Source organism: Candoia aspera, chromosome 5, assembly GCF_035149785.1.
Source record: "Candoia aspera isolate rCanAsp1 chromosome 5, rCanAsp1.hap2, whole genome shotgun sequence".
Taxonomy (NCBI): Eukaryota; Metazoa; Chordata; class Lepidosauria; order Squamata; family Boidae; genus Candoia; species Candoia aspera.
The window spans coordinates 108,421,741-108,493,829 of NC_086157.1; positions in this window are offsets into that span (position 1 = coordinate 108,421,741).

Consider the following 72,089-nt stretch of genomic DNA (forward strand, 5'->3'; position numbering starts at 1 on the left):
CCCCCCCCAAAAGGGGGCAAAAAGAGTCTCCCTTTTTGGGGGGAGATGGGCAGTAATAGAAATTTGAATAATAAATAAAATAAATAAGTTATTTATTAATGTAATAAATACTAAGTATTATTATAATAGTTAGTAATTCACCACCAATGGACATGTTGTCGGGAGACAGCCACTGCATTCACATAACACCTGAACTCTTTGCACTACATTGCTTCCCAACAGATTTTGAGTAAAATTCCAAGTGCTGATTTCAGCTATAAAGCCACCCATGACTTCTCTCCCTTGTGTCTCCAGGACCTCTTCCTCGGACAGAATCAACCCATCCAGGACCCTTACCCCAGTTGGAGATGTTTAATCTTTTCCACATACAGAAAGTGAGCAGGTAGAAGCCCAGACAGAGCATTGTTCGGGAAGACTGTCAAAACAGAACCTTTCTGTAGGACCTCTGAAGATTAGATTAACCAAATAAGATTGGGTTGGTGCCTAAGGCTGTCTTATTTTTTATAAAAAATATGTTATTCTTTTTTTGCTTTTCATGATTACTGGTTTATGATTTTATAATTGTATTTTATGTTTCATGTGCTAGTATGATATATCAATTTATACATACATACATACATACATACATATATCTGCATTTATATTATATTGTGAACCAATGTGAGATGCTCCAGACTGGGTGGTACACAAGCATAATAAACAAACAAACAAACAATCAATCAGGAAACTGAGGATTTTGGTATCCATCATATAATGGATAATTAATGCTGTCACTTTATTTATCTTACTAATGAGCTGACTCAGCCTGTTGCTTCTGTCAAGAAACAAATCTGTCTGCAACTTTCTTCAGATTAAGACTTATTTCTTTATTCCCAGTGCCCAAAGTAACCCAGTCTCAAAACCAGTCCTGTGACTTGCAGTTCTTCATGTTACTTGTATAAATGTATTTGATTTGTAAACCACCACGTTCCAGAGGCTCCAGGAGATGAACAAAGTCAAACATGCTGCAGAGAACAATGTAATAAAAAACGTAAGCCACAACAAACAATAATGGTGCGGGTCCTCTTTGCCAGGACATTATTAACTTTAATTAACCTTTTACGACTTTAACATCTGAATTGTGTGTGATTTTACTGGCTGCTGTATTTGTCAGATTTAGATCCTGCCTTTAATTCAGGGAAATTAAGGGAAGGATATAATTCTGGGGAATTCTGGGAGTTGAAGTCCATGCAACTTAAAGTTGCCAAATCTGAAAAACACTGTCCTACAAGAGCCTTGTAAGCAGAGAGCTGGGCTTAAGGAGACATTGACTCTGTCACCCAGGAAGAATCCATGGCTAAGAGTGATGCCCCCCTAGATATCTACAGTCCTACTCCAACACCTTAGCCATTACACCACTGGCTATTGTACTCTACTCTGAAATTACTTTTAATAGAAATTGGGTTGAACATACATATAAACCAAGAAAGAAATGAATAAAATATTGCCTGAATATACATTGCAGAAAAAAAATACTGACAGGTTAAAATAATGAAGATTTATATAACATTATGCAGAAAGGGGGAGAAAATGGATAGTGGGAAGTATTCCCCCACTTTGTCCCCAATAATGCTATAATTGGCATGGTCCAGAACTCTTCCTCAATCCAACTCAAAATATAACTTTATACAGGATGGCCTGAAGAGCTATCATATTTTCCTTCCTCCCATCTTCTATTATGTTGCCAGATGATGTTTGTCAGGGCCAGCCTCACTTCGCAATAAGACACAGACTCACTTAATGGGTATTAAGGATTTCTGGTTTATTGGAATGATAGCTGACAGAACGAAAAACGGGAACGGGGTAGGTAGTGTGGGGGTGCCCCTTTTATACCCTCCTGTATTGCCCCGGGCTTCCCCACCCCTCAATGCCTCGATCCCTCTTGATGGGACCCTTGATGGCTGCTTGGGCGTTTTCCCCAGTGTCCTCTTTGTCTCCCTGCGACGGTTGTGTCCTCCAGGGCACCATGTGCTTCTTATCTTCCCTCCTCTGACGTCTCTCCTTTCAGTTGTTTATGGGTCCATGGGTGTGGGTGCCTTTGGGTGCTTGTGTTAATCCCTGGTTTGATTATCTTCTTCCCCTTTTCCTTAATGATCATGATCCACGTTGTGAGGCTCTTTGTGCCTTGCAACGAGGTCATGACAATGTTTTTGGAAATCCCGAGGCTTTTATTAAACTTTAGTGGGCCTCTATAGGTTTTGGATTTTTCAGATATGGCTATGCTACTCTTTCTTTGCATACTATCATTTACCCTCTTTCTCCCTGAGAACATTCAAGTAAAAGAGGAACAGTCTGAATGGACCCCACTCTTCCATAGTGATGTCAGTTAAAATAAGTTGAACCAAGAGGTTATTCTTTGCTACGTTTTCACTTTTCTATCTGCCCTGACATCTGAGATTTCTCACATTTTGGATACATACCAAGGATGGGGCTCACAAGTTGCCCAAACCATAACCTGGTCTGTTTGATTAAGTGTATTGTGGGAACCCAGCCAAGTGCAATATTCAGTGAAGTAGGGTTAAGGACATCACAGTTCACCACAGTACGTGTTTGTCAATCAATTCTACAGTGTATAGTGTATAGATTGGCTACTAAGAGATGTGTGGAAGAAAAGCAAGCTTTTATTTTAAGCTTGCAGCCTAAAAACCGGTGTGTTGAACACTCTAGTTTAGAAGTAATCCCCACTGGAGACTTTAACATCAGTGAGTGTAAGATTACATTTTAAACCAATTCTCTACATTTCTTTTCAAGGCAATATGTGCCGTTGAAATGCTGAGTTATCATCATCTTTATTATAAATACTTATTTACATGTACACCATACTTTTATTGGAGTTATAGGAAGAGTACACAGCACCCCTTCCTTTAACTTTACCTCCACAACCTTGTGAAGTAGGTTGGGTTGAGCATTTGCCTGGCTCAGTCACCAGTGCATTTTCATAGCAGAAGGCAAACATGAGAATAGCATTCTACTTTCCTAGTCCGCCATCTTAACCATTCTACCATGTTGAGTATCCAGTTTGCAGGAAAAAAGTTGATATCTTCTTTTTCTTAATAGAAAGCTTACCAGAGACATACTTGGAGAGAGGTGGCTGGCAGGGAATCAGTCCCCCATTCAAGGGAAGTTGCCTTTCAGAATGTTCACCTTATAGCCAAGGAACTACATAGAACAGCATTCAAGGAATGTGCTGTACAATGACTTATCAAGAAATAATTTTGCTTGTGCACCGCAGATTATCTGCTGATGAATCCAAAGTTGGTGCGAAAAAAAGCTACTAGATATTTACTTTTAAAAATAAGCATACCATATCTTTAAATACCTTTAAATCAAAAGGCAATTAAGTAATTTGAAACAATTCTACCTTTATTTTCCAGCAGTTCTGTGATTGTTTCATCCTTCCCTTAGGCTCACTTATTGCAAGATATTGGCCTGGCGATGACCATTTCTGTTTGGTCCTATCCTACAGTTTCAGAGACTACAGGATTTCACTGCTGGGAAAAATGCTCTGGAGAGGTTTTCCGCAATAATAGATCTCTAAATGTGCAGAAGACGACAAATCCCAGAATTCCATGTTGGTTGAGAATTCTGGGAGTCATCATTTTTACACATTTGGAAGACACCAAATTTCAATCTGCCCTTTGAAATAATGATCTCCTCCATTTCAGTTTTGCCTTAAATGTACTTAGAGAAGTACAGTGCATAAATGCCATTAGTAGGGGTAATTAATTTTGTTTTCTTCATTAATCAAGCCCCGTGGCCATGTAATATTTTTTTTCTTAGTTGTTCTCTGAACTGTATCCAGCAGAAAGCAAGCTTTCTTGATCAGGAGCAACGATCTGTAAGCCTATGGGATATGTTCCTTTTCCGCTCTCTGCCTAATCCAAATCAGTAAATCCTTTTTTAGATGGCAGTACAGTAATTGTATATGGTTTTGCACTGTAGTATAAGGAATAGTCAAGTGTTTTTTTGCAACAAGAGTGATTTTGGAAAGGAATCCTTAGTAACTTATCATTGGGACAGCGTAGGCAAGCAGAGTTTGGGGGATTTTTTTTAAAAGAGGGGTGATGCCACCTGCCAGAATAAATTATGGAGCTGCTATAAAATTAGGTACAGGAATGAGATGACAACAAGGGTTTTAAATCACAAGTTGTTTATGACAGTTATGGTCTCGGCAGGCCAAAATTGTCTGAGCTTGGAAGGTAGATAGTACTTGGATGGGAGACAACCAGAGCATAGTTGGGTTGTATGCTAGACTAGGAAGCTGAAAAACATCCTGGAGGAAGCCAATGACAAACCACTTCCACCTTGTTGCCAACAAAACTATATTGTTGTGTAGTGTTACAGCAGGTGGCTACATTTAAGGATTTTTGGTGAGCTTTTAAAAAAAAAGCTAAATAGGATTGGAACTATTTGGTTCTTGGAGGACACATCATTATGGAATCAGGGCTGTGGAGCACTTTGAATGCCAAAGGAGAAAGTACTTTGGAGTAAGCATGGGTAGCATGTGCTGGCAACTCCTCAAAATAACTATGTCTTTTCCTGGGTTGCCCAGCAACACAGCTGCTGTCAAATCCCAGGAGAAGATGCATTTGGTTTCAAGATTTGTCCAACACTGTCATGTTCACACCCACACAAGCTCCAAAACACTTTTTCATTTTGAACTGGAATTGCTGCACAACTCTACCAAGAAATCCTAGGGCTGCAGACTAGATGGGGAAGTTTTTAAAAAATCCCAGATTATGGCAAACCAATTTCCTATTTCTGCACTATTGCAAATAAGGCAATAGTACAATATGACTCACCAGGAATCAAGCACAACTCAAAGTAAACCTTATCTTGATGACAAACTAGCAGAGGGAGGAAAACAATTAAGCTAATACTTCCTTTTCTCTGGTGAGCTTCTGACTTCCTTCTAGGACAGTTTAAGATGTATGGATATAAACAGGTCTGGGAAATTCTGGAATTCTGGGGGTTCACATCCATACGTCTTAAAGTTGCCGAGGTTGAGAAACACTGTTCTAGCAGTTCAAATGGTGTTCCACCTTTGCAAGATCCTTTGCACTTTTAATTAAAAGCTACCTCTGATAGACAGCCCCTTCATTCTTTGGAGTAGATTTGGAGGAGAGAAGAATTTATTTTGCCAATGGAATGAAACACCGAATAAAACCCAATAGCATGTTGTAACAGTCAAATGAATGCTTATTTACAATAAATCACTCCTATGAAGAACTCAGGGTGTAGAGACAGTAATCACCATTTTGTCATCATTTTCCAAAGAAAATGTTCCTTTCATGAGAAACAGCCCAGCCAAATTGCTCACTGTTGTCCAGTCTTCTGTCAGCCTTACCAGGTAGACCAGACAAGGAACATGACCAGATGAGCTAATTCTACTTTATTGTAAAGCTACATTAACAGAATCTTACCATTTTCCTGCTGTCTCCTTTACAGCCAGAAAAACTAGGGAGGGCCCCTTCTGAGCCTCTTGCCCTGTCCACTATCTAGTTGCGGGTTATGGCCTCTCTTATCTGACCGTTTCTTAGGCAGCACCTCTTTGCCCCGTCTCCCAAGGTCTTTCCCATATACCATTACATCTTCGATATATTGTCTCTTAAGCATAGAAACAGCATTTCTTTCTGACTGATTGAAACAATTTATAAACCATATAATACAATCAGTCTTGCAGCTTACAGTGAGAACACCAAGAACAATGTGACCTTGGGCCAGTCACTCTCTCTCAGCCCAACTCACCTCACAGGGTTGTTGTTAGGAGAAAATAGGAGGAGGAAGGAGTATTAGGTATGTTCCCTGCCTTGAGTTATTTATAAAAATAATAATAAAGGTGGGATAAAAATAAAATACAAACAAACAAAGCATAATATCACATAAAAACAGAAAACCAGGGTAGAAAGCAGCGGTTCCCAACCTTTTTGGCACCAGGGACTGGTTTTGTGGAAGACAATTTTTCCACGGACCCAGGGGGGGGGGATGGTTTCGGGATGATTCAAGCACTTCCTCTTTTTCCCGACCTTTCATTCTTTTTTCTTCACACCATTTGGAGATAGCAGCCAATGGGCTTGCTTCCTCTGACAGGAGGCAGAGCTCAGGCAGTAGTGCGAGCGATGGGGAGCAGCTGTAAACACTCAGGTGGTAAATTCGCTCACTCGCCCACCACTTACCTCCTGCTGTGCAGCCCGGTTCCTAACAGGCCACAGTCCGCAGCCTGGGGGTTGGGGACCCCTGCACTAAAGCTTACCCCAGAACTGCCCATCTTAAAGTGACCAAAGACTAATTTTAAGAAATCAAGATGCAAAAGCATGGAAACCCAGAAAAGGGTTGTCTTTGATGTTAAAAGGATCACAACATGGAGATTCAGTGTGTCTTCCTTAGGGCAGCAATCCAAAGGCAGAGTTCCTTTAATAAAAAGGGTTTTTTTTCCCCTAGCATTCAGCTCCACAGGTGCCTTCTTCTAACCTTGATGACACCAAAGTGGTGAAGGGCAGGTTGCAATGTCACAACACAAGCTCCACCCTTAAAAACTTTCATGCATTGCTGTGAGGCAAGGGCAAAAGGGGTGCTGTTGGTATGGTGCTAATGCAATGTACATGTTGTCATTTACCCCTCTTTATTTTATTTTATTTTATTATTTATTCAAATTTATATAGCCACGCATCTCAAACCAGTGACTATGGGCAGCTAACAGTTATAAAAACAATTGAACAATTAAAATGGTACAAAAGAAATTAAATACAAATAGCAGCCAGCAGATATTAAAATCCGTCGATGTCAGCACAATCAAGAAATGGGGCCCTTCACACATTCAGGACCAGGCCCAGAGCCAGGTCTTCAAGGGTCTTCAAACCTTGCTTTCCCAAGAGACATCTCTATTAAGAGTGGGCTTTCCTGAACCACTTAATTTTGTTAATTGATTGCATTTAGATCTTGCCTTTTATCTGGAAGCTGAAAGTGATGTTCATGGGAATCTTCTCTGATTTTATGCCCATCATACAACCTTATGGCAGTAGGCAGTGCTGCAAGACTGCAACCAGCTCACAGTCTTCAGTGAGTTCCATTTGAATCTGGGTCCATCTAAGTCCAATACCTCTACCCTGCTCTGTCTTAGAAGGGAGAAGAATGAAGTAGATCCACACCCTACAATACCAGTCTAAAGAAACGTATTTTCTAATGAGTGTTAGAAATGTGGTACAGGTTGGTGCTTCATAGAACTGAAGAGATGGGAGGGTTCTTAAATGCCATCTAGTCCAATCCTGGGCTTGAGGAAGAAAGTTTGCAACTGCAGTATTCCTGACAGATAATGTCCCACCTTTGCTTACTTACAAGCAATCCTAACTCGCGGGATTTCGTGTGGTTGGTTGCCATTTCTGCATATGTGCAAATGGTGGTTGAGTTTATTTATTTATTAATTAAAGTTATACACTGCCCATCTCATTATGGAAGTGACTCTGTAAGTGGCTTACAAATAAAAGGTGTCCATCATTTTTCTGCATGCGCAAAAAGCTGGCCATTCTGGTCATGCCCATTCTTTGGGTACACTCAAATTTGCCTGTTGCATCCTGTATAACCCAAAAACCGCTTGTTCGTTGGGAGACGGAATGCCCACCACATCTTGAAATAGTTTGTCAAGTAGCTCTTAACATTTGGATGTTCCTCCGGTGTTTACACACCGCCCATCTCCCTATACAAGTGACTCTGGGCGTCTTACAAATAAAAAGTCATAAAAAACCATTATAAAAATAGAAAAAATACAAAAGGTAGAGGAAGATAAAAGAGGAAAACTAAAAGGCGGAGAGAGCGTCTTCAAACCGCCTACCGCCCCCAGGGCTGCCTCTTGGATCTGCAAGCTAGTTGGCAGAGCTGGGTCCTGACACTCTTCTTTACCAAATTTCTTTTACCAAAATCTCCTTCCTTGCAATTTCTTTTTCCTGATGGAAGTTGCTGTAGATTAACATCTGGTATCTTGCCATTTCCATCCCTTGATTCTAGGTCTGTCCCCTGGACCGGTATCAAAGTAGCTCTGTTCCATCTTCTGTGTAAACAGCCTTTGGGGTTTTTGAAGACCACCATCGTGTTTCCTCTTAATTGTAGCCTGCTAAATGTAACCAGCATTGTTTTTAACATCTCTCACAACTTGGTTGCTATGATGTTTCATAGGGCTTTGCAGGTTTTGAAGACACATGGAAGGAAATGTCAGAATATTCCTCTGTGAATAATAAAATAACAATAAATGCTCACATACCATATCTAGAGTCAGTGTTTACCAGTAAATGACATTTTCCACATCACTGGCTTTCAGTATCAAAAATAAGCCTTGGGACATATTTTGCTGTTGTTACATTTTCCAAAGGACCTCCTAAAATAACAGTGAGTATCAACATTCACCAAATTTCTCTCATTTACTGCAAAGGTCATATTCTCAACAGGGTTCCTTCCCATTTAAGCCATACGTTTATCTAAAAATTGTTCTGGGTGTCCTGATTGTATTCAGGAACAACCATGTGCAAGTAGGACAACTCTCTGAAGAATGTGGACCTGTCCCCATTGATTAAAAAAAAACAAATTCTGAAAAAGATTTACATTTCTAAAAAATCTTACTCCAGGGGCAAATAATTTTCACAGCATTTTAATCGATTGATTGCTCCTACACCAGTCAGACTTGACAACGGCTACATAACATCGTGACCTGACTACTGCAGTGTGCTGTATGTGGGGCTGTCCTTTACGACTGACTGGAAGCTTCGATTTTGGATGAGTGTGCCAGGCAGGCTGCTATCTAGTATAACACTGCTGATTATGGAGCATGTTATGACCTTTTTGAAAGACCTGCAGTTTTTAAACTGTTTTCTGACCCCTGTTTAAGGTTCTTGGTGTTAACCTTTAACATTCTAAACTACTAAGGCCCTTTTGAGGGACCACCTACTTCAATATGAATCTTACTTGGACATTAGGGTGAGCAGGAAAGCTCTTCTTAAATATCTCTCTACTTTCCAAGGCCTGTCTGTTGGTCAAAGACGAAGTGGACTTCTGTTCTGCTCCCAAGGAGTTATTTATTTGGCTTGCATGCAGATCCAATCATAATTACTCTGCCTTGCTGAACTCTTGCAATGGGTTTGCCCTTGAAGAACATTCAGAAGCTTCAGCTGGACCAGAATGCAGCAGCATAGGCAGTATTGGGTGTGTCATGGTACACTCACGTACAGCTGCACTGGCTCCCAATAGGCTTCCAGGTGCAAGTCAAGGTGCTGGTTGTCACCTTTAAAGCCCTTCACGGCCCTGGGCCAGGTTACTTGTGGGACCACCCATCCCTGATGATTTATGCTCATCCTACTAAATCTGGCAGGGTGGGCGTACTCCAGGCCCAATCAGTAAAACAATGTTGCTTGCTGGATCCTCCAAAACGTGCCTCCTCTGTCTTGGTGCCTGTCTTGTGGAACAGCCTCCCCGCTGCGATGTGGCCTTCCTTGACCCGGTTGGCCTTCCACAAGGCCATAAAGACCTGGCAATGTCTCTAGCCATTGGGACCAGGGTGTTAATGGAGCTCTGATGCAGGTATATTTGCAAGGTCGCTATAGAGGTGTTTTAGGAGCTTCCATTGCTATTCCTTTTATGCTTTTAAAAAAATGTTATTGATTGTGACTGTTGCTTTTCACCGCCCAGAGTGCCTTGGTAGATGGGCAGCCATATAAACATGTTAAATAAATTATACCCAGAGCAGCGAAAACATAAATCAAACTAAACCCACATTATTATTATTATTTAAGAAAACCCTCTAAGGACCCAGAACAGCCCAATCTAATTTCAAACTCCTTCTGCGGGGGACGGGGTGTTCCATTTCTTCACACATCAGACTGTAAAGACTTACTGGCAAATTCTTAATTGCTTTTCTAACACTCAGAAGGTTAGAGCAACCTGATTTTTAGGGGAAAGTTATTCCAGGAGAAGGGGTCAGCAACACAGAAGGATCAACCCTGTGGACCCTGCAGATGGCACTTCCTAGAGGTAGAGGCCCAGAGGAACATCTCCTCCCTCTCTTAATGGGGTTGGCCAACCCTTCTGTCCAAATGTGGGACCGGCTAAGATCCTCTTTTTTTTCGTTTCAGAAACACATCAGAGGAAACTCTGCCAGGGCTTTTCAGTTTGAATCAATTGATGGTCCATTTTATTTTTTTTAAATAAATTTTGTTACGTTTTGTTTTGCTTTTTACCTGACAGCTACCTTTCTGGATGGACAGGAAGGGTGGTGGTAATAATAAAAAGATGAGGAGGAGGAGGAGGCGGCGGCGGCGGCACATTACATTGCCTAGCCATCCTTACCTCTTCTAATCCTTCCCTCATTTTCTCTGCAACCATCATTAGGGGTTTTCTCTATCTAAGGATTCAAATATCACTTTTTGTTTTCCCCAACAATAAACAGGAACAAAAGCTGTTCCTTTGGTCTGTTTTGGAAGGAGGACATGATGAAAATGTGTAGAAGTTTTAAAACATGGATTAGATGTCAATTGAGACAAGTCTGTAAAGTAACACATATGTTTAAAACCAATTTGTCCCAAGATTAGTTTGTGTGAATGGCAGCCTGCTTAGCACAAATGAGATTGCTAAGCAGCAAAAAGGGAGCTGATGGGAGTCAATTGTCTATTTTTTGCTGCAAGAGTTGATCAGGTGATCTGCTGTAAAGAATACCCCTTGCCCCTTAAAATTATGGACAATTGCGCTCTGGCTGGGGATGCACAACCAGATTAAAATGAACTTGGGTTGGTACTACTATGCATTCATGTATGAATCTGGCATGCTGTGTGAACTACAGTCACCAACATTAAGGCAGAATGTGCTTCATTTGTTTGGGCGCGGACTTCCATGAACATAGCAGCAATGTTTCATTGGTCAGGGTTTAATGTGTTGTGTGAACCCAGCTATTTTACGACTCCCCCTCTCTAAACCTAGCCTACCTCACAAGGGCTTTGTGCCAAAAGAATCACAGGCTCTAAGAGTTAGAAAGGGCCATTTAGATATTGACTCCAACCCACCATTTAGTCCAGCAATCCAAATTTTATGCCCCATGGCTACCTACTCTGTTTAAGTGATGGAACTGGTCCCACTATTGAAGTTATATTATTATCAGGGTCCTCCTCACCTGCAAGGTCTGTGAGTGGGTCCACACATACAGGTAGCCCTCACTTAATGATGGTAACTGGGACTGGCAACTCCATCGCTAAGTGATGCGGTCGTAAAGTGCAACATCATGTGACCACACCAATTTAGGACAGCAGTTGCGGCAGCTCCAGTTGCTGTCATTAGGTGAATCCCACATGGCTGCAGCATCCTGAGGTCATGTGATTGCCATTTGCGACCTCCTGCTGACTTCGCTTGTGGGAAGCCGGCAGCGAAGGTCATAAATGGTGATCACGTGACCGAGGGACGCTGCGGCCGTCGTAATCGCAAGCCAGTTGCCTAGTGCCCAAATCATGATCAAGTGTCTGTGGGGATACTGCGACGACCACAACTACGAGGTACAGTCCTAAGTCCCCTCGTTCAGTGCTGTTGTAACTTTGAGCGGTCACTGAACGAGTGGTTGCTGAACAGGGACTACCCATAGACTAGAAGGAGGGTTTTGATGGGAGCTAGTTTGGCACTGAACTAGAAACTGGCAGATCTGAGTTCTAGTCCTCCCTTAGCCTGAAAAGTGGCTGGATGACTTTGGGCCCTCTTTTAGCCCAACCCACCTCGCAGGGCTGTTGTTGTGGAAAAGGCAGGGGCATTATGTATGCCACCTTGTAATGTACAAAATAAAGGTAGGCTATAAATCTAACAACAGAGAATTGAATACTTGTGCCCTAAAGCTCCTTGTTTTGCACTCAATGGGACTTTGCCACTGTGACTCCGGGAAACCAGTAGCAATTTCCTGCTATTTGGAAGAGCAAAGTAAGAAAACTACTCTTAAAAAAAAAGGTGTGAGATTGTTAAAGCAAAGCAGAACTTTAAAAGGGGTGGAGAAAACTCCTGCCCCCTCCTCTCTATGCCTGGCAAGGCTCTACCCCCTTTGCACTATCTCCCCTCCAGGACCCTCCTCCCCAAATCCTGTGACAAACTCTCCCCTCCCTTGCGCACTTTTGCCAAATGGTTAAACCAGCCATTGCTGGTTAGTACACATACAGTGTACACACACACACACACACACACACACACAACACACACACACAAAGACCGGCAACGGTTTATTCTGCACCTCTAACAGTAGACAGTGCTTAGTTCCACCGTTCCAGGCTCATCCCGAGGTGCCAACCCAGTCCCTGCGCCTCAGTCCACAACCCCTAGTTTAGTGAGTCCATCGAACCCTGCCCACTGCGCCGCGCCAGCCCAGCCAGCGGAACTACAGGCACGGGCTGCACGTGAGAACCCTAACCTTGCTCTTTGAGCAAGGCTGAGGAGCCCGGGGCACAAAGAGGCAGCCTCGGGATCCTCGGCGTCTTCCCTCCGGCGGCAGGCGAGCAGCAGCGGAACCCCGCGGCGGCCCGGGCGCAGAAGCCAGCTCGCCCGCCGCCCGGCCTCTGAGGAGCCGCGCCCGGCGTCCTCCACCGGGGCATCGGGGCGGGCAGGATCCCGCCAGCCCAGCAGCCAGCCGTGCGCGCTCCTCGCCCGCTCCCGCTCCCTTGCTCTCTCCGCCCGGCCGGGAGGAAGACGCGGCGCCGCGCCTGGGCTGCAGCCGGTAGGCTGCGCTGTACTCAGCGTCGCCGGCTGGGAATCGCCCCCTTTTCTTCTCCCCTCCCCTCGGAGGCCCCCTGAGTCGGGAGCTGCTACCGAGAGCGCTTCTCCGCGCGGCGCCAGTCCCGCGCTGCACCGGGAAGGGAAGAGCCGCGGCAGCGGCGCTCGGCTCCCGACTCCCGCCTCCCCGCTTTCGGTGAATGGATACCTTGTGCTGGGAAGAAGCCGCCCCGCTCCGGAGCTGATCCACCAGCTGGAAGGAAGGGTGGGTGATTGCCGGGCGGTCGGCCGAAACGCGCGCGGACCTCGGTGGCCCGCCTGCAGGGCGCGCGGGGCGGGCGCTGGATGGGGAAGCGGGAGCGGGAGCGGTTCGGGAAGCGGCTGGAGAAAGTTTGCCTCTTCCCCGACCCTCCCTCTCCGCAAACCCTGTTTTTGCAAAGTTGCCACGGGTGGAATGAAAGCCGCCGGCCTCCCTGCTGCAAGCGTGGGAAGTGCCGGAGCCCCCGTGGTTTTTTATTTCTGCTTTTCCTTTGCAAGTTGTAATAAGAATTTTTTTTAAAAAGTTCTTGCATAATTTCCAGACGTCTCCTCTCCGGTCCCCCCCTCTCCGGTCCCCATAAGCAGTAGTTTCGGCGAGCTTCCCTCCTTTGCCCCTGGGGCGCGCGGGCTGCTCTCTGCAAAGGACGGGGCCCCCGCGGTTTTGCCTCGCAAGGTGCAGCGCGGTTGGCGGCGGGTTGCGCGCCGCTTTAGACGCGTCCGGAAGCTGGCAGGAATTACTGTACTCGGGTAGGAGCAGCGAGCGGGGAGATATTCAGAGCTGGTCTTCGCTTGCTGGGTTAGCAAACACTCCAGCCCCGGGCGCTGGGGCGTGCAGGAGAGAATGCCTCCCGCCTTCCGGGGGGGGGCGCGGGGGGAAGCAGGGTTTCCCAAGGCATGCAAAAAAGGACGGCCGTAAAAGCACGCGTTGGGGAGGAGAGGCAGCCGATTCCCACGGTGGCAAATCCATGCTTCGGGCTCCTGGCGTGCGGCGGCTTGGCTGCCTTGCGCGGCTGGTGGGGGGATTTCCCGGGGATGCGGAGGTGTGGAAGAGGCGGACGGCTGTGGCTCCCGCAGGAGAGCGAAAGACATGTTCATTTACCGGAAATTCCCTGCGGGAGTCGCGCGGAGGGAAAAGCTTGGAGCGGTGACTGTAACCGGAGCTCCCGCGATTAACAATTCAGTTATTTTTTCCCCCCGCTGGCACACCATTGATGGTTAGGATGCGGTGCCTTCCATGCTGCCGGCTGGGCTGATTATGCTAGAAGGAAGGGTCCAGAAGCTGCTCTGGATTGGGCTTGATTTGAAATGAAGACTTTCTACCTTAGCACTTAGCTAGACCACAGGGTCTCTGAGCAGGTGCAGAGTGCTGCCACCCCTCTCCGAATAGCTAAAGAAGGCTTATATAATCTTCTAGATGGAGGGGAGGGAAGCTTCTGCAGAGTTAAGGATGCTTTATCCCCCCCACCCCTTCCCCTGCATCACTAAAGTTGGGTAGTAAATGTGGCTGGGACGGGGTATGCTCTGCTGTGGCAAGCTTACCCAAGTCACAGAAAGAGCTAGCGGTTGATGATCTCACACCGGGTTAGCCTGGGAAATGTTAACCTTGGTTGGACTTACGTGGCTTGGGTGGTTCACCTTGGTTGGGCTTATGTGGCTTAAATTGCTCACCTTGGTTGGGTGTATGTGGCTCACGCCTACCGGTCTGGCTCTTCAGTCGGCAACCAGGTCAAGCAGTTGTGTGAATGTACTCCGGGGGTCCATAAATACTGCATATAGACCATCAAATTCTATAAATGATGACATGCACTGGATGTGTAATGTCACCTAACATGTGTACACACCATCCCTCCAAGAGGAGGGCGAGAAAGCCCGATTCCTCTGCAGGAGAGCAACCGAGGGGGGGCTGCATAAACTCTGCAGCTTCACTGCTCCTCCATCAGTGCTTGGTAGGCACGTAAAAGACGGTGCAGCACTTCCTCCGGTTAATGATTTTAGCAGAAAAGGTCTCCCGAGTCCTACACTTCCATCCCCTTCCAACTCGGATAAAATTCCCTATCAGAAGGGAGAGAGCATCCCTCTCCCGCCCCCGCCCCTAAAATAACTAGCTTTCCAGATGGCAGTGTTGTGGGTAAATGTTGGCTTAAAGAAGCTCAGACGCCTTAGAAGCTACTGTGTTTTCTCTCCGGGTGACTTCGCCCAAAGGGCCTTTGTGTGTCCACTGTGCTGTCCGGAGTTCCCTGGATTGGAAATCTTTCTAAGCGAGAGAGAAAAGAATGTGTGCCGGGGGTGAGGGGAGGGGTGGGGTGGGAGGATAAAACTTGGTCCTGTCTCTGTCCTTTCCCTGTCGGCAAAGCTTGTCTATAGCAAAACAGTTGTCTAGCGGCTTGGTCCTGCAAAGAGGCTTTGGACTGGCTGGGGATAATGGCAGCTGCAGTCCCGCATATCCAGAGGCCGGGGAGAGCCGGTCTTAAGTCAAGCATGCTTGTTTGGTGGATATTCCCCCCACCCTATTCTTTTTCCACTGTCTACTCACCTCCCCCCCACTCCGATTTCTTTGTGCCTTTGTTTTATGGTTCAGAGGATCTCCAGCGGCTGGTATTCTTGCTTCCAAATCCAATTAAAATAAATGCAAGGGCAAAGGACAGGGATAGGAAGGCAGAAGAAGGGGACCCCAACTAGCACAGCCAGACTCACCTGCTTAAAAAAGCTGACATTTGGAGGGAGTCCGCTCTGTACTTGTTTGCTTGGTTCCCAAAGCTGTCCTTTTGGGGCTGTCAAACATCTATGCCAGCTTCCTCAATCCAGGCATCTTCTCGCTGGCACTGCAAAGCATCTAGCTTCCTCCAGGGTTTCCCTTCACTCCCCTTCTGCCCCTCTCTGACTTTATGAATGATTCACGTTGCTGCTGGCAGAGCCTCCGAAGGTTGCAAGACAGTTTGACCAAATTTAGCAGGGGAGAAATACCTCAGCATTCAGAAATAGCTGGCTGCAAGCTGCTAGGTTTCTGCAAAAGGTCCAGCCTTGCCTTCAAGTCAAGAAAAGAAACAGAGATGAATTGCAGCTGCTGTTAAGCTTGGGCTTGCTGTGTTTGGAGAACCCAACCGTTGTGATTTGTGCATTGTTTATTGCCAAATGAGATGTATAAACATAAACTCATTCAAACTTTGGTTATAGCAAGCTACAGCTTACTATGATGTGTGAGCCTGATTAATAAGCCATGGCAAATTATGGTTTGTTTAAATGTGATCTGCAGAATAAGTCAGATTTGGCTGCTTTTGTGTGATATGTAAAGCTGTAAACAAGCAATTTGTGTGTTGGCTTAAACATGATGTACAAACCCAGCTTGTGTGGTACAGACAAGGGGATTTCTGGCATTTGACCTGGCTAGGGCTACCATATCAGGGTTTCAAGCATCTTGATGGCTATTAGATGAAAGCAACATACTTAAACTTTCTGTATCTTTACTTCTGTCTTGTGGATTCTTGCATCCTGGGTGTGATAACCTTAATCCCAGGACCACAAGTTCACATCTTGACTCAGGGACAATCTTAGGGGTGAACTTAAGCTTTTCAAGGTGGTGGGAAATACATGTTTAAAAAATTAAGGACTTTCATCCAAGTTACCCTGATCTCTTCAAATAAAAGCTAGCATAATAGTGGCCTCAGGATGATGTCCAACATCATCAACCAGGACAAAAAATGCTTGGGGTCAGTTCCTCTGCCACTTTGTCAATTTCCTAACTTACCTAAACTTATTTGAATAAACCTGTGAGTTCTAGTCCTGCCTTAGGAACAAAGCCAGCTGGGTGATTTTGGGCCAGTCACTTTCTCTCAGCCCTAGGAAGGAGGCACTGGCAAACCACTTCTGAAAAAACCTTGCCAAGAAAACTGCAGGGACTTGTCTATGGAGTCTCTGAGAATTGGACATGATTGATCGGATTTTTTTTTAAAAACTTATTGTGAGAAATACATACTTTAGAGACCTCATTCCAGCCATTAATTCATCAGGGGCCTAAGACAAGCTCAACATGGGTTCTATAATATGGGGATGATAAAATGCAAATTAATCTGGTCATTCCTTTTTTGAAAAACAAATGGAAGAAAAAGCAGAATCAACTTTTTTGTTTTGTCACAAAAGGTCTCCTGCAGTGTGTTTTAATTTCTCCCTTTGGGGAAAGAGTATTAGGCATCTAATCCCTGCTTATGGAAATTAATTTCCATGGGTTAAATCTGAGTTCTGAGTGAGTTGGGCCTCAGTCACCTGGTCTGTAAAAACAAGATGATGATCTTTTTTGGAAAGTGACAGTATATTTTAAATGAGTTGTTAGATCAGGGAGTAGGATAGAAGGACATCTGGTTGGACCCCAACAACACTGCATCTCTACGCTCATATTTTGCACAGTCTCCTTACCTGGTTATAACTGTTTTACTTTATTTTTAAGAGGGTGCATTTCTTGAACTAAGTAAGGACCAAAGGGGTTTTGATTCTACATTTTGCTTCAGTCCTCTTTAAGGCCAGACAGTGTATTTTTCAACCCCCAAGCCACCTGCTATGAATTTCTACTGAGGTTCCAGACAGTAGCCTTTTTTCAGATTTTATAGCCTAATGGGGGAAAAGGAGTACATTAAAGCAGAATGTCCACTAAATCCTCATGGAATGATAAATGGGAATTGACACCTCCATAGAAGCATACAGTGTACAGGCGAATTTAGTTTGTTGGAATTGAAGTCCACTAAATAGAGGTCCGTTGAATCAAGAATTGTAATGGGCAGAAAGAAGAACCTTGAGGAGGAGGATGAAGAGTTGCAACCAAGACAAAGGTCAGATAAAAGGAATCTGAGTCTGGGGCAGAAATGTAATTTGAGGAAGCATCTCAGACATGACCCTCCCTAGTTCTCATGAAGATAAAGGGAGAGAGGGGGAAGGGCATTCAGACTTGCAAGATTTTGTTACTATAACCTTATAATAAAAGTAATATTAGCTTGTCTGTCTTTGGTTTCCAAGTTTGGTCTACCCTGGAGGGCTGACATCAACCTTGTGGCTCTTCCTCCTCTTCCTCAAGGTTATTCCTTCTGCCCTTTACTGCATTAGAACATGAAAACATGGAAGGTCTGTGGGCTGAGTTCCTCCTCACTCGAGTAACCAGGACCCACATTCAGCCAAGTGCAGTTGCAGTTTTCTTTCAGACAACAAAGGAGTTGACGGAGGAAAGACTGGTTGCGTGCCAAACTATGATTCCTAATGCCTCAATAGAGCTTAGTCAGAAATAGGCATTGTTGGGGGCAGGTGGGCATGTTACAGACACTCCTAAAATGGCTGCCATGGGGAGCAAGGCCAGTTACAAAATGTGATCCAAAAGTAAACAGAAGAACCTGGTCTTGGCTTGTAGGGTGCTTGGTCTTCCCCTTTTCTGAAGATGCTGACCATTCTTTAATTTTCTAAGAATTGCTTGGATGGAGCTTGGAAAGCTCCATTCTTGGGTAGCAAGTCAATGGTAATAGCTAATGCTTCATCCTGGGGGCTTCCCGTTTGTTTGTTTATTTATATCCATTCAGTTGGTGTTGTTAGAAGGCCCTTTGCTGCTTTTCCTCCCAAAATGTAGGTTGGAAAGTGAAATTCAAACTACAGCCTCTGCTGGACAACTCTTTAAGAAGGGGCAGGTTGGCATTGGAAAATGCAGCCTTTCTGTAGATAAGCCATACTTTAAAAAAAAATTAAGAGTTCTGAAGGTTACCAGAGGTGTGAAAGTGGTGAGGTGATGTCACGAGAGGAATCAGGGCATGGTGCATTACTTTTTTTTGTTTTCCCCCAAAACAAAATAATTGTGCCAGAATTGGTACTTTGCTGATGAATTTTGGGAGTGTTTGTTGAGCTGGAGAAAAGTGGATGGACAGTGTTACAGAAAAAGTGATCCTTCAGAGATTTGAATCCCAGATCAGCTTCAGTAGGCATAACAGTGATAAGCCTCCAATGTAGCATTTTAAGAATCTGTAAGATTCCATCGGCCTATAAAAAATATTGGCATCTGGCTTCTGCATTTAATTGTGTAGGATGCCCAGCTTCATTCTTAGGGGCTTTTCTGTATATGACCCATAGACAGCTGCTGGAAGCTGTGATGATGTCACATGACACATTTGTGTGATGATGCCTGTGATATCACATGACTCCCATTGCTACCCTGTGGATACCCATCCTGTGAGCCCCCAAAATGACAAATGGATTTGTGTAAACCTCTTGCTCTAAAACAAAGTAATGATTTCATTGCATTTAGTGGTGGGCAAGAATCAATGGCATCACTTCTAACAATAATATTTATTTCTTTATTTATCAAATTTGTCACCTCCCATCTTCTCCCACCAGAGGGACTCTGGGCAGTTTTTAATTTTAATCAATAAATAAAATAACAAATGGTACAACTTTATGAAATAAAACCTTTCCATTGGAAATAAACAATATTAATCAGTCTTGAAATCATGTTCTTAATGAGAAGGACAAACTTGCTTAGCTTGCATTATTTTTGAGACAGCCACTCTCATTTCTTTTTCCTTGTTTATTTTGGATCAGTATAGGAAGTCCTTGTTTAGTGATTGCCTCGTTTAGTGACTGTTCACAATTAGAATGATGATGAAAAAGTAACTTTATGACTAGTCCTCTCTTTTATGACCTTTGCAGGTCTGTAAAGCAAAGGAAGGCTGAAGTTAGATCATTAGCACAGTCGCGGTTTCACTTAGTGACCACTTTGCTTAACGACCAAGTTGCTGGTCCCAACTGTAGTTACTAAGTGAGGACTGCCTATATTTGATGTTCAGAGAAAATCCTGATCTAGTTGCTGGCTTGTCCAGCAGGGTGGAAGTGAGTTTTGTTAGTATTCAAGTTTTGGCTATGTAATACAAAGTAGGGGCCCTATCAGAATTCACTCTCCCTTTGCTTCCATTCTGCTTGTCCTGGCAAAGTGGGAATGATTTCTGAAAGTGACCCAGATTTGGGTGCCTGTGAAATGAGTCTTGTGTACCCAAAGCTGGATCACAGTCAGAACTGGCTCTGGATTCTGCTTCAAGAAGCCAGCTGTTAGCTTGTCCAGGCAGAGCAGGAACAAATGTTGACACTGATCTTGCTTCGCATGAGGAAGACCTCTGAACTTTGCAGTCCCCCTCAAATTTTCTCTTCTAGTAGATCATGACCCAGAATTTGAGAATCCCTGCTGTAGCTGCTTCCTTTGTGGACTGCAGAAAGCCTGGAAACTCTGCCCACTTTGGATGACAGTAATTCAGGCATGTGAAGCACTGTAGCCAGTTTATCGCTGATTATAAATAATTGTAACTGGTTCCAGATATAGCAGGTTCACTGTACTACTCTGTGATAGATCCTATACATGAATATTCACAAACTATTTATATTCAAGGGGAATGGAACTCCATCTAGAACAAATTGTTACCTGAAAATGAAAATTGCTTGCTTACAGTGCTTCTTTTTTTGTAGCCCTCAAGCTCTTGTAGAACCTCATTTGAGTCAAGCTGTATCTTCTGACAGCTTCACCTACGGAGCTTTGTAGAACTTTGAGTATGGAGAACAAAATGTGGACAGCATAGAGTTGATAAGTGCAAAACTACTTTATTATTATTCCAATCCTGTACGTAGTAGAAACATAATCATTATATCACCATGCATCTTTCTCCTGTGTCAGAAACATTGATCCTGGAAGATAATGTGATTGATGGTATCAGAGACAGCGAGAAACATTAACAGACTCACACCATTTGTCTTCCACTGAATTTCACCAGGTATCCAAGGCTCTCTTAGGGCCAAATCTTGAACAGGGTCTATTGATATGGGTCAAAAATAGGCCACCCTATGCAAACGTTGAGGTGCCACCATCTTCTCAAGTCTTTTGCAAACATGGATAAGCAAAAGTTGTTACGATCTTACTCCAAAGAAAAATGGTAAGGAAGCACTTGCAGGTTTTTCTTAGACACAGGTAGTCTTCTCAGCCTTACTGCTAGTAGCATAAGTACAACAAGAAGTTTTGGGCAAGAGATCGGAAACTGTTCGTTAAGTGAAGGGCTATGCTTTGTCTGCTAGGGGCTGCATTTAAGCAAATGGGTGGCACCATGGAAAATGCAAAACATGTTCCTTTTTGAAATCTGATAATTCCAAAGCATTTAAGCATGGGTTAAAAAGACACTGTCATCTAATTTTCATGTCAAACTACACCAAGACAGCAGCAGCTCTCAAGAGGACTCTGTGGAGTGCACTAATGCTTCAAGGTGCTCATCCTAATAAAATACCTGCATTGGACTCCATGGATTGAAATTAATCCTGTATAATAAATGAGCAGCCATGTGCTGCATGTGGCCTTCACTGAAATTTAAGGCAGGTTTTTGTACCATTTAACTTTTCGGGGGGATGGGTAGATGCTTGTCTGAGCATGGCTGAACCACTGTACAAGCTGGTCAGCAGGCTTTCAAGTTTAAAGAAACCTGGCCAGTCCTTTGCCTTTATTAATGCAATTATTCTTCACTGGGTTTGTATCTTGCATTTCATCCAAAGAATGGTCCATTTTTACAGTATGTTCCAATGTTAGAAACCATAAATAGTTGAAAATAGTTGGAGTCAACCATCAGCTGATTCAAGTGGAAAAAGTTGGGCAGAAGAAGGAAATCTAGACTCCTTTCCTAAAAGGAAAAGGTTGAGCGAGATCATATTGAAATAGGCAGTACCTCTGATCATCAAGTCCTAAACTGGGTGGGGTTTTAATGGTCAAACTGATGCCATTAATAGTGCTCACGAGCAGTTGGCAACTAGTGCATGTCTTTTAACGTAGGCATAATGTGTTCCTGGCATCGTGCATTGGTTAGCATCCTGGATGTTACTGTTATGTTGGGTACATTTGAAGCTTGTAAATATTCCTCAGGAAAACCCTGAGCAAATTGATGACATAGATCATGTCACTGTCCAAATATATCCTTGGTTGGATGCTCCCTAGGAATCAAAAGACAGCAGGACTTCAAGGAGCATTTTTGAACTGTGGGCTTGGTTTCTCAGATGGAGTGCAACTCCATCCAACCAGGCTAAACCCCAGTCCTTGAGTCTTTACTTACCAATAGCATCTTTGGTCTGAATTTGATTTCAGGTTGTTCAGTCTTAATCTACCCCATTGTTGACTTTAGGTACCAGTGAAGGGAATCAGTTGCTTGCTTTGAGTTTGATGGCAGAGAACAGTTAAGCCAGAAGTCATCAGCCTCCTGATGACATCTTCAGAATTCCAGTTTCTCTCTTCCTATCACCTTTGTGTAGATATTAAACAGCTTAGAGGAGAAGATGGAAACCGGTGGTCCTCACAGACCAGAGACCTAGGTGCCAAATATTGTTAACCTGGACACAGCTTAACAGGAAATACCAGGACAACTATACATGGCATTCCCAAGGTATAGCCCTGCCAGGTGGTTCGAAATAATTATGATGGATGATACTGAAAGCTACCAAATGGTTTAAAACAAGAGTTGTTTTGGCATCCCTGGTGGATTTGCAGTAAAAAATAGGATGGATTGTATGAATGAATTGATAAATTGTAATCTGCTAAGAGAACCAAGAAAACTAGTTAATTTAAATGTTTAAAAAGAGAGACTCCTGCCACCTTCCTCCTGAGCCAGCTGTGCTCCTGGAATACCTGTGAGAGAATATCATGATGTGACATTTTCTGCAGGGCATTGTGAGAAACAGCAATGCTGAGTGGGCAAATGTGTGTTTTAATATTTAAAGGGGGGGGGGAATCCTGGCCTCTATTTTTATCCTCTACTATTTTTAAAGCAGCACAAGGCTCCAGCCTCACCCCACCCCAAATTTTATCTTAATTTCATGACATTCTTCCACACTCACTAAAAAAACAGCATTAAAAAACCCCCAAATCTCTGTTTTTCAGAAGGAATGATTTCTACAAATACTAGGGTAGGGTTGACACACCTGATCCTACTTAAAATAAAGCTGGTTTTGGCTGTGATTACTGACGGGCAGAGGATATATACTAACCCATAATTGGGAACATACTTTGGATAATGAATTAGATGGTGATAGTTAATGGTATTATAGAAGTCCTCAGTTAAATTAATTGTACCTGGTCTTTTGACATAAGCCATTCAGGATTGATGTTGAGCATAAATTGGTGGAGAGAGAAACACGTATACTTAGTGGAAAGGTTGAGTACAAATCAAAACAGGTAACCAGGAGCATCTATATACATTGGATGCATACATTAAGCATTCTCCATTCAGCAATCCTGAAAGGTAGATCACTTTTACCATCCCAATATTCATGGGAAGGTTGAGGTTAACAAACAGTGGCCATACTTCTTTTTTAGACATGCTATGAAGACCAGGCTGTTCACCCAGGCCTTTGGCAAGGGAGAGGGAGACCCCTCATCTCATTGTGCTTCCCATCTTTTATCTTTACCTTTTATTGATTTTATTGTAATTTCTGTGATAGTTGTCAGCTGCCCAGAGTCGTTGAGAGCCGGGTGGCATAGAAGTTTAATAAATTATAACTATTGTTATGATTAACCATTATTAGTTGCAAAAGCTAGTCATAACAAAGAGCAAATTGTATTTTGGCTAATTATGATATGTGATTGTAATCACTAAGGGCAGAGCAAAGGTGAGATCTGAACTACTGTAGGGGACCGATTCATTGTATAATCTTTTAGGTCAGGGTTACTCAACCTTGGGAACTTTAAAATGGGCGGGCTTCAACTCCCAGAATTCCATGGCCAGCATGCTGGCCATGGAATTCTGGGAGTTGAAGCCCACCCATCTTAAAGTTCCCAAGGTTGAGAAACACTGCTTTAGGTACTATCCTAGCCTTTTTGACCTGGTACCTTCTATGTGTGTTTGAACAACAGCTGCCCAGGCATTGCAGTCCTGACAAACCTGGTTGGGGAAAGAAGCCTCTGTTATACCAGCTCTCCTGTGAAGCGTTGGATCTTGGCTAAATAGATTGATGTGTTTGCACTTGCCACAAGCTAAGTGGATCCTGGCTAAGAGATTTTAACCTCAACTGGTTTTCCTTTCATTGCTGCTTTGCTGTTCTCCATTTTAGGCTTGTCTCTTGTCTCCATTTATTCTAGGACTCTTTTATAAGTAGCCCATCCAATCATGAATATCCTGAAAAATCAGTAGAGATAGGAGTGAAAATCTGGATATTGAAGTTCAGAATCCTTGCAGTTGGGAGAGCAACTACATACTGTAGCTAACAGGGCATCATTCCACCATTCCACCTTTGTGGGTATTGGACCTCCATGTACCACATTTCATGGCTGTTCTGCTCTGCATAAGAAATGTTGCTTTAGAATGGGTTCTCAGAGACCTTTGCTCTTTACCAGCAATTATAATGTGAGGTATGGCTGCATTAATATCTGAAAGCAACCTTAGTATTTCATTAGTGTGTTGTCTTCAGACTCTGCAGCTTGTATTATCTCAAGGGATCCAGATTGCTGAATTACGTGAGGTATGATGAACTGGGTAATTAAAGAAGTATCCTGTGTGCCGTCTGTTCCTTCGAGCAGCCATTCTCAAGTTTTCATATTCCCTGCCCCACCAATTATTCTTTCAAATGAAGTAGGTCCTACCGTGGTGCAAATCAGAAGGCTTCTTTTTCAAAGAAGGATATTTATATATGGAAATGAAGGATGTTTATATTGTATAGAGATTTTGTTGTTATATTTACAGTAAGATTTAAAGTTTTAAGTGCTTACAGTTTAAGGATTTCAGGGCTTTAAGGATTTAAAGTTTTAGGGCTTTACATGCATCCAGTTAGAACGGTCCTTGCTTACCGACCACTTGTCCAGCAGCTGTTCAAACTTGCGATGGCACTAAAAAACAAGACTTACAGCTGGTCCTCAAAGTTGTGGCTGTCACAGGATCCTCGTGGTCATGTGATCGCAATTTGGGCACTTGGCAACCAGTGTACATTTACGGAGGTCTCAGCGTCTTGCGGTCACGTGATTGCCATTTGTGATCTTCACAGTTGGCTTCTGACAAGCAAAGTCAATGGGGAAGCCAGCAGGAAGTTGCAAGTTGTGGTCATGTGACATTGGGCTGAACGACTGCACTGCTTAGCAACAGAGTTGCCAGTCCAATTGTGGTTGGTAAGTGAGGACTACCTGTAGTAGACATGTCAGTGGTTGGAACCACTGCCGTAGCATCCTAAACTGATATTTCAGTCTCAGCCTCTAGTCCTTCCTTTCTTTGCACATCCATCTTCTCACCACATATTTTGCTAAGAGCAGAGGGTGGTCCACTACTCTGATTTTCCTGTTTAGTACATTCCTGAAAGGAATCCTCAGTTAAGACACACACAAATGGTTTAACCCCTACCTCCTTTAGCAACAGATTGCTTGTAGTAAGAAGAAAAAAGACATGCCCAGAGACTTTAACCATCAACCAGCTGTGGAATTCTTGGTACTCTCTGAGCTTGGTGGTTTGCTTGCAGACGTTTCGTTACCTGACTGGGTAACATCATCAGTGCGAATGAATGAAAGTAGTGGGTAATGAAACGTCTGCAAGCAAACAACCAGGCTCAGAGAGCGCCAAGGACTCCACAGTTCAACCCTGAGCCACAGATAGTCTCTTCTGTTGGAACCATTAACCATCTCTTGATCAGTCATTCCAGGTTCACTGAACTGAGGAAGCCTACTCTCAAAAAAAGGTTGGGGGTGTCCATTGTATATCAATGGAATGCTTGATTTTATATTTTTACTGGTGGGTTTTTGGGACACATCAGGTGATTGGCTCTGAAAGCAAATTGGAGAAGTTTGTTTTAAAAGATGCATGGTGAGGCCCAAAGTAGAAGAATGGATATTTTGTGATTATATCTATCTATCTACCCATCCATCCATCCTAGAGACTGAACTTCATTATCATCAGTTAGCTGCTGTGTGGGTCTTCCTGCATATGCAGAAAGCCCACCCTTGTCTTGTCACGTTAGGGTTCTTTCTCTTCTGTGTCAAGCTTTGGAGAAAATCCAAAATGCTCTGGCTTTAGAGTAAGAGTAGAAAATAGAAATGTCAAACCAGGCAGTTGGCCAAGCAGAGTGAGGGTACATGGATCCCATGAGACTGTTGCAAGTAAATGCAAAGCTGCAACTGTCTAAACAGGACTACCCTAATCTGCATGATTTACATGACTTACTGTTACAAAATTATTCGATTTTAGCCCAGTTTAACAAAATGAATACCATCTGCCCACCAGTAGTCTGAAGCAGATCTACTTGTCACCAAGCAACTCTGCTAAATAATGCCTTCACCTTTCCCTCAGTGTCTCTATTCATAAAAAATGGTTAGAAACTTGGCTCATCCATATATTCTAGTATTTCATGCCTCACCAGTAGAATTGGATGAAAAAAGCCTTATCCCAGGAATCAAACACTGGCTACTGAAGCCATCTATGAAGGTGTCATGAAAGTTAATGGAAGCCAGTCTTACTAACATAAGCCAGTGTCCCAAAAATCTTCCTCGCCCTGTGCCAGCACTACATTTCCTGGTTGTCTCCCCATGATGCCTTCTGAATAATCCAGCCCTTCTCTTCCAGTGGTGGTGTCCTTTCTTGGATGGACAGATAATATTTTGTCCCTTTCCTCTTGTTTTTGAATTTAGGCCCAATCAGCAGAATCGACTGGCAGCAGATTTACGACAAAAACAAGGTCGTTCTTTACACAGCATGCTATTAACTGCTGTAGGATGTGACAGTGACCACTACCTTGAGTTCACTCAAGATGTGATGAGTCAGCCTTCTTGGTTCATTTGCATGTTTCTATAAAGCAAAGGAGTGCATTGAGGCTTTACCCTGAAAGGCACTCTCAGATGAAGAGAGGTAATTTTGCCAGATATTCATTCATTCTGTTCTTCTGCTTCTAGAATTCTGTTCTGTCTAGTTTACTGCCCATGTGGGAGTTGGATTCAGAGTGAAAGAGCCCAGAGTGAAAAAGTGTGGTAGGTTACACACTTAAGTGAGGATAGACCAGCTCCTCTCACACACACACACTTTTTGCTGTACAAATTAGACCTCCTGTAATGCCTGCTTTGGATTCTGAATATGGGAGAAGCATGAATAACGAAGATGGACTTTAGGTCATCCAGTTGGCTTAAAAAGAAAACATATCTGACTAGTTGAATCCTTGTGAGATCCAGCCCTTTTTGAAGATCAATCAAGATACAAAGAAGTTTCAACAGGTAAATGGATGAAATAATGTATCCAGTGTGTCCTAATGGTAAAACTGCATTTTGGGTACCATGGTTATTATTTTGGCTTAGTTTCTGGGTTTATCTCATTACTACATACCTGAATATCTAGCTTAGGAATGTACAGCTTGTGTGTGTGTATGGGTGTGAAAGCTTTCCTGGGCTTCTGCCTGATGTGCTGGGAGTTGTGGTCCAAAGAAGTAAATAGGATCAGGACAGACAAGAGGTGTGTCTTCAGCTAAATTTGAAGTAATTGAAATAACATCAGAATAGTTGTTGTTTTTAATCATATGGCATAGCAGTTCGGTGTTCATTCTGCTTTTCTTTCTGGGAAATCCTTGTGAGGTCCAGCAGCCAGATGTGTAGACTATTTGGCCTATTTAGGCTATTTATGTGTAGACTATTTAGCCTATTTATGTGTAGACTATTTAGCCTACTTAGACTATTTAATCAAAATAGTGATTATAACTAATGTCGATTTCATGGGATCTTTTGCACAGTTCTGTGGCCATTTTCAGAGGGTTAGGTCTTGTTCTTCCTTGAAAGAGGACTCATCCAAGGAAGCCAGATACTCCCGTTTTGGTGACAAAAGAAATCTTGCCGGAGAACAGAATGGGAATATCAATGAATGTCCTTTTTTCCAGAATTCACATGGTGACGTCAGTGACACAGGGATAGTCCTATCAGACTGATTTGTAGAGGTGGGCAGTGCTTCAGACTTGATCTTGAAAAAGTGTTTGAGATTTGTACAGATCAGTCTGATAGGACTGTCCTTATGTCACTAATGTCACCATGTGAATTCTGGAAAAAAAAATATTTCCTGGAGGAACCCTTGAAATATTTTTCAGGCCTCGAAGAACCCCTACACATTCAGGCTCAAATACAGGCCAGAAGTTACAAAAATATTTTATTCGTTTCATGGGTAGGCCTGGCTATATGCATTCACAGTGTTCTTGAACTAAAAATAAAGAATGAAACTTACCTCTTTAATGTGAAGTTGCCCGTATTTGAAATAATTTTTTAAATAAATCGTGATTTCCCAGGGAACCCCTAGTGACCTCTCACGGAAACCTAGGGTTCCGCAGAACTCTGGTTGAGAAACCCTGCATAAGAGTATAATAGTAACATCTGCTCTGCAACAAGTTAAACATCTGTTCTTTTTGCTGCATGCATTCTTAGGAAAAGATGCGGCTGTTTTAATGAATTGCAGACAGGTGCTATATTCATACCCCCTCATGCTCCGAGGCATCTTTTGGAGTTAGACCCCATGTGCTGTACAGCCCCATTGTTTTATGAAGCCACAGGAGCACACATTTTGCCTGAAAGTTTATTCATTTCAAAAAGTATTTGTGAGATTCTTTTCAAATATTAATGCTAAAAATATGTCATGAAGTTTGCTAATACGTACCTAGCATAAACTGCTTAAAAACCTTTTTAGCCATTTTTTAAAATCAAATACCCAATCCCCTTTTCCTTTCTTTGGAAGTTAATTTCAATTATTGAAGGTAGTGTGTTTGGTAAAACCGCATAATTTAATTGTAACTTGAGGATCAGGTGAGAATTGAATTCCAAACAAACGGATAGAAAATCCACTTGAATATTATTGAAGGCTGAATATGATTCCTTTTTCCAAGCTGTTAATTAGCGTTCTGCACTTTCGTTTTAACAATAAATGGTTTTATATTAAGTTCCAAATTAACATGATATCTGGTCTTCTAACTGCCCGAGTCCTTAGGGGCATAATGTGGATTAAATGTATAACTGGAAGTGCGTATAATAAGAGGATAAAAGTCAGTGTTGCCATTGAATATGATGGCTGTGCCACTGCAAGCCTTTCAGTAAATACTTTGTTGTTACTACCTTGCTTTTTATATGAATTATTGATGGCCTTTGGTTACTCTTAAAAAGTGAAGAGGATGTTATGCTCGAGGTGAAACTTCTCAGTGATTAAAACTAGGGATTTTGGATACTGTTCAAAATGCCCATTGCCATCTTCCTCCCCCTTTGCTGGAATTGCTAGTCACTTCTATTCTTGGTGTTAATTTTCTTTATTTATGTCCATGACATAAAACAGTTGTAACCCATTAAAAATGTATAAACAGCTGCTAAAGCATCAAGAACTATCTAAAAAGATTAGGTTGAAAAAGGAGGTATTGACTTGTAGGGCTGTGTGGGTTTCAGAAATGATTTAGACGGAGTGTTTTGGATCCTTCCGAAATGCAAGCACAGCGTCTCTCTGCTGTTCATAAAAGCAGATGGTCTTTCTCCAGGCTTATACATGAACCTGAAGAAAGGGGTGATTGCTTTTAAGCATTGATTCCTTAAAGCTGATGTGAGTCTTAAAGCAGCCACACCTTTTTGCAAGCTGGTGCCAAAGCTTCTAGAAACGCTTCTTTGGAATCCTAGCCTTTTTGAAGCGTCATAGCCATATTGACTTCGTTCCTAAAGGGAAGAAAGGCAGAGTGACACGGAAGTACGGTGAGATATGGCCATGTCGGAGCATATTGACGCCTAAAAAGTCCATACGGGGGAAGAAAGGTTGACTTTGGAGGATCAATGACAATTTAGATTAGCCATGGGGATCACTCATGAGAGGTGCTAATCTGCCTTTTTTTTTTTTTTAATCCATTCAATCATGTCCAATTCTCGGAGACTGCCTGGACAAGTCCCTGCAGTTTTCTTGGCAGGTTTTTCAGAAGTGGTCTGCCATTGCCTCCTTCCTAGGGCTGAGAGTAAGTGAGTGGCCCAAGGTCACCCAGCTGCCTTTGTGCCTAAGGCGGGACTAGAACTCATGGTCTCCTGGTTTCTAGCCTGATGCCTTAAACCACTACACCAAACTGGCTCTCAACCTGCATTAGGATCAAACATACAAAATTAAGGGCACAGTCTCACACCTGTTACACATTTTACGGACTTGGATTGCCTTTGGTGAAAGGAATGAGTTGACCTTTCCCATTGAGACAGAAGAAATCAAGAAATGTTTTGCTTGGATGGGATTATGTTCTGGATGGGTTCCATGTTTTGCAGCCATATTGTCAGCACCATCCTCATGGATAATAAGTATACATGCATTAATAAAAAGACCTGGAGGTCTCTTCTGCTGCTCTTTCTGTTCAGAGATGGGAAGAGAGTCATCCTTCTCCTGCTTCCTCAAATCCTGGAAGATTTCATAGGGAATTAGTTTGCACTGGTTAAAAGTACTGCAATCTTGCAGAGTTCAGTTCCTGAAATCCTGCTGATGTTGGAATTTAAGTAGCCTGCATACAGAATTATAGCTGAAAGAAGGATGTCTGATCTGTGCTAGTTGATGGCTGATTTCCACCATTTCAGAACCATGATTTCCTTTGATGCTCCATTAGCAAACACACATTTCTTGAATATCCTTTAGTTGCCACATTAGCACCATTTTTCTTAAACAGTTCACTATCCTCTTTGGTACCATCTGTACACTGCATTTACTTTGAAAATACTATGTTTTGCACTCCATAATTTGGACTTTCATACTTCTTGGAAAACGGTATTATAATTTGTAGGGCAAGTATCTTTCATTTGATATGAGGTTGCTCCTGTGTTAAATAAAACGTTCCATGTATCTGAATTGCTGGTGAATGTGCTTTTCAAGGCCCCTTTCAAAGGGATTTCTCAACAGAAAAATCAGTATTCTTCATTATCTAATGAAAAAATTGACACCGCTTTCAAGTTTATACCTCAAACCATCCCACGGGACATTTTTTTCTGCATTTGTTGACCGATCACGTTAGTAAATGGGTGGAACAGCAGCAGTGTTTGTTCAAATATATAATATTTGCATACCCAAACTTATAGTAAAGTTTAGCAGGTTTGGCAGAAGATAGCAATGGAGCATCAAAGATTAAATGCAGTGAAGTGGCCCAAAAAATGGAATTTTTTGCCATTTGCTCGTGAGTTGAAATTAAAACAACTGTCAGTGGAAGGAAATAGAACTATACAGTAAAATTATTGGGAAAACAGCTTGTATTCAAATGCAGCAGTTCCAATCGTTTCTGAGAACAAGTATGTAAATTCTGAAAGAGTATTTTGCTTCTTTCTCTGGCATTTGACATGTGCATATTTTCCTTAGTTATTTTAAGAGAAAGGCATCTATTTCTGATTATTGCTTCATGGAAACTGTGTGTTCAGAGGATGTACATAAATGGTGTTTATAAACTCCTTGTGCAGTTTTAATTTTTAGTAACTTCTATTTAAGATGTATTGGAGAGGGAATTTTTTAAAGATTTACCATATTGTAGGAAAGTTAGGGATGCGGTGGCGCTGTGGGTTAAACCGCTGAGCTGCTGAGCTTGCCAACCGGAAGGTCGGCGGTTCGAATCCGCGTGACGGGGTGAGCTCCCGTTGCTAGTCCCAGCTCCTGCCAACCTAGCAGTTCGAAAACGTGCAAATGTGAGTAGATTAATAGGTACCGCTTCGGCGGGCAGGCGGCGGCGTTCCGTTTAGTCATGCCGGCCACATGACCACGGAAGTGTCTACGGACAAACGCCGGCTCTTCGGCTTTGAAACAGGGATGAGCACCGCCCCCTAGAGTCGGACACGACTGGACTTAATGTCAAGGGAAACCTTTACCTTTACCTTTACCTAGGAATGTTAACTTCCACCATACCCAGCATCAGTTTGGGTACAAAATATAGTACAGTTCTGATGTTCTCCAAACATCTTCTGCAGTTGTGTTTATTTATTTATTTTTTATTTATCAAATTTTTATCACCACCCATCTCCCCCACACGGGGGACCCTGGGCAGTTCACAATATGTTTGCTTATAGCACTGGCCATAGTTTAAATTTTTATCCAATATCCACTTGAATAAATTTCCTCTGGGTTGCATTTTGCCAATTATCTATATCTTCTATTGTTCTTGATAGGATTTAGCCTCCAAGCCCCTCACCATCTTTGTTGCTCTTTTCCACACTCTTTCCAGTTCTTCAACATCTTTCTGGTATTGTGGCTAGTTGTGATTGTGACACTGTGCCTCTGTGGATGCAGCCTAAGATTGCATTGGCTCTTCTGGCAGCTGCAGCACACTGCTGGCTTATGCTTAACCTGTGCTCGCTAGGGATGCCCAGATGCTTCTCACAAGTACTAATGCTGAGCCAGTGACTGGCTATCTGGCAGCTGTATATTTGGTTTTTCCTACCTAAGCCCAGAATTTTACATTCCTCACCAGTGAACTGCATATTGTTGTGTAGGACCTAATATTCAAGCCTATCAAGATAGTTTTGTACTTTGAGTCTGTCTTCTGTGGTGGTAGGAATGCCGTCCTCCCCAGCTTTATGTCATCTGCAGATTTGCTGAGCATCCCTTTTGTCCTTTCTCCTAAGTCATTTATGTAGAAGAGCACTGGACCCAGGACTGAACCCCGGGGAAACTCACTGCATACCTTCCTCCATATAGACATAGATTTGTCATGGACCATGTTGGTTAGGGTTGCTAAACTAACCCGTCTGGTAATGGGACCATCCCACATTGTTTCATTTCATTAAGAAGGAGGCTGTGGCCTACTTTATCAAATGCCTTACTGAAGTATAAATACATGACATCCATAGCATTCCCTTAGTCTACTAAGTCAGCTTGTCAAAAAAAAAAAAGCAATAGAATTTGTCTGGCATGACTTATTTTTAGCAATCCTATGCTGGCTTCTAGTAAACATCGTATTTTTTTCTTAGTGTTTGTAAGCCAACCTCTTGATGAGTTTTCCCAGGTACTGATGTCAAAGTGATTGGCTTATAGTTTCTTGTGATCACTTTTCCCACTTTTTAAAGATTGGAAAAATGTTATCTCTTCTTTAATCTTCTACCACTTCTCATGTACTCTAGGAGTTCTCAAAGATTAGAAGTACTGGTTCCAAGATCACATCTGCCAGTTCTTTAGCACCCTGGGAGGTAATCCACCCAGTCCTAGAGACCTGAATTCATTCAAAGCAGCTAGGTGTTCTCTTAAAAATGCCTTGCCTATTTTGACACGAATTTTCTTCTGCCCCTCGAAGTGTGGCTTCTGACAGTTTGAACCACCCTTTCCTTTTGTGAATACTCAAAATAAGAATTTAGCTGTTCAGCTTTTTCCCTGTTGCCTGTCAACATCTCACCATCTACTCCCACAAGGACTGACCATTTCCCTGATTTTCCTCTTGTTTTACACACATACTTACAAATCCATTTTTGGCATTCATTGCATGCCCCAGGTCATTGTGAGCCTTAATTTTCTTAACTCCATCTTTATAGATTGGGAATATTCTCTGTTATTCTGCTTTTGTTATATGCAGCCTTTCTCAACTTTCTGACTCTGGAGGAAACCTTGAAATATTTTTCAGGCCTCAGGGAACCCCTGCACATTCAGGCTCAAATAGAGGCCAGAAGTTACAAAATAATTATATTTGTTTCATGGGTAGGCCTGTAAATATGCATTAACAGTGTTCTGAAACTAAAAATAAAGAATGAAGCTTACCTCTTTAATGTGAAGTTGCCCGAATTTGAAGTAAATAAATTGTGATCTCCAAGGGAACCCCTAGTGACCTCTCGCAGAACCCTAGGGTGCCACAGAGCCCCGGTTGAGAAGCCAGATTATATGGTTGTATGTCTGTCTCTGCATTTTTTTACAGTTTTCTTTTTTTTTCTCAGTTTATCGCTGGTTTCCTTAGGTGTCTCCCATTTTCCTGTCTCTTAGCTATTGCTTCTGTTGGGCCTTAATTATCTCATTTTTCAGAATTTTCCAATCCTCCCTGTTTTTCCCTTCAGGATTTCCATTCACTGAATCCTTCCTTGAAGTCATGCCTCTTGAAATCTAGAACACTAATCTGACTATCTTCTATTGCCTACAATATGGTGAATTCTAGAGTTACATGGTCATTCCCTTCTAAGGTCCCTACAGCTTCCAGTTCCTCAATTATTTCTTCCTTATTAGCAAGTATTAAATCTGATCCTCTAGTTTCTTCTTCCACTTTTTGGAAAATGAAGCTGTCTGCAAGGCATGACAAGAACTTTTTGGCTCTCTAATTCCTGCAGAGTTGATGTCAGGGTAATTGAAATCCCCCGTTACCAGAATGGTGTGCTTTCTCTACACCTCAGTCATCTGATTTATAAAGATTTCATCCATATTTTCTGCTTGGTTGGGTGGTCTGTAGTACACACCCACAACAGTGATATTTTCCCCCTTAATTTTCAGCTAGGCACAGGGTTTTCATCCTTGGTGATATGAATTTCCATACAGGTGTCATTCTTTACATATAATGCAACCCCTCTCCTCTTTTGTTAGCTCTGTTTCTTTTGAACAAATTATAACTTCCAGTACTATATTCCAATCATGAGTTCCACCTAACCATGTTTCAGTAATATCAACAATGTCCTATTTGTCCCTCCATACTAGGACTTCAAGTTTTTCCCGTTTGTTCTCCAAACTCTATTCAGTGGTGTACTAACATCTGAGCCTTTTACGACTGCCATTCTTACTGCATGTCCTGAATATCCTTAAGCATTTCTTCTATCTTACCATTTACTTCCTTGTTGTGGGCTTTACTGAGTTTGGGTTTATGTGTCAGGCCCAGCCCAAGAACAACAAAGAGTCAGTCCATTCAAACTCCAGTTCTTTATTTGCTCACACTGTATAGGCAGAGTCTTGCCAGACTAAAGCTACTCTACCTGACCTCAGGGGAAATAACCTGGGAGACTCTAGGATGGGGCTATCCTGAACCTCTTGCTTTTCTCACCATTGCCTCCCAGTCTGTGCCTCTGCTTATCTCCTCCACTTCCTTGGAATGTGCTCCCTCCTTCCTGAGAACCAGCAGCACCGCTGAAATCCACCACATCATGCTCTGAATGTGGTTCTGGGTATTGGTTTTCCTCCCCCTTGACACTTAGTTTCAAGTCTCCACCTTAAAGATGGCCTGAGAAAGACAACCTATAAACTCATTCTTCCCAGACTTTGTGAAGTACGGCCTATTACTCACCAGAAGCCCTTCCTGAGGGTAGGGTAGACAGTTTTCTTGATGACACCACCCCTTGAGCTAGTGGTTCACTTCCAGAATGCTTTATTCCTTTCTCAGGCCATGATCTCTAGTTGGAAGTATGGATGAAAACACCACCTGCGCTCTGAACTCCTTTGCCTTCCTGCCTAACTCCTTATAGTCTCTTACTATATCTTCTGTACTCTTTCTGGCAGTTTCATTTGTTCCAACATGAACCAGAAAGAAGGGATAGTGGTCAGTTGGCTTGATTAGTCAGGTCAGGTTCTCCATCACATCCTGGATCTTTGCTACTGGGAGACAACATAATTTCCTTGATATCCTACCTGGTCTGCAGATTGCTGACTCTCATCCTCTCAACAGTGGGTCACCCATCCCCACCACATACCTTTTCCTCTTTGGGACAGTTCTGGATTCCTCATACCAGTAGAAGTCCAAACTTCTCTCTTTCCACTCCCTAGAATTCTGGCAAAATACCTTCTCCAGAAGTTTGTGAGTCACCTTTCAGTTGGAGGACCTGAACCTGATTCTACAACTCCAGCAACAGGAGCCATCTCTTGGTCTCTCGATCCTCTGAGTTACAGGCTGCCAAACCCCTCCTCTGGGGCAGTGGTGGTATGTGGGAATGGCCTTGGGAGACAGGGCAAAGAGATGCAGCCAAGGGAACGTTCATATAAAAGGCAGCTGAGACGCAAGTTGTGCTGCCGCGGATTGAGAAAATTCTGCCCCAGGTCTTGCGTTACTTGTACCATGGCATTCTGCAAGTTGGTCACCTGTGATCTACCTGCTGCTGATGTTGCAACAATGCTGCTGCTAGATGCTCGGTGGATAGCGGACTCCCCTGGGGATCAGAGGCCATTCCTAAAATTCTGTTTGGAGTAGAGTTTGAGACTTGCAAGACTGATGTCAGCCTTACTAGGTAGAGGCTGCTGGAGGAGAAACATGACCAGAAGAGCTAATTCTATTTTATTGCAAAGCTACATTAATAGAACTTTGCAAGTCTGAAAGTACTTCTCTCCCCCCGTCCCCTTTACAACCCAAATACCAGGAAGGGTCTCTTCTGAGCCTTTTGCCCTGTCCACATTCCTGCTGCGGGCTCAGCTGCCTTTTATCTGACGGTTCCCTGGCTGTGTCTCTCTGCCCTGTCTCCCAAGGTCATCCCCACATGCCATTACAGGTGCTCCTACCTTCTTTGTTATAGCCTCTTCCTTTCTGTGTTCTTTTTGGAGATACATGTCTGCCTTCTCCAGAAACTCCTTGCCTTCCCTAATGAGTCTCAGTGTGGCCAGTGTGCCTGCAGACCCTTTGCTTTCTCCTCCAGCAGTGCAGTGAGTTTGTACTTGGTGTAAGCATACAGTAGTTAAAATCCTCCTTGAGCAGGAGCACCAGCACAAAACATACCTTGAAGTTTCCTTGTCTGTATCTCTGTATTTCCTGAAGATTAAGAAGCCCCAAACAGCTCCTTCCTTTGTATACCCCCTTGTTTAGACTCTTTTTGGGAAAACAAAACAAAATACCCAGAAGCAACAACAACGACAACACAAGATAGGTCCTTCATGCTGAATAAGAAAAAAAGGGAGGACGCGAATAGATTTGTTAAGTTTTGCATGTTTTAAGTTCCCCGGGCCACTCGCTTGAGCGATGAGATGAAGTCCAACTTCCCTGCTGTTTGCTATGACTTTCTGCTCACTCCCCAGAGTACTTGCATGGAAATTATCACATCAACTCATCCTTCTTTTCCACAATAGCTTTGTGGCCTTTTAAGTGTCACAGGATTTAGTTTATTGTATTTTTATCGTTCTTTTAAGGTTTCATATTTCCTTTAATATCTTTGTGCATCCATGTTGGGATACACCACTTATTTCCCCAGCCTCCCCTGATGCATAAGCTCGTATTATCGGACCACTGTGGAATCTCTTCCACCTATGAGGACCCAGGCAAACGATTTTTCATATGATAGGTTTTTGCACAGTGCTCAATTTCTTTCCTGTATGCCCCATCCATCAGTTTGCCTCTATATCAACTGTGCTAGGTGGACTGCAGTCTGGTCAGGATGAGTGAACCGTATCCGTGAAGTGTGTCTGTGGGTGTTTGATGAATTTGTTGCATAAATAATAACTCTGGCAGTTTTGCCATCAGTTATGTCTGGCTGCAATCTTTTGACTCCTGTAAGAAATTCTTCTATAGCTTTTCTGGAAAACAAAGGTATTTGTGTGCTTTTAAAAATGGAAATAATATGTGGCCTGATACAGGTTTTGCTCGAACATGTGTCAACAGATTATTTTGAAATTGGAGACTTTGAAGATGATGGACATTTAGAATCCTGTTTATTTGTTATGGAACCTGCAAGGAACTTTTCAGCCTAATCTCCCTCTGACTCCTATGGATTATTGTTGTTAGATTCTTAGTTGCTCTGCTTGCATGCTGATTATAAGTTAGGAATCTTCTGGTTCCAGATGTGGTTTGGTTGTTTTGTCAGTTGATAATTTAATGTTGGCATTTGGTATTCCTGTCCCAAATAATATATCAAAAGCAGCAGTGTGTGCAAGAAGCCATGAGGAATGAAAAATTATGACATGTACCATGATGTCATAGAGCAAATCCCTCCCTTACATATTTGCAGCCTAATGCTGTAGGTACATATGTCATTGTAAAGTCATTGACTCATGTTTTGTCCCTGGCTTTCTGTTGACTCCTGCTGTGGACATCCATGACTGGGAGCATTATGAGCAAAATTCCATTGGACTCGGTAGAGCTAAATCTCTAATCCAAATATGTTTAGGTTTGTTGTCCACATTAAGGCAACAACAATAACACAGAAGCTTTTGAGATCTTTGGGTCTTTTTGTCAAGCAGGACAGTATAACATGCAAGGTTTTGAGCTGTACAGAATCCTTCATCAAGCAGAATATAACAGAAAATGAAATGAGGTGGGTTAGAGGCTGAAATGGCTGAAGACAGGGAGTCTCCTTTGGCTCAAAGCTTCACATAAAAGGGCAAAAAGCTTCAGGTGTTCAAATTAAGGTGCATCATAAGAGTGGGGAACCTTTTGATAGCTTTGGGCTGCGTTGAAAAATTGTTCTTGCAGGCTGCAAGGCCTGGAGTGGGCATGACACTGAGTCCCAAGTGGAAAGAATGCACAGATAGAAAGCTCTGGGTTTTTCCATGTTTTCTGGGTGGGTGGATCCTTGCTCCCTAAGCTTGTTTTAGGATGGATACCATTTTTGGAAATATCCTGTCCCAAAAACTAGGCAGTTGATTTGGGGTAGTTGTGGTTGGAGGGAAGGAAAGAAAAAAGGCTTCAAGGCTGCATTGGATTCCAAGGCCTAAGGTTGTGCATCAAGATTGAGATGGTTTCAGGTTGGGCCTGGAACTCTGCAGATGTGTTTGGATGAAGACACCAATGGCTGCTTTTTCAGAAGTACAGAAATCCATTTCAGGACTATCTCCATCCCTTATCCCATCCTTGCTCCCATGGAGTCTGATTAGTATAGACTCCAACCCAGGTAACTTTCCTTGTAATATCTGGCTAGATACATACACACTTAATTTGGATGATAGATTGAAAATGTACCCAGTACTTTCAGACCATTATTACCTAGCTGTTAGAACTTCATCATGCTGGCAGATCTTGCTGGAAAGCTCTAGATGAGGTATTTCTTTCTGCTTCCATGGCCATGATTTAGCACAATGCCCGTTTCTTTAATCTTGAAATTTACACAGAGCAGCTTCCTGTTTGTGTGGTTTACTCAGCCGGTATTTCAAATCCTCCCTGTTGAACTTCCGTGTCGTACTCTGTCTTGCAGAGATTCTTTGTGAGCTTGAGAACGGATTTATGGGCTCTGTCATATTTTTATGATATTTGGAGGGTTGACCTTACAACTTTCCCGGTCTCCTTAACGTTTGTGATTTCCAAGCAATTTGCTCTCTTGGTAATGTGTGTCCTCTGCTCCTATCTCAGCAAGAATGGATAGATGCTTAAAAAAGCAACCAAAGGTGGAAAACAGAGGTTATGGAATAGGGCACAATATAAATTATGTAAATAAATAAATAAAGTAAATCAAATAAAACACTCCCTTGAACTTTTATAGGTCAATACTATTTTGGCACAAGCTCATTTTACCTGGTGTCTTCGTTTTTTTCTTTCTTTCTCTGGGTATTGTCCTTTCTTTCCTTTTTTCAGTTGGTGTAATCAGGAAGTAGCTCTTTAAAATATTCATTTCCTCTAATATTTGAAAACAGTAGGTTTTACGAGGTATATAGTCTACAACTGAATTCTCACATTGTGTCAAAACCAAAGTTTGTTTGGATTATTTAGTTATTTATCAAATTTGTCACCGCCCATCTCCTCCCACCAGGGAGTATTACCTTACTGCATTATATGAACCAAGCTGCTGTGGCTTGATAATCATGATTTATGGCTTGGCCTATTGTCATTAGAATTTATACAGGATACCATAATTAAGCAAACCATGGTTTAGTGCAATATGCAAACCAATCCTGTGTTTTTTCAGTCCTGGCCAAGCATAAAAGTCATTATTTTTGCCTGATGAGTGGCATCCAGATTGATAACTACAGTCAATTAATTAATTGATTCTGGTGACTTTATGACACATTATGTTTGTTCGTGTCTGTGTCCTTGACTGGTGACTTCATTTTAAATTTTCATCAGATTTTTGTATCTTAACCATATGTTCCATGCTTTAAATTATTTTTAACATTTTATATTGTTTGAATGGTTGCTTACTTCTTTTTTTTTTTTTTGTACTGTTTATGTTTTAATTGTAAGCCACCCAGAGTCACAGATGTGAGATGGGCGGCTATATGAATTGAATGAACAAATGAATGAATGAATGAATGAATGAATACATAAATAACTGGGATTTGGGCAGGAGAGAATTGGTGTATTCCCTGGGCCTGCCAAGTCATTGAAGATATTCCTGATCATTGATGAGATAGTTATTTGTATCCTGAATTATTGATAGTGATTAAATCTTACTTTCAAGTACAGACAGGTCAATCTCCACCAAAGTCATGATTAGCTTTAGAACATTCTGTACCCAGCCGGATGTAACCTGAATTGGAGACTTCACCAACTATAATCAACAGACATGTGAGCCAGATCATCTAAGAAAAGGCCTTCTTCTCTTCCCCCTGCACATTGGGGCGATCTAAGGGAATTCATCTACAGTTTCTTTGGGTTTGGCTGGCAGTAACTTAGCTTCTACTGTTCTTTGTATCTGCCCCAAAATTCATTCCCTAGTGTGTTTAGAAGACTTATGCTCATTTTTGGCTTTAAAGATCCTCCAAAGCATATTGCTGAGCAGAAAATCGTTTTAATTACCACATGTAAAGGTCATTCTTGTTTAATATTTTTTCTGTAATTGACAAGATAAAATGTCTAAAACAAATAAGATGAAGCATCAATAAGATACAAGTAGGCCTCACTTAATAATGGTAAGTGGGACCAGAATTCTTTTCATGAAGTGATGCAGTCATGAAGCGTGATGTCTTGGGACCATGCTGCTTATGAGTTCTGGCACTTCCAGTTGTCATTAAGTGAATCCTGCACCATTCTTAAACAAGGATGTCACATGGTCGCCATTTGCAACCTCCTGCCAGCTTCCCATTGACTTTGCTTGTTGGAAGCTGGCAAAGAAGATTGCAAATGGTGACTGCAGGAGGCTGTGATGGCCGAACTCTGAGGACCAGTTGAAAGTACGACTTGCTCAACGCCATCATAAGTTCGAATGGTTGCTGAAGGAGTGGTCGTTAAATGAGGACCACCTGTAGAAACTAGCTGATGCGATCTTGAGTAGATCTGTCAAAAGTAATACTTTCCTGTTGACCATAAATAATGTATGTGGAGAGCTGTTAGCAGCTCTGCTCAAAAAGCCTCAGGAAGATAATATCATTTGGGATGTAGAGCTTTACAAAAATATCTAGTTCATATAGGAAAAAGCATATGTGAAGATACATCTACAACTTGTAATTCCCCAACTTAAAAAGAGAAGCGGAATTGCAGGAATGTGGCTACACAGCAGTAGGACTGCCTCCCTCCCTCCCTCACCCAGGATTTACCAGAAAGTGGATTTATTCTCAGAATCTTCTTTACAGTAATTCCCAGTCTGTGTGCAACAAAAAAATCAATCAATGATAAGTAAAGGTTCCTATAGTTCCAAGCATCCATTCCTGGAGATGCTCCTGGCTCTGTTTGAACCTTTTGCCTTCATCCATTCCTCTTGCTGTTTTTGCTGCGTTTCTGATGTGATGGTTGGATTTGCGTATCCAACATTTATTGGCTGGCTTTATGCAATGTGGAAAGTTTGAACCAAGCAAACCATATTCTAGATCGGTGAGCGAGCCATTGACTCGTCCCAAACCAATTGCCTTCAGTAGAGGAACATTCAGAAACACTTTGGGAAGGGACAGATGGTTGCAGAGCTTCCAAATCTTGCATCAGGAGGTCAGGCATCAGGATGATTTTTGCCTCCTGTTTTTCAGCTGGGAAAAGTAATGTCCTTGGCCTCTCAGCAGTTGGCCAACTATTGCTCTTACTGAATCTGGATTCAGGGTTTGAAACAATTTGCATTGATTTTGAAACGCACGCCCTGCCTTTCAGAATTCTGAGAGTTCTACAATGAAATGAGCCTGTCTTAACTTTTAGAAGTTCCCACTCCAGACCAATGCATAATTTCAGCAGCCATTCAACCAGGCAATTCGTCTTCTCCCCTCTTCTCTCCCTCCCTCCCTCCCTCTCTCCTCTCTCTCCAGAATCCTCCTTATAAATGGGGTGTTGTCAAGGTGAGTGCTCTCACTTATGTACAAAATCCTTCCCATCATTTCCCCCTGCTTCCTTCCTAGCCCTGATCTTTTTGCTGCTCTCCAAATACAATTTTCTTATCGCTAATGCCTTTTTAGAAAAGCAAGTACTGGCATTCTGTCATCTCTGTCTGCCAAGAGGATGCTTCAGAGAGTACAGAACCAGTCTATCGCTTGTGTCCCAGGCTGGCTGATTTGAATCTGTCTTAAAAGAGAAACCGGAACAGGAGTTAATCAGGAACATCCTTCAACAAGCTCTTTGTGTGCCTTGTATCATTTTCCTGGTGGCTTCAGTGCAAGCTGGGATGCCTTTGATCAGTTTAAATGAGAATTCTGATGGAAGAAGACAGTATGCCGATATGGAAGACAAATGTCCATGCACATTTAAAAGCAATTTGGTTCTTCATGGGTAAAAGCTCCTGGAATGATATTCATTGGCTTGACTTTAATGGGAGACAGGAGAGGGCAGGTTCCTTAAGTGGCTGCTGTTTATTAAAGCAAGTGAGCTGGTTATCATTCATAGGGAGGGATTATTTATCAGCATATAGCCAATACTTGGACCACAAAAATTTCTTAAGTTCGATTTCTGGCATCTCTAGTTAGAACAAGACTGGAAAACCTCTTCAGCCCCAGGGCTTGTACAGCTGAATGAGTCAGATGTGGTGTGCACCGAAATTATTGCAAACGCACACCACACTCCCATGTATCATTATTGAGCTCTCACACTGTGAGTGAATTTGGCTATTGGGGAAAAATAAGTATGTGCCCTACAATTGTCCAGTCTGCATTTTCACTTGACTGCAAACTACATGTGGTCTCAGTCTCAGCCATGTTTCATGTGGTTTCAGTGTGGACCAGGCAGCATGGAAGGGAAAAGTCTTTGATACCTTAGAAATCTGGTCCCAGTCAGTATGAACAAAACTGGTCCAGACAGTCAAAATAATCCTGCTTAATATAAGGTGACTTCCCAAGGTCATGGCTGTAGTGTCACCAATAATGGCTTAATCAGGGATGATTGCAGTTGGAGTCTAAACGCACGTGGAAAATATCAGACTCCATATATCTGCTGTGGAGCATAATGAGCTCAGAGAGTTTCACTTCTTGTAAGATGCAGATAGGTTTCATAGATGCGTTAGGGACAGCGTGCCAAAAAAATCTCATTACTACTAACTGGGGCAGAACAACCTTAGCAGACTGCAAACTAAGGTAGAGGATAGAGATAGCACAGTCAAATTGGGAATCTAAACTTTAGGTGTGTGAATTGCATTAATCTAGATTGCTTTTTTGCCTGATGGACTTCAAACTTGATGGAAGCATGTGAGGTGGATAAACCTCTGTGGATTCAGAATTGTTAAGATGTTGTCCATGTGTACCTCCATCCAGATGCAATTAAAATGGGGCAGATAGACACTGGGTAGAGGAATTGTGTAATTTCAGGTGTTGTGGCCTGCTGCTAAACATATCACTTGTGATAGACTATGGGAAGGGAGAAAGGAGAAAGAGTGCAATTTAGGTGAGAAAAAGGTAACATAGACCAGATGTGAAAGCCACTGGAAGGAAATGTTTCAAAGAGGCTCCACTTTAACTAACTCTGGCTGGGAATTTACTCTTAAGAGTTTTCAGGATTCTGTTTTTACCCTAGAATAACATTAAAGATGTCTTTCTTTCTGAAATCTGTGTGGTTCTTGATTCTTTGGTTTGCCAGCTACATGAGCAGCTACATGCCAGCTACATCACCTAAAAGAATGTGCTTTGTCTGCACCAGTCCTGAATAAGACAGTCATTGGCTAGGTTCACCCAGCTTGAATGAAGATATTTTCTTGGGTTTGTACAAGATTGATTGATTATGTGCCATCAGTTGGTGTTGACTCTTAGCAACCACATAAGATTTTCTCCATAACAATCTGTCCTTAACCTTCAAGTCTTCCAATGGTGCACCCATTGCCTCTGCAGTGGCATCCATCCACCTTGCTGCTGATGAAAGAAGCTCTTCTTCTCTTCCCTTCTGCATTTGCCAGCATGAGAGTCTTCTCCAGAGAGCAAGATCCTCAGATAATGTTTTTGAAGTAGGATACTTTGAAGCTGGCCATTTGTGCCTCAAGTGAGAACTCTGGGTTGATTTGTTTGATGATCCATTTATTTGTTTTCTTGGTTGTCCATGGTATTCTCAGGAGTCTTCCCCAAAACCAAAAGTTTCAATCCTCTTTCTTCCATAGAGTGCCACAGGGAATACCATGACTTTGTAGGTATAGACACATCATGGTATCTGAATATCTTTTCCAAGGCCTTTGTGGCTGCTCTACCAAGTGCTAGAATGTGGAGCATTCTTGAGTGCTTGTTCCTTTACTGTTGATGGTTGATTCTGAAAGGCAGAAGCTATCTACCATTTTGATAACTTCACTGTCAATTTGGAGGCTGGTGGTGGTTGTACAAGATACTGAACCATAAATTAAGCAAGACAAAATGGGACCATCAAAAATAACCCGAAGTTAAACAAATGTTTAACTAGATATTTAACAGACTTGATTAAGCATGTTGTGTGAACATAGCTGTGGTGTCAGGTCTACTGTGTTGAAGGGATGCAAATTGACTTTCTTATGTTTTACTGTCCCTGATTCTAAACTTGGAATATGGTGTGTTTGGAAAATATACAGTTCTGTTGGCCATTGGAGAGTGATAAGCACGGGGTTGTTAACACGGAATTTTGATAGTGACCCTCATTTTATTGGGCATTGTACTGAGCCCTTGAGATAATAAATCAAAGGTGTATGAAACAGTGCATACTCATAATGAGATACCCCTCTGCCTCAGGTCATAAAACATATATGGGATCTAACCATAAATACTACTACTACAATAAACTGTTGCCAATAAAATGTAAGTAAAGGTGTATTTTATGTTTTAAAAGCCAGTGTCAGTGTGTGATCTGAGGCAAGCCATGTAGAGTTTGCTTCTCTTTTGACAAGCACATATTTCTGGTATTTACATTTGGTTCCACATGCCAGCTTTTGTGTGGTATAGATCTTTTATCCAACCAGCCACTTAAGTTTGCAGAAAAAAGTTTGGCAACCATTGAGCACCCTTTTCCGGCCCTTGGCCCTGCTTAATCTGGAATCAACTTGACTCAAACTAATGGATGTTCCCTTCAGTGGGAACATAGGCCTTAAACTCCATTCCAAATACCATGTTCCCAGTAACTATATAAGATGTATAATATGGTTCCTTCCCAAACAGTGGCATTTGAGAGGGGAAGTTGACATGTCCATCAGCATTCTCTACTATTCTGTATTCTGGAAGTTGCATGTTGAATGTGATGATCTCTTTGGAATATAGTTGGATAATCTCCTGAAGTCCTTGCTGTTGACATCTTTCCCACATTGTATGGGAAAGGGAAGTAGGTAAATGCCATGGTTATTAAAACATCACTGAACCAATCCTAAATGTGGGAGGATTTGAGCCTGAATTTGGAATGCAAAGCATTTATACCCTGCTTTTCAGCTTGAAAGGCTTCTGATTGAAAGAGACACTTCATAAAAGGAGAGAGAAGGAGAAGAGGGATAAGACGATTCAAATACTGATTTTTAATTTGACATGGATCTCATACCAAGTACTTGTAATGCAGAAATAATGTAGTGGCTCTAGCATTACAGTGGTTGTTCATATTTGTATCCCAACTAGATGGAACTGAAACAGCTAAATGGGAGAAAGAACTAAAACAAGGCTGAATTTTCATTCTGCTCATGGTGGTGACTGTGTTTCCTATCTTCCTTTGCTGTAGCTTGATGGAAAGGCTTTTGAAGAAGCAAAGATGGTGGAAGTGATTTCTCAGGAGGGTTGAGAATATCTTTGCCATCCTTTATTTCAGCCTCAGAATTTTCTCCTGAAATGTCACTGCTTTGGCTACTACAGATCTGGAATGAATTAAGTAATAGTAATGACCACAATGCCTCTAGTCAAGAATTTTCCCTTCACCATTGAGTAAATCATAAGAAGTCTGGTCTCAGAAACCTAGCTTCTACCTTACATCAGGGTTTCTCAACCAGGGTTCTCTAGCACCCTAGGGTTCCATGAGAGGTCATTTGGGGTTCCCTGGGAGATCATGATTTATTTAAAAAATTACTTCAAATTTAGGCAATTTCACATTAAAAAGGTAAGTTTTATTCTTTATTCTTAGCTTAGGAACACTGTTAATGCATAGATACAGGCCTACACATGAAACAAATATAATAATTTTGTTAACGTCTGGCCTCTATTTGGGCCTGAATGTGCAGGGGTTCCCCGAGGCCTGAAGACTATTTCAAGGGTTCCTCCAGGGTCAAAAGGTTGAAAAAGGCTTCCTTAGAGGCAAAAATCTTGGAATCATCCCTTTGTAAAATGCTGAGATTTCATGTTAAAGCTCTTAATTTCTTACTCTTGAATAAGTACAATGTCTGAATATGTTCTGGGAAGAACTGGTCAAGTGGATATACTTCTGGGGTTTTAATGAAGGATGACAACTGATAACAGGTGGCAGTAGACCTGTCTGAGTTTTCCCTCTATATTAAGGCTAATTGCAAGGGCATCTGCAGGGGGGAGCTCTGTAGGGGGATGCACGTATGTACAGGTAGTCCTTGCTTAACAGCAGAAATTGAGACCAGAATTTCAGTTGCTAAGCAAAGTGGTCATTAAGTGAATCCGATCCAATTTTACGACCCTTTTGTGGTGGTCATTAAGTGAATCACCACTATCATTAAGCAAACCATGTAGTCATTAAGCAAACCACGTGGTTCCCCATTGATTTCGCTTGCCAGAAGCTGGTCAGGAAGGTTGTAAATGGTGGTCACATGACCACAGGATGCTGCAATGGTCATAAGTGCAAACTGGTTGCCAAGCACCCAAATCATGATCACATGACCCTGGGGACACTGCGACTGTGAGCACCGGTTGTAAGTCATTTCGGCACTGTTGTAAGTCTGAACCATCACTAAACGAATGGTCATTAAATGAGGACTGCCTGTATGCATATATGAGAGGGGGCTTTAATTGTGCAGCCACACCCACCATCTTGGCTTTTTGCCCTTTGATTAACCCATATACAGTCTACCAGTGTTCCCTGATGCATGTTTTTCTGTTCATTCTCCATACAGCTTGCCTGCCCGCCGCACTTCATATAGATGAGCAATTTCAATCTAGCCGGCGTGTTCTCAGTAACCTTCCAAGATGGATTAGTATCTCTTGTAATAAATGTTGAGATGCAAGAGTTGCTTGAGAAAAGTGCATTAGATCTTAACGGTGCTGTAACTAAGAACATGGCAGTTCATCTTTTTGCTTCCAGAACGGGGAGACAAATTACCTATCAGTAAAAGCAACAAGAGACGTAGTTTAAGGTCATTGCATAAATTATTTTCTGAGTATGAAACCAGCCCATTTCACTGATAAATCGTTTTGCAAATGCTGTATGACTCCTGGCCTACCCTACCCGAATAAATCTAATTGATCAGCTTTAAAAAGGCAAAGGGAAAATACGGTGCATATCCCCTCCGTAGAAGGTTTGTGGCATTTATTTTATTTGGAGCTTTGTACTTCGTACGTCTTCGTATTTTTGCAGTGGCTGATCCTGGAGGGCAAAATCCATTCCCTCTTCCACTTTCAGTTTCTCCACTTGTTTCCACCTTTGTCCAGTGACTGTTCCTGCTGTTGAAGATACTCAGAACTCCTTGACACCGTGTTTACATAAGCGGACACTGAGGTAACATATTCACTCTCTTCTCTTATCCATTTTTTACATACCATTGCACTGCAGGTGAGATGCACTGAGGCTAATCCCTTTGCAGGATTAGGATTAACCAACTCACTCCTCTGTTTTGACTTTCCACGTACAGTATACTGTTTGCATGACAACTTCAGATTGGAAAACGTCTGTTATTGCAAGCTGGATAGTAACTACAGTACTCTAATTCCCTTAAAAAATTGGAAGGTCAGAAGTTACTTGCTCTTAATTAATTAATTAATTTAATCAATCCTTTCCTGCTTTCATATTTTGCCTTTTCCTTCCAAGCTTAAGGTGAGGTGCATCAAGTCCCTCCCACATTTTATCCTTCACTACAAGAACCCTGTGAGGTAGGCTGGGCTGAGAGAGAGGGATTGGTCCAGAGTCCCCTGGTTCTGTGTTTGAGGACTTGAACCTCGGCTTCCACTGTCCAACCTAACAGCGTAAAACCACAATATTACACTGGTTCTCTTTACTGTACAGAACCACACACCATCTAACAGAATTTCGCAGTCCTTCTAAAAATTGGATGTTGCAGTGATGCCAATTATAAATGTTTTTGTAACATTTCTAAGCCTGTGTAACAAAGCCAGATTAAATGGTAGGTTGTGGAAAAATGCTATTAAAAATAAACCATGTCTATTAGCCACCTAAAGAACAAAAGAATCTTCCCTTTGTCTTCCTGCCTGTTTTACGTCCTTCTTGGCGCTGTGTGATATGGTTAGTCACAAGTTTCTTTGCCCCTGATGATTGAAGGAGATACCACTTCTTGGCACCAGGATGAGCAATGGATGGTGGTTGCATCTTGGCTACACAGTTAACTGGGTGAACTTGCCTACTTGATCAGCCACAAGCAATGAGGAAAGGCAGAACTCTGATACTGGTGGGCTGCTTTAAGCAAACTAATTGAATTAAACAGTTTAAAATAGGTCTTCTGTTTCAGCCTAAGGCTTGACAGTCTACCATATCAGTGACTCCTTAGCTTGAAAAATATGAAGAGTGTTATAAAAAATGTACAAGCTCTGATTTTCAGAACCCCTATTTGGTGAGACACGAGATTTTGAAAACCATGTATTACTTTCAAAAGGTGAAAAAAAAGGAAAAAGAAACTTTCAAATTCTGGTTCTTTCTGAAATGAATTACTGCTGAAGGAGAAATAACTTTCTTAAGATTGGTGGGCTTGAAATATTCATGGAAGCAGTTGTTTTCTTAGAAATGCCTGTGAACCTGAGATTTGTAAAAAATAGGCTATAAAAAGGAGGGAAAACATTTTACAGGTGAAATTCAAAAGAAAACATGAAGGCCTACAGCATTAGAAGAACAAAGGTACATACATGCAGCCTTTAGTCTGTTCAGCTCCGCATGTCCCAATTTGTAGATCCAATCAAATACAACCTGCTAGGAACCTCAGACAGAGGTCTTGATATGATTTTAAGTCTAGGGGAGTAAAAATGCACAACGTCAAATACCCTTAGCCTTTTGAGGTAATCCAGACAAGAAGGACAAACCATGAGTACTAACACTACCTTTATTGTAAGTTACAGTAACAGAATCACCATTCCCCTCATTTACAGGTAGTCCTTGCTTAACGACCTCAACTGGGACTGGCAACTGTCGCTAAGCAACACAATTGTTAAGTGGGACATCACATGACCATGATGAACTTATGACCTCACTTCTGTGGTCATTAAGCAAGACGTCATGTGACTGCAACTTGCGATTTTACTTGTGGCTGCTCCATTGACTCTGCTTGTCGGAAGCCGGCTGTGAAGTACGCAAATAACAATCACATGACTGTGGGATGCTGTGACAGTCATAAATGCCTGCTGGTTGCGAAGTGCCCAAATCTCGATCACACGACCATGGGGATGCTGCAATGGTTGTAAGTGCAAGGACCAGTCGCAAAGTTACTTCTTCAGTGCTGTCGTAACTTTGAACAGTCACTAAACAGGGCAGTCATTAAGTGAGGGCTACCTGTACTTTTACTTTCCAGAAAACTAAGGACCCTTCTTTTTTCTTTAATGAAATTTTTACTGAAGAAATTTTTAACAAGTTAAAAGCAATACAAATATTAGAAAAGAAGCAAAGAAAAGGAAGAATAGTGAATAAGTAAAAAAGAGAATAGAAATAGAAAAGAAAAAGAAAGGAAAAAAGAAAAGATTATAAAGAAGCAGCTTCCAATCTTTTTGACAGTGGTTATAAATGCATTTATATTTCGCCTTCTCTCTCTAAAGTTACATCATAATTTCCTTCTTTCTATAAGCTAGCCTTTGTAATCTTCAAACCCATAAATCACAAGTTCATTTTTCTCTTTTTTCAGCAAAATGTCCATAAAGGGTTTCCAGTTTCCACCCTAAATGAAATTGTTGATCTTTCTCTAATCAAACAAGTTAATTTTGCCATCTCTGCTAATTCTGTCAACTTCACCACCCATTCCTCCATTGTGGGTATTTCAGAGTCTTTCCACTTTTGTGCATATAATAGTCTTGCAGCAGTAATATATAAAAATAATCTTCCATGGCTCTTTTCTAATTGACTGTTCATTAATCCCAGCAAGATATGTTCTAATTTCAGCTGAATATTGATCTTTAAAATTCTTTGTATCATTATATGTATTTAAACCCAGAAATTTCTGGGTTTTTTTACAAGTCCACCAGTCATGAAAAACTAGAGATCCTTCTGAGACACTTCCCATGCCCCTTTTCCTTCTGTGGGCTGAGATACCTTTTGCATGAGGGTGTCCAGCCTGCAGCTCTTCCACCTGACTCCCAAGGTCAATCTCACATACTGTCATGTTCATCGTTCCAATGGTTTGAATACATCGTAACGTTTCACATGTCACTCTCCTGTTCCGTGTCTGTCATTTGCGGGGAGGGGAATTTCAGCCGTGCCAGGCTGTAATCTCCTTGCTGTTCTGCAGGAATGTATGTTTGGGTTATGACATGTCTTCAAGGTTACTTTCCCAGGCCGATGTGTGATGGTTGCCAACACCTGGGAGGGGGTGGTTGCTATGGTGGGGCGAGGGGCGGGATTGGGTTTGAAGCGAGGGTATTTAGTTTGTATTTGGCGCGCTTTTGCTCATTCTCAGCTTTCTTTGTATTTGCATACTATTCCTTTAATAAATCAGTTATCTTTAAGCCCGAGCTTGTGAGACTGAGTATTTGGGTTTAGGCAATCATTACATAAAGCTGAGAATGTAATGATTGCCTAAACCCAAATACTCAGTCTCACAAGCTCGGGCTTAAAGATAACTGATTTATTAAAGGAATAGTATGCAAATACAAAGAAAGCTGAGAATGAGCAAAAGCGCGCCAAATACAAACTAAATACCCTCGCTTCAAACCCAATCCCGCCCCTCGCCCCACCATAGCAACCACCCCCTCCCAGGTGTTGGCAACCATCACACATCGGCCTGGGAAAGTAACCTTGAAGACATGTCATAACCCAAACATACATTCCTGCAGAACAGCAAGGAGATTACAGCCTGGCACGGCTGAAATTCCCCTCCCCGCAAATGACAGACACGGAACAGGAGAGTGACATGTGAAACGTTACGATGTATTCAAACCATTGGAACGATGAACATGACATATCGCCCCCCTTAAAGAAACTAAACTAAGCAGCAAGTTCATGCGGCTAGGCAGAATAGAGACGGGCTAAGTGATTTTACAGTGTGGGACACGCATCAGCACCTATACATAGGAAGACACGCATCAAAGAATCCACATGTGAAACGTTCCCATTCATCTCTACACAAGATCTAAGCATTGGCATGAAAATTTTCACGATGCAGATATTAGCATTGAACATTGCGATCATGACAAAACGCAAGGAACAGGTTACAGTGGTTAAACAGCATATAAATGCAAAAGGCTAAACAGCATGAGAATGCTAAAGCAAACCACAGAGCCCCGCCCCTCCACTCAGTCCGGAGGGACATGCTTCCAGCAAACAAAGCCCTGAAACCCACCCCTATCTCGCCCGAAATCCAGGATTTCTCGCTGATCGCCAGCCTCACTCGGTGGGTCCACCTCCTCCGCCCTCAGTGCGATGAATGCGTCGCCTTCTTCCTCGGGCCCCAAGGCGGGCTGTCTCACCTCGGCCTCTCCGCTGCATCCCGCCCGACCGCCGCCGCTCTCCACGCAGCCCAGGCCCCTCGAGGCCGCACCCTTCTTGGCGCTGACACAGGCAGGAACGATGGCTCTCTCCTGCCGCGCTTGCATCCCGTGGAGCAGCGCCATCTCCAGCCACAGGAAGTTCCTCATCCAGTCCCGCTGCGCCTCCGAGCGCTCGCACCGCAGCTCGGCTTCGGTCAGCAGGAACACCCACCACTCCAACGAAAATGCCGATGTGCCGCCCTCCTTCGCCGGAACCATGCAGCCACGCTGCGTCCCAGCCTGGGCCATCAAGGATGCCAGCCACTCCGGGGACCACACCGGGGCGCCGCTCTCCACCTCCAAACCCATCCCCGACTCCGGAACATCGCTACCGGCCACCGCGCTGAGGTCGCTCCCCCGCGACTCTGCCCGTTGCGGCCTGACCCGCCGATCAGCGAATTCCACCTCCGGAAACGTGGGGTATTGGGGTCTCCAGGTGGCATGAGCTAGCCCCGACCGAGCTTCCGCCACGCCGTCCCCGCTGGAGCGCTGTTGCGCCCCGATTCGTCCATCCATTGTTAAAGTCATCGCTAGCTCTCCCCTTCACCAAAGGCTTGGATGGGGGCTAGCGGAAAATTTCATTATGATTCTCAGCTTTATGTAATGATTGCCTAAACCCAAATACTCAGTCTCACAAGCTCGGGCTTAAAGATAACTGATTTATTAAAGGAATAGTATGCAAATACAAAGAAAGCTGAGAATGAGCAAAAGCGCGCCAAATACAAACTAAATACCCTCGCTTCAAACCCAATCCCGCCCCTCGCCCCACCATAGCAACCACCCCCTCCCAGGTGTTGGCAACCATCACACATCGGCCTGGGAAAGTAACCTTGAAGACATGTCATAACCCAAACATACATTCCTGCAGAACAGCAAGGAGATTACAGCCTGGCACGGCTGAAATTCCCCTCCCCGCAAATGACAGACACGGAACAGGAGAGTGACATGTGAAACGTTACGATGTATTCAAACCATTGGAACGATGAACATGACACATACCATTACAATTACATACCATAATTCTGATCTATTTTGCAAATTAGCTCTACTGTATCTGGGCTGCAAAAATTCAGCCAACCACTAGATGGAACCAAAGAGATTCAAAATATTCTCTTTACTGCCATCTGCTGGCCATTTGGATGTTTTGCAGTGCAGATAGTGCCAGCCCTATCGGAGATTCCATTGTTGCATTTATACCAGGCTGATTCCTCACAGTAAAAGCTAAGATAGATCTCTATGGTTGTTATATCCCACTGGTGAGATAACTACTCCTTGAATGTAAGGCACCATGTTTCAGAGTTTTGTTATTGCCGGTGTAGCTTGTGAGGAACATATACCTCATATAAATAAGGAAGAAGCAAATGAGGGAATTTGGACCACAGAGATTATGAAATGGACCTCTTTGATCAAATCTGTCTGTGCACATTTCTTTCATCTTGGGTGAGTCACCGCTGGTGGGTTACGTCATTTTGCTCTAAGAGAAATTAATGGCAGATAATGTTTTCATCCTTAATTCTGATTTTTGAAATCAAATCAATCAATAAAACTTTACTGATTATGGGTGTTGCTAATATGGAAAGATGACTGTAGGAAAATTATTTGGTTACCTTTTGATATCTCCATTATCCCAGCACCTGCCATGTTAGACCTTCTGAATTGTTATGTTAATTGTATTCCATAAAGGTTTCTTTTCGTATTTTCATGTACTAAATGTTGCTTCAAGAAGAGAGTAAGGCCATATGTGGAAAAACTCAATATGATTAAATATGTAGCTGTGTTTTCCTCCAGGGAATATGGGCATTTTTTTTTCTACTTGTGCATTCCTTTTCTTGAGAGCTATTGTCATGTGTCGCTAAGCTGGCTATTTGTCATTGGAAGTTAGCTTTATTTCTTCATCCACTGTTAAAAAGAAAAAAGAAACACATGCAATAACATTTTCCACTTACTTGGAAAGGACTACAGTGCCATCTAGATTTGCATCTGCCCAGCCAAGTTCCATCCATACATAAGAGTCCAATTCAAGGGCCAGGAACACAAGATATACATAATGAAATGTCTCATCCCACTGTTGATTAATGTAATGGTATGTGGGAATGACATTGGGAGACAGGAGGAAGAGCCGCGACCTAGACAACAGTCTGATAAATGAAATCTGAGTCTGAAGGAGGAGGGTTGGAGAAAGCATCTCAGAAGGGGCCCTCCCTAGTTTTTAGGAGTGTAAAAGCAAGGGATGGGAGGGATATTTTCAGACTTGCAAGATTCTGTTAATGTAATCCTAGAATGGAGATAGAGCTAGTATTCACTGGGCTTCTTGTCTAGACTACCTTGAAGGGCTAATAGTTAACTGGTGAATATATTTCCTGCAAATGTGCAGAAATAAAGCCACAAGTATTGCTGTAACTCTTGGGAAAATTACATTGATTTTTATTCATTGTATTTTATTCCACGCACACACTGCCCAATTCCCAAAGTCTACCAGAATGTATGTGGTGCCAAGTGCTAGCTAGAAAGGAGGAGGAGGAGGAGAGAAATCTGAAGGTTCTCAGAATGGAAAAGATTCAAGCTTCTCCATTATCAGTGAAAAGATCAGCCTCCCAACCGATCACAGGAAGACAATTAGAAAGCAAATCCGAAAGGCTAATGTAGGTGGGGATGTACTGGGTCTGGATGGAAAATAATTCAGCTGCTGGATTGTAATCTCGTGCATGTGGCGTCCTTGGTGCTCTCTGAGCTTGGTTGATTGCTTGCAGACCTTTTATTACCAATGAGGTAGCTTCATCAGTGCGAGGGAATGTGGGGTTTGCTGCCTGTTTATGTGTAGTAGCTTGCTCTGCGGAGGAGGAAACCACCCCTCCACCAAGGACGCCACAGTTCAACCCTGAGCTACAGATATTCTCTTCTATTGGAACCTCACCCTTTTCATCTCAGTGAATCTTGCTAAAGGCTGTAGGAGAATTGTGCCTGGAGACAGCCACTTTCAGTTTTAGGCAGCCGCCAAGGACCTGCCAAAGCATTTCTTCTGCTCTCTTGCTACATTCAAAGCACCAGTGATGCTGGTGCTGATGCTACTGTTTCTTCTACCATCCATGAAAGTACAAGTGGCACATAATTAGGTGGTGCCAAAACAGAGGAATGGGTAAATTCCAAATCAAGAACTTATAGAGGGTAAGAGCCTGTTTTAGCGTCTGTCCTTCCATACTGGATGGAACCTGACATGAACCCATGTGCTACAGAGCGTCATTCAGTTCTGTTTTCTTGTCAATGCTGAGTTACCAGCAGCTAGTTGAATTTTGTCCAGTCTGGTGCTCTTGAAAAAGGCCATCCCAACTGGACAGTGGAAACCATATGTGATGCCCTCGATCCTTTGGCTATTAAATCAGAACTCCTTACACAGGTCGCTTAGGAATATGAAGGAATCCTTATTAAAGCCAGTGATCCATAATATGTTGAAGATTCAAGTAAGGAGGCTCCCACTGCTGACAGTTTAAAATCCTCAGGTCCCCCCGCTCCCACCGGGGGACTCGCAGATTGACCATCCCTCCCATCGTCTCTCAACCCCTGGTCTCGCCCGAGCTTGAATCCACTGACAACACAATAGCGCCCTTTCAGCGTCTCAGGTGCTGAAACGCTCAGCACACTCCCTTGATCAGCATAGTCTGCAGGGTTGTGAATCCATGGACGCTTCACCGCTGGTACTTTGCACATCTGGTTGTCCCCCACAACCCTGCAGATGTGAATGGCTGAATGTTCCCTCCTGGCGCCATGGCGGGATGACATCCTGACACCATAGTTCAAAAAGGTTGGAGAAGGCTGGGCCAATAAAACAAATTAAGGTAGTGTAGCATCTCAAAAAGGTGCCCTGGAGAACACGAGAGTAAAAACTGAATATTGGTCTGTGACACCTAAAACACGTGTGATTTTTGGGATGGGGTGGGATTGTGGGAACGAAGGACCACCATTTTAAGATATTGTAGGGGAGTGCTGTGTTTGCAATCCTGAGTGCTCCAAAGCACTTTTCAGAGATTGAATTGAAGTACTACACAGCCCTAGGACAAATTTCCATGGAAGATTAAATTGGGTGTCAGACCAATCAGACCTGCCTTGGGGATATTTCTAAAACACTGTTTTTAACTTGTAGCTGGGCTTGCATACGTCTGACTGCGTCCAGCAATTGGGAGTCCCTAATGCATTAACTCGGCATATTGCATTCTTTTTTTTTTTTTCTGGGAGAGGTTTGAAATGACAAGGAGAGAAAATGAAGCACTTAATACTTTCTTCAGCAAAGTTTTTCTTAATAACCTTATGTTTGGCTGTCACACTGTAATAGAGTCTAGAAGGGTGAATGTTGGAGGCCCTTCCCTCCTCTGTTCTCACAACACAAAAATCACAGTGTTTTCAAGCATTCTAATGATCCTTTAACAAAAGCAGCAGAACCAACTAAAGGTTAGCGCCTACAATAATCTAAGCCGGCCACTTCCTTAGAATTGCCCAAGTGACTATAGGGACATGAAACATCTGAGAAACCGCAACGCAAATTTTGATGCTGCTGATTATGAGAGGACACTGGAAATTCTCAATTCCATCGGATTTCAGTGAAAGGAAGGAAGGAGTAAGCTCATTTTTCTGCTGAGTTCGTTGGACTTGAACAGATTGAATTGTCTCCCCCGTCCAAGCCATTTCTCCAATTCCTCTTTAATGCCACCCTCTGAGAGATTTAAACATATTGGTTGGGCTTACCCAGAATTTTTGAGTAGAATAAAATAAGAGTTAGGGAGTTTGTCATTGAGCTTGTGGGAATTCAGCCATTGATCTAATACCCTGAGTGACTGGGACCATTACTAAGCCCTTATGGGGCTGATTTTGGGGGGCATTACATTTTATGTGAACACAAAAGCCATTTTGTTTTGTTAATCTTTTTTGGGTGGGTGGGTGCCTTTGAGTCAGCTTTGACTCCTGACGACTGCCTGAACTAGTCCCTGCAGTTTTCTTGGCAAGGTTTTTCGGAAGTGATTTGCCCTTGCCTCCTTCCTAGGGCTGAGAGAGTGACTGGCTCAAGATCACCCAGCTGCTTTCATGCCTAAAGTAGGACTAGAACTCACGGTCTCCCAGTTTCTAGCTTGCTGCCTTAACCACTACACTAGGTGGGCTCTCTGTTGTTAATCTCAATCCCTGAAAATGACCAGACTCACTAAATAAATATATGGACCACCAAAACAAAATGGGCATCATCAATCCAAAACAAGGGATTGACATGCTCAACCTGTTACTGCTTTGGCAGAGAGCTGTGTGGCAGTTGTGCATGTGGTAGGCCAGAAGAACAGAAAGTATGAATTCTGGTTGAAAAAATATTAGAAGACACACATCTCCAACAGAATATATGGGAAATTAAGGAAGCAGGATGTAGAATTTCCTTGGAACAGTGAAAACAATTACATTACAGAGTGTCACATAAGAATGTGGAATTTCATTAGTATCAAATCTGAAAAATGGTAATTGAGAACTGAAGTACAAAACGAATATATGAAAGATGAGTAAATGGGTTGAGAGGAAGGGAAAGACGGCAAAAATTGTGATGGGTTAGAGTTCTAGCTATCCTCAAAAGGAAGAAATGAGAAGGCAGCGTATGAAGGGATATATGCTTCCTTCCTCCACGTAAGAAAGGTATGGAGATGTATACTGAATAGCTTTATAAACTTTATTAATCTATAAAGTATTTCTTTTTTTATTTCATGCCTTTAATTTGTTTGGCTTAATTTTTTTGTGTAATGTTGCTTACCCCTAAAGTGAAGAGGGTAGGGTGATGGGTATGTATGGATGTTCTCTTTGAATGAATAAAAAAAATAATAAGATCAGAGTGCTTATTTGAAGAAGCACTGGTTGTGAATGGGCAGACTAGTTCTTCTACTGGAGATAGAAAGGCATTCATATAATAGAGCATACTGCAAATTGCATTTCCCAGGAGTCTTGAGTCTGCAGTATTGTGTGGATGAGATGTGTGGTTGAGCACTTCCTGTGTTCCGGGGTGTTTTGCTGTTCAAATCCAGTTTTTCTAGCTGTCCTGTCCTTGGTAGTAATAATTTTGCATTGATCACTGCACTGGGGAAACAATTGAAGAAGCAATCCTGCTGAAGTTTCAGCTGGGAGAGAGGAAAATTGCTTCAATTTGCCCCAGTGATAGCTGATGTAATGCCATTATTGTTCAAGTGGAGCAGCAGTTTGAGATCAATCCGAGTAGTATTGTACAGTAGAAATCCAAAGATGGTTTCACAATAGCAGTGGTATCAACTGAGTAGAAAGTCTAGGGGAATCGATGGTAGGCTAATTTCTGATGCTTCTCTGGAGTTCCTGATTTGTTGCTCTGCATGTTTCTGGTGCTGGTTTAACCAAGTTTTCATACGAAAAGCTTATGTGCATGGCCTCTCTTGAAATGTTGCAGTCTGCAGGATCAGGGAAATAAGCATATTCACAAAGAGCCTGGAGCCTCCAGAATTTAAAGGAGAGAAGCGGTGAGTTGAAATAAATATGAACAACTCTTCATGGAATTTCTAGTATCCCTAAGCGACCAAGGTAGTTCACAGTGATAAGCATTGTTACAGAATCCCTGTTTTCCTAGATTGGGTTCCCCAACCTTTTTGTATTAACACTGTCACAAAACATTTGCTGGTAGAGAAGCAGGTAGATTCTGGAACAAAATACTCATTCCTAATCACGCTATTCTGAACATATAAACTGATTCTCCCTCTCTCCAATTCCATTTTTCCTCTTTTCTCTGTCTTACTAATATTCACTGTATCTTAGCATCTGATAGTTCTTAATCATCCTAGTTGTCATTGTATGATTCTTGCTTTTATTGGGGGGAAGACATTGTTCCCCCTTTACTTTTTACTTCAGGAAACACTGGGGCTGTCCTAAACCTAACTCCTTTTTCTCCAGTGGTCCTTCCATTGTGTGGGCCCCAAAACAAGGGGTTCACTTACAATTGGAAAGTTGTATGATCCATCTCAGAAGCTGCTTGACTAAATGTCTGTAAAGGTCAGCCATTTCAAATGTGAAGTATGAACTTGCTTGGGAAATGTCTTGGGAATTTTCTTGGTAAGAGTTCGCAGAAAGTAGAATCTAGAGAAGAGAGAAGAGATACCTGAAGGTAACCAAGAAAAGTTGGATAAGGTATGGGTAGAATTAATGATTTGTGGAGATATTCTAAGGGATGGGGAGGAAGAAATTAGAAATGGTACAATGATAAGCTCCCCAGAAGTGTAACGTGAGCTCTTGCATCTGGTGAAATACTATTTCACATCAGCTGATAATCATTTGCATTTCCAATTTAGAAGATCAGGTCCTGTATAAAGCATGTGGCAAGTGTCATGTTGCTTATTTTAGCCACTGCTAATGAAGTCCTAGGGATGTGGTGGTGCTGCGGGTTAAACCGCTGAGCTGCTGAGCTTGCCGATCGGAAGGTCGGCGGTTCGAATCCATGTGACGGGGCGAGCTCCCGTTGCTAGTCCCAGCTCCTGCCAACCTAGCAGTTCGAAAACATGCCAATGTGAGTAGATTAATAGGTACCGCTTCGGCGGGCAGGTAACGGCGTTCTGTGAATGTCATGCTGGCCACATGACCACGGAAGTGTCTACGGACAAATGCCGGCTCTTCGGCTTTGAAATGGAGATGAGCACCGCCCCCTAGAGTCGGACACGACTGGACTTAATGTCAAGGGAAACCTTTACCTTTTTAATGAAGTCCTATAAAACATGCCTAAGGTAAAGGTAAAGGTTTCCCTTGACGTAAAGTATAAAACATGCCTAGGAGCACTGAAAATATACTTTCAGGAGCAATGGCGCTAATTAAGCAATAAATACATTTTAAAAACAATCTCATGTAAGTATGTTTCTGTGAGCAAAGGAAGAAACATTGCTATGCGTATGTTGTGCCTTGATATGCTTCTTGAATGCTTAGAAATTAGAGCACAGTTGTAGTTTGGCTGTTAATTCCAGAGTTTGTTTCATGAAGGCGCTTGTTTCCATTTATGATGTCTTGAGCCAAGGGAAAGTTTAGGCTGAAACAGATGACTGGGTGAGCAAAAATAAGTAGTAGTCCTTGACTTATGACCATTCGTTTAGAGATTGTTTGAAGTTACAATGGCACTGGAAAAAGTGACTTAGACCGGTCCTCACACTTACGACCGTTGCAGCGTCCCTGTGGTCACATGATCAAAATCCAGGCGCTTGACAACTAGCATGTATTTACAGTGGTTGCAGCGTCCCAGGGTCACATGATCACCATTTGCAACCTTGCCAGCTGGCTTCTGACAAGCAAAGTCAATGGGGGAAGCAGGATTCACTTAATGACCATGTAATTCACTTAATGGCTGTGACAAAAAAGGTCGTAAAATCAGGTTCACTTATGATTAGAAAGTTGTTTAATCCATCTCAGAAGCTGCTTGACTAAATGTCTATAAAGCTTAGCCATTTCAAATATGAAGTATGAACTTGCTTGGGAGATATCTTGGGAATTTTCTTGGTAAGAGTTTGCAGAAAGTAGAATCTAGAGAAGAGAGAAGAGGTAACGACTGCCCTCACTTAGTGATGGGAGCTCTGGTCCCAATTGTGATCGTAAGTTGAGGGCTACCTTTATGTTGATGAGGTCTCATCTTAAATTTTTGATTTACAAAGCACCATGGGAAAGGTGGTGGAATACTTCAACTATGTATAGTAGGAGTGGTCCTCCAGATAGATTCATTCAGTCATTCATTCAGTTTGTATGGCTGCCACTCACCATGCAATTCCAGGCAGCTATTGAAAATTGTTATTCAAAAATAAACCAATGTGTTATTTTTGCCATTGCTACGGCAATGGGCTGAGACTGATAGAAATTACAGTTCAAAACTCTGTATTCATCATTAGCGTTTAATGTAAGTAGAGTAATTGCACCTCAAAAATGGATGGATACTTCCATCTCTGGAACACGCTTGAGGTCCTCTAGGAAAGTGAGAGCCGGTGTGGTGTAGTAGTTAAGGTATTGGACTGGCAGTGTGGAAACTGGGAGATCCAGTCTCATCTGTGGAAGTTCATTGGGTGACTTTGGGCCAATCACTCTTTTTCACCCCAACCTACCTCACAGGATGTTGTTTGTGGGGGAAAAACAGAGGAGTGATTCCAGCTAGCCTCCATCCTAAAACTAGATGCTTAGACATTTGTAGGTGGCAACATCCATCTATATGTTGTGATAACTTTCATCTGCTGCTTCTGCATCTCACATGGTGAACTTATTTATTTTTATTTATTTATTTATAAATTTATTCACCACCCATCTCCCCCTCATGGGGGACTCTGGGCGGTTTACAATAAAACTTCCTGTCTTAAGGCAGATCAAGCTAGTTTACTAGGTTAGTTCCTGTTGGGAATAGAATTTAGGAATGGGTGAAATGGGATGTCCCAGTTTCATGACTTCATTTGACTTAAAAGCTGAGAATGTTGGGTGATTTTTTTTTGGGCGGGGGGAGGAGTGAACAAAATACTAGAGTACTTCAGAGCTCTGTTGGAGTGCTAATTGCCATTTCTCTGGAACAGCCATAGGTGGCATCCACAGGTCCTCACTGTTTCCATCACAATGACAAAAACAGCACCCCTTGGGCATGCATGCTACATCACAATGCAAATAAAAAAGAAGCAGGGAGGTTCTGGAGTTTATACTTCAATCTGATATATAGCCCCCACATTACTTACAGCATTCTTTTAATGTATTGTTTTTTATTTATAGCTTTCTTTTTCATCTTAACAATTTCAGTTGCACCAACTAAATATTTTTATCGTTCAATAGGGACATGTGTAGACTAAAAATTGGGTGTGAAATGTCTTCTGCTCTCTTAAGTTGTTAAAGGAGTATTAGAATATATTAGCCATATTTATTCTAATTATTCTGCTAATTATTCAAGATTTGTTAGTTATCCACTTGCATTTTAATACTTATACTTTTTTTCCTTGTTCATTATATTTCGTATACTCTTAAATGTGTATTTGTATCAGCATTACAGGAAGTTCTCATTTAACAGCAGCGATTGGGACTGGAATTTCCATCGCTAAGCAATGTGGTCATAAAGCCTGATGTCATGTGACCACGCTGCTTAGTGACGGAAATTCCAGCAGTTCCAGTTGCTGTTGTTAAGCAGTTCATTGCGGGTCATTAAGTTAGGACGTCACGTCCTGCCAGCTTCCCCATTGACTTTGCTTGTAGGAAGTTGGCAAAGAAGGTTGCAAATGGCAATCACGTGCCTATGGGACACTGTGACGTCATAATTGCAAGCTGAGTGCTGAGCACCTGGATCACGGTCACATGACCACAGGGACGCTGTGATTGACATAAGTATGAGAACCAGTTGTAACTACTACTCATTCAGCACCACCATGGGTTCAAATGGTCACTGAATGAGTGGTTGTTAAGACCACCTGTATTTTCCTTTTTTCTTGAAATTATAATGTAATAAGAAGGAAGGGAGGAAGGAAGGAAGGAAGGATTGCTGGGAGTCAGGAAGCATGTAAATTTATTATTATTATTATTATGGAAGGAGTTGGGCTTGTGTCACAATGCTGTAACACTGCTTACAACACTCTGACACACACAATTCCTCCTTTGGACACTGTTAAATAGTGCTTCCCAAGGAACATGCTGACTGGGGAATTCTGGGAGTTGGGAGTCCACACATCTTGAAGTTGCCAAGTTTGAAAAATACTGAATTAGAGCAAGTGCAGTTTTGGGGTGTTAAAAGGTTGCCTACTCATGAGGTTGAGGAAGGTTGGTCTACTCAACTTTAATGTTACATACAGTGGCATGGATAAATAAATTTCCTTACTGCTGTCAAGAAGACAGTGTAGTTGTGTCCATGTTCCACCTGGAGCTGAGCAGGGCATCTTTGTGCCTTTTAAGTATCTATAATCATGGGTGCCTGGTACAAACTGCGATGGTGAAAAAAATGACACAACGTGCATTGTGACTTCATAACAGGAACTTGTTTTCCATTCTTGTGACCTGAGCCTCAAGCGCATAAGTCATGTAGTTTGTGTTGTGATACTGCAAGACACTTTTCATCATTTGTCCCCAGCAGTAGTAAAAGTGGTCAACCGGTAGAATTCATACAGAATTCATCAATCCTCCAAGGGTCCTGAAAAGACTGAATTTTGGCGTATAGATAGTTACTTTCTCCCAGTGCCATCCTTAATCCAATGCCATCCAAACCCATGAAAACAAACAAAAAAGTAGGCCAAAAACTTGAAGCTTCCCTCCTTTCCGGTGACATTTCTATGTCATCTGATGGTCTCCTGCAATGTCCAGCAATGTATGAGTATGTTGAAGTTCCTGACCTTTTAGAAACTGTCCATTCCTGGATTTTAGTGGTGTATAATCATTCAGTTACATTTTGTTTTTAATCTCTTTAAATTGACTAAAAAGGCACCCCTGATTAGGTAAGCAGCCCGCTAAAAGCCCATGTTTATTTTTAATGTCAGGCCTTTAACATATAAAAAGAGGCATTTTAACTTCATTGTCACAGATAAATGAAGGTGCTTCCTAAGACAGAATTTGTTGCAGGACAGGAATTCAACCTCTAAAAATGAAAAAATCCTTACTTCAAAGCAATTGCTTTAATCATATGCAAATTTAAGTAAATTGAATTAGGACATTTCATTTTAATTGTTTAGCTGACCAAGATTTGTTTAATTGAGTAACTTTAATCAGGCACATTTTCTTTAATTGGGCAAAAGAGTTTTGGATTTAGTGGGCCAGTTGCCAAAGTAAATTGAGGGTTTTTCACCAGTGAAAATCAGATATGGGGCAATATAAAAAGTTGTTGCCTTCATATTCTGTTTATGGACTTCTCATTGGGATCTGCTCGATCACAGTTGGCAACTGGGTAGGTCTTTGGTCTGATTTAGCAGAGATCTTTTTATGTTCTTAGAATTGTTTAGATTTGGGTTCAAATTCCATAGTAAGCTGTTCATCCTGACTTACGCGATTCTCTTCCATCTTAGCCTACCTCAAGGATGCACAGTGTTGGTTCAAGAGCTCCATCATGCTCTGGGTGGTATGTTGACAATATCCTTTACTGATCTTGGACCATAAATACATGATTGGCTTTGATAATATCCAGATCAGGATATTATCAGGTCCTGCTTAAGGCAGCCATTTTGATCCCTCAATCATGCCCACCCTGCAGAATGCAAAAAAGGGTGCTTATGTGACACTTGTCTTTCTACGTCCCTTGGCCTATCGCATGTTGTTTTCCAGCAAAGGTTGGAAGTGTGCCGACTACACCGGGTTGTTATGGGGAAAAAGCCCACTAAAATTTATTGACGTACACCACTAGAGTGATCATTGGGCTCCTCATCAAAGAAACACAGAAGACCACAAAGCCCACAAGATTGCAGGTTATATACCCTCTGTAAGTAATACATAGGACTTACAAAAGCAATATCAGATATAATACGACCCCTAACTGTAGGTAGGGACGCGGTGGCGCTGCGGGTTAAACCGCTGAGCTGCCGATCGGAAGGTCGGCGGTTCGAAACCGCGCGGCGGGGTGAGCTCCCGTTGCTCGTCCCAGCTCCTGCACACCAAGCAGTTCGAAAACATGCAAATGTGAGTAGATTAATTGGTACCGCTTCGGCGGGAAGGTAACAGCGTTCCGTGAGTCATGCCGGCCACATGACCACGGACGTGTCCTTAGGGACAACGCCGGCTCCAAGGCTTAGAAACGGAGATGAGCACCGCCCCCTAGAGTCGGACACGACTGGACTTTACGTCAAGGGAAACCTTTACCTTTACCTTTAACTGTAGGTAAGCAGGTTCTCATAACATAGCCTGACCTTACTATGTGTTGACCCAGCAGCTCTACGTTCTCTTTCTTTTAAAGAGACTCCAAGGCCACCCCTTCTACTGATACTAGAACCTTCTAACATAAACAATGTCCTTTATTGCACCCCTACATTGACTCCTTTCGGCCCTGGCTTCTGTTATCTGTCCCCTTCCCTTTCAGGGAAGTCATCAGGCAGCTTCAGTTTACCTGCTCTGCCTAATATGCAGCTCAGCATCACGTATGTGAGGAGAGTGTCCCCCACCGTCAGCCTTGCGAGGTAGTCCAGACAGGAAGCACGCCCAGATGGACTAATTCTACTTTATTGGGAGGTTCTTCCAACAGAATCTTGCAAGTCTGAGAGTACGTTTCTCCCCCATTGCCTTTACAGCCCAAGAAACTAGAAAGAGTCTCTTCTGAGACATTTGCCATGCCCACATTCCTTTTATGGGCTCAGCTGCCTCTTACCTGACTGTCTCCCTAGCTGTGGCTCTTCCCTCTGTCTCCCAAGGTCATTCCCACATACCATTACACTCACACTCAGAAGAACCTTGTGGGGATGAACGGGAAAAGCCCCATAGCCTTTGGATGAATGCGGAATCTCTTCATACCAATTTTTAAGCGGCCTTTGCAGCAAACAAGATGGTTATCCTTCGGCCTGTCTTCCTGGCAATTAGACACTCTTTGTGGCAATGAGAAATGTGGCTACTATGCTCTGTGTGTTGGACTGGATTCTGGGAAGTGTTTGGGGTAGTACACTGTCAGAACCTGTAGCTAGATTTTCTTTTCCTCACCATCAGCCCACCATCTCCACCCCAGGACCAAAGCCACCAAATGTCAGAAATCACTAACATATTTAATCAGTTAAAAGCTGTGCCGTGATTTTTGAAACTGCATTTTTATTGTTGTGCATACTTGCAGGACCTTGTTTTAGGTGACTGCTGGGTGGGCATAGACAACGTTAAACATTCTGATAATATCTAAACACAGCATTGAAAGAAAGTGAACAAAAGGACTGTGTGTCATGACATGATGGAACAGTAATTTTTTATTGGGAAAGGGATAGACTTCTTAGAACAGATTAGACAGGCTGACAATTTTCTCACTTTTTCCTCATGTCGGAAGGATCTCATTAACTGGAAAAATAGTATCTCTTCCACCATGGCCATTAAAATAATCAAAACGAAGTGTTGCATTTATTAACAGCAGCTAACCCCCTTCTCTAGGAGGAATGAGAAATAAATCGACAGTCATCTGGAGGGGAGGGCTAATTTCTCTTCAAGAAAAAGTTCAGGTGAAGGTAGAAGCTCTTGAAAGCTTATGCATTCAAACCACGTGATCTGCCATTGCGTCCTCTCCATTTTCTTGCGGAATAGTTCTTTACGGATTTACTTCTCGTGTATTCATAAAATTTGCAAGGCTGCCTGAATCCATGGCAACTCTGGGCAGTATCCAGTATTAAAAACAGTTTGAAGCCAACATGTAGCAGAGCCTGCTTCTGTCTTGCAGGATGTTGTATCACCTGCATTGACCATGATCTTCGGCAGAATCTTATTCCTCTGAATGTACTTGGCAAGCAAGTCACAAGATTCCCCAACAGTAAGTTTGTCAGCGGCATTCAGGATAAGGATGGGGTATAACCCTCCAGCCCCTTTCTGAGGAACCCCTGAGATCTCTAAGATTGCACAGACAATGTTGGGTACCAAACTGTCATATTATGACCACACCATTTTTGTTTTAAAAAAACAAGCAGTAAAATAGGTGTATTAATTCCCTAGTGGTCTTAATACATGTATTTTATTGTCCCCCACTCCCGGAGGGGGACACCAGTTACTGTCTGGTGAAATCACTGCATTTGCACCATGTTCTCTGCAGGACTTGGTGGACTCCTTCCCCAGAAAACTTTAAAAGGTATACTTCTTGGCTACAAAAGAATAGCCCACTCCTGTTTCAGGGGCAGCAGAAGGGACATCATAGAACATTTTCCAGTATTCCCATTTCAGTAAAGCTTTGACTTAAGGGACTCCCATTTAGTTGACTTTGGGTGCATTGAACCAAATTTCCATCCAGACATTCCCCTGAAATAATGGACAAGTCCATTGCTTCCAAAATAATCTGGACAAGACCATTAAATTTACATTGATTTACAGTATGTTGTGTCATCGCACAAGTGACACTAATTACGTCAGTTACATCAGTTTACATCATTTGCATAATGGCATCATGTGGCAAATGGTGCAAATTGATGCGAAGGACATCATTATGTAAATGATGTAAAATCACCGCAAACTATGTAACTATGTAATTTTCATTTTAACAGACATTTGGAGTTAACACATCCCAAAAGGATGTGTTCAATTGACTGTTCGTTGCATTTGGCAAGTAATATAGGAATTTTTCCTTTAGTGGAATAATTTATATGAAGAGTTTTCAAATGGAAAGGTTGTTAATGGCTATGACCACATCTAGGGTGACACCACTATACAATGTTGGCACACATCAGCCACATTCATACATGCTTACTGATTCCTGGGTTTGCATAATACTTTGAATCATAAACTAAGTCACCAGAAAGAAAACCAAAATTAATACTGAACTTAATATGTTGTGTGAATGTAGCTGCTTCTACTGTCCTGATGAAGCTTATTGCATGAACACAGACATAATGTGTTTGGTATTTCCCCCCTTCCTGTTTCAGAATCTCAGTTTGTTGCACTGACATTTGGGGCATTATTTCTCTGAATCAGTAGTTTGTAGACTTTGGTTTATTTTTATTTTCAGTCGCTTGGTGGGTCTTCTGGGAAATGTATTAGAATACTGTAGCAGTAGTATTTGAAGAAGATAGGCCCAAAATGCTTGATTGCAGTATTGAACTTCAAAACAAATATTGAAAGGCCTTCCCCTAGTCTGAGGAACTTGCCTGAGATTGTGCATATGTTCACCCCATATGGGCTTTGAATTCCTCTTGCACATGGATTCTGGGAATTGTAGTTTTCTGAGACAGGTATCCCCTCTGGGGATAGAGGAGATTCTCCATTATAGACAGGTACCATCTGCAGATGAAAGTGATGAAAGTGCTGTGGAGGAAAGTCATTGCTGAGTCCTCAAGAGTAGACCTGACGCCTTCACAGCCTAACACAACCAGCCTTCAAATTTGTGGGATTCTTAGGGAGAAAGAAGTCCATATGAAAAGTATGCTGGTAAGGAGCTTTGAATAGAGTTGTTACCCTCAGATCGTTCCAAACCATATGTATGTATGTGTCATGAGTAAGGATGGCGAGCAGGGGGCTCCCATCCAGGCTGTAAAGCGCATGCATAGTACTGAGGAATTAGGTAGCCATTCCAAGAGACACAGATCGGGCCCGCCTTAGCCTTTGGGGTTTATATGTCTGGGTTTTTTCCCACGCTTCTTCAGTTTGTTAGGATTTTCCTGTTATGTAGCAGCAATAAAACACTAGAGACCTGTTCCTTGTCTCAGCATGGTTCCTGGCTGTTAGGACATCATGTATGAGGAATGTGGAATGGGACAGGATGGAGTAAGGGCAATTTTAGAAGGGGGAAAAGGCTCCCTTTTCGTTTTTCAGAAGCATATGAGGCAATTGAGATCTTAAAGTTGATCTCCCTCTACATCCCCCCGCCCCAACGTGCCCCAATATGATGCTTGGTTATTATACAGTTTTGCCCAGAGAGCCCCCAAGGCTGTGTGTTCACATATGTTAAAACTATGGAACAATTCAGAACAGAATTTGCATCTGCTGGCACTGATGCTTCTCCGGGGTGAAAATGACAGTCTGGAACTCTCTGTCTATGTGATGGCATATTTCGAACTACGCAGCAGCTGTCCTTGTTCTATAAAAGGATGTTGCTGTGAGTTTATTTCTTTCCAGAGACAGTGTGAGAGCTGTGCTGTGCTGTGCTGTGCTATTGAACACAAAATGCACAACTGGAAGGGAAGACAAGAAGAAGCAACGCGCTGCTTTTGTGAAGGGGGTTTGCATTTGGCAAAGTTGGACTGACACAGATTCTGGAAATATCCAAGAGTTGGGAAGCAGAATGATATTTTGAGGTATACAATATCAGAACCTGGTTTTAAAAGTGGGATAGCTTGATATGGGAAATACTTAATGAAATCAATAGCTTAGTATGGAAAATACCTTTTTCTTTGTTCAGTTTATGGAAAGAGTAGAGCAGGGATAGAAAACTTGCTTTGGGTTTTGTTGTTGTTTATTCGTTTAGTCGCTTCCGACTCTTCGTGACTTCATGGACCAGCCCACGCCAGAGCTTCCTGTCGGTCGTCAACATCCCCAGCTCCCCCAGGGACGAGTCCGTCACCTCTAGAATATTTGCTTTGGGTGAGGGGTCATAATAATGGCCCTAACCTTCCATGACCAAATAAGGGTAGCAGAGCTTTCTAGTGGTGTGCTGACATCATCAGAATGGGCAAGGGCAATTTTGGCCTCCCTCCCCCAGTTTTTTAAGGATCAGAATGAAAATGGTTTGTTGCCCAGAAGTGTCCCATTTCCACCATTGAAACAAAACCAGGAAAATTGTACCATTGAAATCCAGCCATTTTGCCTCTCTTTGCATGTTTTCAGGGAGGGGTGTCTGCATGGAGGGGGTAAAAAAAAGTCGAGGCATGCATGACTGCATGATCAAAGCCCATCCCCTTTTTTAGTACATGCAACATGTGTGATATACAGTAGATAAAAAAAAAAGTGAGGGTTTCAATTGTGCAGTCTTACCCACCAGCTTGACTTCCCCCCTCCTCTTTGCAGATGCCACTGTTAGGGAGCCATAAACAGCATAGTTGGGGAGCCATATGTAGGCTATTGGTTGCCCACTTCTAAAGTAGAGCGGCGCTTCCCAAGCAAATGGTCTTCAGATCTGTTGGGCTACAACTCCTGTCCATCATGATGGAAATTGCTGTTCCAAGCATCTGGAGAACCCCAGTTTGGGAACCCTGTAATTAAAGACTGGTCATGTTCCACAAAGGCTTTTGAACTGGGCTAGGGCTTGAGATAGGAAAAATACATGTTCCTACAGCAGACGTCTTCATGCTGTATTCTGAAGGAACCTTGTTTTCCCACTCAACGTCCACATGGTAGTTTCTTCAGAGATATCAACATACTGTATAACCATTCTGACTTGTTATTTAGCAATGCAGCATCCACATGCTCTGTACAGGGTCTCTGATGACCTGTGACCAAACAAAACCTGGTGCAAAATGGATCTAAACTGAAAAGATGAAAGAAGATTTGAAAGGCTAGCAGACAACGCCAGAAATAGATGCAAAAACATCTGGCAAATGTTCAGTCTTAATTCTTGAATTACTGCAGGTTGAATGGTACGTGAATGGGCATGGCATACGTCATGAATCCATTTTAGCGTTGGAAGGTAACTAGGCACACCTTCTTCTTCCCATGAGATGTTTGGTTTTCTTAAGGCAGAAAGGAAATCAAAGCTGAAAAGGAAACCAGGGTTTGTTCATCTCTCTCCTTTGATTCTCCCTTCTTCTTCTTTGAAGCTTCTTCCCACTTGTTTTTTCCTTCTGTCATTTGTTTGCAGAAGTAGTGTTTTAGGACATGCTCAAGAAATTGCTTATAGCCTCTTTCAACCTGGCACTCCACACTTGCATTGGTCCTGCAGCCCAACACTTGTGGTAGGTACCAGATTAGTAGGCTACTATGCCACAAAGAAATTAAGTACCCGTAGGAGTTGCCATGGGTCTTCCCTTCCCCTCCCCCATCATTCCTACCATGGGAGTTACCATGGTCCATATTTTTATGCCGGAATCTGTGATGCGATGCGTGTACGTGTAGCATCTGTAGATTCTGTTTCCTCACTTCTGTTTTGTACATTACATATTTCCTAAGGCATGCTTGGAAGCCAAGTAGCTATAGGCCCCAGAATGGCAGCGGTTACCCATTTTAGAAACGCTGCGAAAATTTGCCCTGTTGTCACCACATCTGACCTACCATTTTGCTCTTTGAAGAAAGAGATGCCTTCTGTTTCTCAAGAATAACTTTCATTACTGAACAGTTGAGGTAGGTCAGGAATTGGGTTGTCCCCTCCAGGTGCCTCTTCTTCTTTTGTAAAGTCTTTCTCTCTTTCTCTCTCCCCCTCTCTCTCTCTTTATTTTCTTCCCTCTCTTCTAAAGAAGATTAAGGCTGGAAGATGTCGATTATAGAGCCTTTTATGTAAGGCTCCTGGAATGGAATGCAAAATGTGGTGCCCCTGACCCCCTGCATTCTCTGAAGTGGGAAAATAGCCCTGTCTTAAATAGGCTTGGGTTGGAGCACATTAGCTGAATAATTCAGAACTTTGAAGTAGGTGAATTAGAAGAGATTCATGCTAGACTCGGGGAGGTGGGGGTCAGCAGTTAAAATGTGGTGGTGCTACAAAATGATTCAGAATATTGAGAGAGGCCCACACACCCAGAAACAGTTGGTTAATTCACTAATGCATGGTTAGAGGTCTCATCTCTCTCTCTCCCCCATCTCTCCCCCCCAGTGTAGTGACCTGAATTCTAATTACTTCTCTCTCTGCACATTGACATTTGACCAGGGCATAGAAATGCGCATAAAGTAAAATTGGCACTTGGACGGCAGTGCTTTCTAGTGGTCCCTGCTAAAAAGGGACTTGTACTTTACATGAATCTAAGAAAATGCTCTATTGTCGCACAACCCCCGTGCCTCCCTCTCCCAGACCTCTGACTTCTCTGGTACCTAAGACAGTCTGAGCTTCATTTCCCTCTAAGAAAAAAGTAGCATTATTTTTTTTCTTGCTCGTTTGATTGATCCACAAATAGTTGTGATGTTCCTTGACGTAATGTTAATAGAGTTTGTGGCACATAGTTGTAATGAAAGCAGGAGAGAGGGGGGAGGGCGAACGAAAAAAGCCTATTCCCTAAAAGTAAATACCATTGATTTCCTCTCCACCATTAAAATGAATGTGAAGTGTATGAAAGAGACAATTAAAGAAGGACCGTGGAACAGATTTACTTGAGGAACGCGCTGTCCTCTCCCTCCTCAATAGGATCTTTGCAATTGACATTATGGGACAGCCTGCCTTCCTGGTCTTACAAGAAATCAAAGCATGTGTGTACTTTAATAGGTTTGTGATACACCTGCTGCCACGCTGACTCCAGAGAACAATGTGGAGAACAATTGCTGGAATTCAAGCTTGGATGTTTCTCTGCCTGAGTAACTCAGAATCCTGCATGATAAATGTGCAGCAACTAAATATTGTATTTAATGTAATATTTAATGTAACGGTTTCCATATTGTGAAAGAATGTAGATCTGGCCTCGAGAATGGGGAAGGAATGATCAAATAACCCTGCTTGATTTTCATTGGTATAAGATGGAGTAGAGAGGAACTGAAAAAGTTGTGTTATTCTACCCTGCAATAATAAAAGACATTCCTGGAATCTCTACTATGTCTGTTTCTTGAACTTGCCTACCTCGAAGGCTGACACATAACCACTTCTACTGTAGATCACATGTATATGAATGA